The 63,941-nt window shown below is 58.2% G+C and overlaps 1 protein-coding gene across 5 annotated transcripts; it reads left to right on the forward strand.

Moving 5' to 3' along the window:
* Nucleotides 1-31,228: 31,228 nt before the first annotated feature.
* On the forward strand, nt 31,229-59,825 carry CTBP1 (C-terminal binding protein 1). Of its 5 annotated transcripts, none has more exons than XM_088021269.1 (10): nt 31,306-31,414; nt 42,029-42,224; nt 43,832-43,986; nt 52,190-52,334; nt 53,822-54,028; nt 55,888-56,102; nt 57,098-57,228; nt 57,817-57,944; nt 58,459-58,576; nt 58,881-59,825. In XM_088021269.1, the coding sequence occupies exons 2-10, from the start codon at nt 42,218-42,220 to the stop codon at nt 59,065-59,067; spliced, it is 1,293 nt and encodes a 430-aa protein (XP_087877395.1). In that variant the 5' UTR covers nt 31,306-31,414; nt 42,029-42,217; the 3' UTR covers nt 59,068-59,825. The 5 variants fall into 5 exon arrangements, with proteins under 5 accessions (XP_087877393.1, XP_087877394.1, XP_087877395.1 ...); XM_088021270.1 differs by lacking the exon at nt 31,306-31,414 and adding an exon at nt 31,647-31,669; XM_028087517.2 differs by lacking the exon at nt 31,306-31,414 and adding an exon at nt 40,456-41,155.
* The last annotated feature ends 4,116 nt before the right edge of the window (nt 59,826-63,941 follow it).

Raw genomic sequence — 63,941 nt, forward strand, 5'->3', positions numbered from 1 at the left:
CCCAACATCAGAAGCTGCTGCCGGCACGCAGCAAAGGTCCCTGTCTGGGAGGGTGTCCCCCAGGCCTCCGCTCTGCCCACCTGCTCAGCAAGCCCTGAGGGGGAGCAGGGAGGGGTTCAGACCCCACTTGGGGGGCAGGTTCCCTCCGTGCTGATCACCACACCAGCCACATGCTGTCCTGACCGGCCCACTGGAGGCTCTGCCAGGGTCTTCCTGCCCCCGACCATGCATGGCGTTCTCCTCACCCAGCCCTCTGCAGAAGAGAAAGCAGCAGTACCCTCTCCTCTCCCAGGACGGGCATGCTACTCTGGAATTTACCTTATCCTGACATTCCGAGCTTTCTCATGAAGTTCCAAACAAGCACACAGCGAACTCTCAAAGGCAGAGACAGGGTGATGGCCTGGCAACCATGTATACACCTTGTGTGGGGGTAGACGTCCTCTCGGAAGGTCGGGGTCAGTGCCCAGAGAGAGACAGGGAGACGTGGTCAAAACCGTGATCTCATCTGCCGAGTACGGTGATGGCATATCTGGTCCCTGCCCAACACATTAAGAATATTCTGCTGATTCATCCAGCTCATTAGGATTTACTAACTTCTACTACAATAAAAGTAGACTTGTCATCATCGCCAGCCAAGAGCCCCTTTGCTTTCTAAGGGTAATTCTAGATTTTCCACATTTTACATGGTTGCTCTCTGAATTCTTTTTTCTTTTTCTTTTAGAGGAGGAGGAGATGGGAGAGAGAAAATCTTGAGCAGACTCCATGCCTGGTGCAGAACCTGAAGCCGGGCTCGACCCCACGACCCTGAGACCATGACCTGAGCCAAAATCAAGAGTCAGATGCTTAACTGACTGAGCCACCCCGGCACCCCCCGCTCTTTGAATTCTGATTTTATTTTCATGCTAAATTGCTGATGCACCTTGACAGGTTTATTTTATTCACTTAAGCTCATAGGCAGAATTTTGATTAGGCAACCCTTTTAGAGCACTAATAGTAATTTTAAATTCTTTTGTAGAAAATACATTGAAACAAAGAAAGAGTCAGGTTGACAAGATCACTTCCCAGGATCCTCTCCCCTGTGGAGGTGTGAACGCTCATACATTTGTGGTTAACATTTTCATGTATGGAGTGTCCATCTGCAGTGCCAAAAGGAGGTATGCCAGAGGCAGGACCTCCCTGGGTGTCCATCCCAGGTTATGCTTGTCCCCATGGACAGGAGTCTTTAGGGCCAAGGGGACATGCCCATCCATGCACCCTCTCCCTTTCTAGAACCTGCTCCATATGCTTGCAGCCTCAGAGTTCCCACTAACCAGTCTGGAGCCTGCTCCTGGGGCCCCTGAGGGCTGACTCTGACCTGCTTACCTGGGTTGGACAGCACAGTGAGTGTGCATACTCAAGTTTGAGAGGTGGCTAAGGGTCAGGAGTTGGAGAAGTGCTGTGGCCAAGGTAAGCAGAACTGAGGGAAAGGATGCACAGGTCCTGGACATCAGTGTGGACACCGCCACATGGGCAGAGCACATAGAGACCAAGGTGCAGCATCAGACAAGTGACAAGTGAGGACAGAGAGGCCAGGGCAAAACGGCACTCCAGGGATCTAAGCCTCAGTTTGGTAACAGATTCCTAGATGTGACACCAAAATCACTAGTAACAGAAGAAGAATCATATTTCATCAAAATTAAAAACTTTTGTGCATCAAAGGGCATTATCAAGAAAATGAAAAGACAACCTACAGAACGGGAAAGAATATTTGCAAACCATTTATCTGATACGGATATAGAAAGAACTCTTACAACTCAATGACAAAAGGACAGCCCCATTTAGAAGTGGACAAAGCATGTGCACAGACATTTCTCCAAAGAAGACATACAAATGGCTGCTAAGTACATGGAAAGATGCTCAAGATCACTAGTGAAGCAGCTCGGGATGCACCGCTCCAAAATATGTCGTGTTGGCATATCGGTTGTTTGCTTGAAAGAGAGCAGGTGCAAGAAAGGCTCTGACCTCCCAACACCAACTTTTCTCCCTGAAACCAAAAGCTGGAACTCCCACATGGAAGAGAGTCCCCTGTACTGAAGGAAAGAAACATTCTGGTCACCAGAGACAAGGAGTCGGGCCGAGGGGATTCTGTGCAGGCAGACCTTGGTAAAATAGCTTCCCTCTGCCTTCACCCTCCCTGTGCGTTTTAGTTACGGTTCCTGGTTATCTCTCCTTGTTCACCTGCTTTATAAACACCTAGACCTCATCACTCCTTTGGGTCTTTGTTTTCCTGTGAGGACTCCCACATACATACTTATGCCAGTCCTAGCCAGAAACCCTAAGAGGGTCAAGGGTAAGTTTTACCTCCCCGTACCTTAGACAACCGGGGGGGGGGGGGAATGCAAATCAAAACCACAATAAGATACCACTTCACACCCACTAGGACAGCCATAATCCCCAAACAGCAAATAAGAAAATAACTCAAAACCAGAAAACAAGTGTTAGTGAGGGAGTGGAAAGTGGGACTCTCCTACTTTGCTGGTAGGAATGAAAAATGGTGCAGCTATTGTGGAAAAGAGTCTGGACGACCCTCAAAATTTCAAACATGGAATTACCATATGATCCAGCGGTTCCACACTTAAGTATAAACCCAAGAGAATTGAAAAAGAGATGTTCATACCAAAAAATGTACCCACCTGTTCAGAACAGCACTACAGACAATAGCCGAAAAGTGGAAACAACCCAAATGTCATCAACTGATGGGTAAGCAAAATGTGGTCCATCCCTACAACGGGAAATTTTTCAGCCACGAGAAGGAACTAAGGACTGACACGCAGCATGGATGAACCTTGAAAACATGCTGAGTGGAAGAGACCAGACTCAAAAGGTTACATATTATATGGTTCCATTTATATGAAATGTCAGGAATAGGCAAATCCATAGAGACAGAAAATAGATTACTGGAAAGCACAAGTTTAGGTTACTGATGTAGACATTTATAGAACACTCCACCCAACAACAGCAAAGTTCAAGTTGCTTTCACATGCCCACAGAGCAAATGACAAGATGGGCCATATCTTTGGTCACAAGACAAATCTCAACAAATTTAAAATAACTGAAATCATACAGAGTATGTTTCTCCAACCACAATAGAATCATACTAAGAAATAATAGAAAGATTACAAGAAAATCTCCAAGTTGGAAACTGAACAACACACTTCTGATAATCCATGGGTCAAAAAGAAAGTCTCTGGAGAAATTAAATTTAATGAATTAAATTATAATAAAATACAAGATATTAAGATTTGTGGGACACAGTTAAAGCGGTGCCATTTACAACATTAAATGCTTACATTAAAAAAGAGGAAGTCTTAAACCAATCATCCAAACTTGCACCTTAAGAAACTAGGAAAAAAGAAGAGCAAAATAAACCCAAGACAAGCAGAAGGAAGCAATAAAAATACGCAGAAATCAATAAAATTGAAAAAAGAAACAGAGAAAATCAATTAAACAGCAGGCCATAAAATTGACAAACCTCTAGCAAAATTGATAAAGTAAAAGAGAAGACACATATGATCAATATCAGGGAGGAACCACGGGCGTCAGCTCAGACTCTGCAGACAGAAAAGAATGAGGAGGAAATACTCTCCTACACAAATTTGACACCTTAGGTGAAATGGACCAAGTTCTCAAAAGAGCACAAACTAACACAGGTCCTCCATTTGGAATAAATATTTTGAATACCCCTATAACTACCAAAGAAATTCAATATATAACTTTTATGCTCCAAAAAACATATCTCCAGGCCTAGGTTGTTTCACTGGAGAATTCTTCCAAACATTTAATGAAGAATTAACATCAATTTTACATAATATTTTCCAGGAAATAGAAAACAAGGGAGCACTTCCTGATTTATTTGATGAAGCCAGTATCACCCTTATACTCAACTTGAGAAAGATAGTATAGAAAACTGCAGACTAATATCCCTTATTAACAGAGGTGCCAAAATCCACATCAGGACATTATCAAATAGAACTCATCACTGTATAAAAACAATCGTACATCATGACCACACGGGGTTTATTCCAGAGATCTGAGACAGTTTTGATGCTTGAAAATCAATCAATATTAATCCATTCTATCAACAGTCACCCAAGCACACATCAGTTGATGCAGAAAGAGCATTTCTTTTGATTCAAAATTCAATGCCCACTTACGGTAAAAACTCAGAAAACATCAAAATAGAGGGAATTCTCTAACTTGATGAAGAACCTCATAAAAAGCCTCCAGCTACAGAATACAGAATAGTGGAAGACTGATGCTTTCCTCCTAAGATCAGGAACAAGGCAAGGAAGTCTTCCCTCACCACTCTTACTCAACATAGAGCTCCAAGTGCAGTGATGCAAGGCAAGGGGTCGGGGAGGCATACGGTTTGGAAAGGGAAAATTAAACTGTCTCTCTTTGTAGATAGCATGACTGTCTATGCAGAAGATTCCAGTGAATCTAAAAAGTACACAAACAAACAAAAAAATCCCAAACCAAAAACAGCTTTAGAACTAATACATGAGGTTGGGATACAAGATGAACATACAAACATCAACTTTATTTCTTTGCATTAGCAATAAACACATGGAAACCAAAATTTAAAAAATACATAATCACAATTTTTAATCACCTGGGTACAAATCTAAAAAACATGTCCAAGACTTGTTTGCTGAAATTTACACAGCAGTGATGAAAAAAAATCAAACACCCAATTGAATGCCAGACACAGGGGCACGGATTGGAAGATGCAACAGAGTTAATGATGTGCCCAGGCTCCCCAGACTGATATCCTGGCTTCACAAGTTTCCTAAAGAAACTCCATCCGTCTTTATTTTGTAGATATAGGCAAGATTATTCTAAAGTTTATGCAGAAATGCAAGGAACTAGGAGAGCTAAAACACTTTTAAAAAGGAATAAAATGAGGGAATCAGTCTGCTCCATCTCAAGACTATGGTGTCCGTGGAAGGAAAGACATGGGTTTAGCAGAGGAGAGGACCCAGGAGTAGACCTACATCAGCATGACTCACTGAGCTTTTTTTCAGGGAGAGAGTGTGGGAGTGAGCAGGGGGTGGGGGGAGAGAGGGAGAGAGAGAATCTTAAGCAGACTCCAGGCCCCGCTTGGAGCCCAACGTGGGGTTTGATCTCACAGCCTTGAGATCGTGACCTGAGCTGAAATCAAGAGTCAGATGTTCAACCAACTGAGCCACCCAGGCGCCCCTGACTCACTGATTTTTGACAAAAGTGAAGAATCCACTTTATGAGAAGGATAGGCTTTTCAACAAATGGTGCCAGAACCACTGGATGTCCATCAGCAAAGAAACAAAAACAAAACGAATAAAAATACCTCGACCTAAACTTCACTCCTTATACAAATGTGAGCTCAAACTGATCAAAGTAAAGTGTGAAACCATAATGCTTTCAGAAGGAAGCACAGGAGACAATCTTTAGGATCGGTGGGTTCTAAACATGGCACCAGAAGCATGATCCATAAAAGAAAACACTTGATAAACTGGACTTTACCAAAATGTAAAACTTTGCTCTAGTAAAGATCCTGCTAGGAGGGTGGAAAGACAAGCTACAGACTAGGAGAACATTGTTTGCAAACCACTATCTGACAAAGAACTTGTATCTAGAATGTATACAGAACGCTCAAAAGTCAGCAGGAGAAAAAACCCCAAACTAGCCAAATAGAAAATGGGCAAAAGACACAGACATTTCACCAAAGAGAATGTACAGATGGCAACTAAACACACAGGAAACATTCAACATCACCAGCCATTAGGGAAACACACACAAAATCCTGAATGAGGTATCACTGCCCACCTGCTAAAGAGGTGGGTAAAATAAGTGAAAACCTCAAACGTTGGGAAGATGTGGCTCTCTCCTACATTGCTGGTGGGAACGTAAATGCACAGTCACTCTGGGAAGACAGTTTGAGCTAAACAGAAACCCTACACCCAGCAATCACGCTCATGGACCTTTATCCCAGAGCGCTGTGCACAAATGTTCACTGTGGGTTTGTTTGGAATAGCCAAGACGGGAAACTCGAAAGGTGACCGGATGCACAAACTGTGGTCCATCCACACTACAGAGCCCTACTCAGTGATAGAGAAGCCCAAAAGTCGTGGCATGTACAATTTGGACGGATCTCAGGGGCATTGAGTGGAAACAAAAACCACCAGCCAACCTCAAAGGGTCCCAGCTAGAGGGATACCCCCATGTAACACTCTCCAAATGGCAAGCTCCCAAGTTGGGGAACACACTGGTGACTGCCGGGGGTGAGACACCGGGGCAGGTGTGGAGCAGGAAGGGGCACGGCGTGCCCATGGAGCAGTCCCACACCTGGGCTGTGCTGTGGTTTCCTGACTGTACGTGATAAACCTACAGAACCAGATCTGCCCGTCGCGCCATGTTGGTTTCCAGCACCAGCACTGTCTGCAGGGATGGAAGATGCTATGCTGGGGCGAAATGGGTAAAGGGTGCCTTTCTGAATTACCTGCAGCTTCCTGTGGATCTATAAATGTATCAAATTATGTAATGAGTGGCACACCTGTCGACACATCCCAGAACAGTTCCTGAGGCTAGCAGCCCCATCCCTGCTCCTGGAGCCCCAAACATCCCCGTGGGCCCCTGGGGCCCTGACCTGTGGGTGCCCAGCAATGTGGAGGAAGCAGGGGTAGTCTGGGGCGGGACTGTGGCCTGTGACCAAGAGGGCGGAGCAGGCAGGTGTGGGATAGAGGCGGCACCCAGGGTGCTCCCCTCCCAGAGCTGATGCTCTGCCTGAAGGAAGGAAGGGCCAGGACCCTCCCTCCGTCCCTCCTGCCTGGGGTCTCCCTCTGTGCCCTGCCCCTGCCAATCTCCTCCCCAGCCCTGCCCTCTCCTGCCTTCCTGCCCCCCATCCTGAGTTGTCTGCATTTTACAGACGAGGGAACTGGGTACTCCAGGGGTGAACTGCTCTGGATCACACCCCCAAAGTGAGGTGCCAGCCCTCCAGGAGCCTGCTGTGTCCACGACCTGGGCTACGGTGAGTGGGGTCTGAGCAGCTGAGCACAGGAGGTCCCCAGCCTTGGGATCACAGCAAGGACCCACTTTCCTCTCAGGTCCAAGTGACCTGGACTCCACCGGCCTCCCCACTGGCTCCTGAAACCAGCAGCTCCCAAATCAGCTCAGACACCATCCATCCTAGAGACGCAAGCCTCTCTCTTCCCATGTACCCCTGGAGTTCACCTTACCCCAGACAACTGGCTTCCTCATGGCTCCCATCAGTTTATGCCCAGGTACCATGAGCACACACCCCGAGCTCTGTCCAGGGGCCACAGAGCTAGGCTCTCCTCCACCTTGGCTGGGGTCCCAGGCAGGCCCCAGCCCACGGGGATCTGCACCTCACCTGAGCTCCCACCCCACATCCCTGGAGCTAAGAGGGACCATCTCCCAGGAGGGGCCGAGCCTGGACCATTACCTACCCCCTCCCTTCTGTCCAATTCATCACAGGTTCTTAGCTCTGGCTTTTGGAAGCGACCGCCCATCTTCCATGTCCACAGACACCCCACAGTCTCCAAGATGCACCTGCTCCCACCCGTCACCTGCTTTGCCTGACTCTGTCCACGCAGCCCTGCACCTAAAGCAGCCAGCGTGACCCCCACGGTGTCCCCCAAACCCTGCAGTGCTTCTCTGGTCAGAGCAGAGCCCACACTCTGGCACCTCACTCCAGTCTCTGCCCGCTGCCTCGACCCCGCACCACCTCTGGGACTGGTGCCAGGTCTTCGGTCTCTTTCCATGTGGTCTTCCCACATCCCATTTGCTCTTCCAAGGCCTGCATCAGGCAAGATCCTGCAGTTGAGAAGCACCTGCTGTTGTGGCCAGTTTGCAGCCGTTAACGTCTGGGTCCAAACCCAAGCTTTGCCACAGTCCAGCTGGGAGGTGTTGGGCCAGAAATGGTTTACACAGAAATACCTGCTTTGCTTTGCTTTTCTATCAGAATGGTGCCGACCTCAGTGGCTGGCCTTGTGTGAAGCCAACGTGGGAAATGTTGATGGGACAGAAGGGTGGGCTCAGGTCAGCCACCCGCACACTTTCTCAGGGCCGCAGAGGCCCCTGTCCAACATCTGGAGAGGGTCGCACGAGGTGTGGCGGTGACTGCTACTAGGCCATGCCTCACACTCACCCTGGGAATGTTTAACTTATTTTGAAGTGATCACTTATTCAAAACATATAAATCCTGAAACTCTTGCCACCCCCACTCCCACAGGCGGCCCCCACCCTGCCCCAGCTCCCACTCAATCCTTCCTGGATGGGTGTATGCAGGGACAGTGCCCCTCTGCAAAGGTTGCCTGGAAGGCAGATGCTTCCAGCCGAAGCAGCTCTCCAGCTCACGGACCGGGGCCTGCCTCTGAGCCCGCTGCCTGGCCTGGCCGCGAAGACCCCCTCCCGGCCCCAGGAGGGAGCACCTCTGCTCCGCTGAGCAGCTCAGCCAGGGCCTGGGGCTCTCCACAGCTTGCTCCCAGCCCCCTCCTCATCTCGTGCCGTGTCTGTGGAGGCCTGGAGCTCTGGAAAGGTCTTTAAATTGTGTCCTCCTTGTGACACCGAGTGACAAAGCAGATTTCTCAACCTTTGATCTTCACACATGGGAGAGCAAAACCTCTAGCTTAGACACTTTCTTAAAGAGATGTATTCCTTTCCCCGCTCGTGTTAAAAGCTGCTTTCATAAATTCCAACTTTCTGCCGGACTCGGTCCAAGATTTACCCACGAGCTCATTCCCGGTCCATCTCTCAGTTTAAGGCCCGGCGCTCTTTGCCCCCTCTGAAGACAACTCCCTGAAAGATAAAGGTTCCCAAATGGCATGCCACCAGGTTGAAGTTGGTCCCAAGCCAGGGGACTGCAGGCCATGTGCCCACCAGCATGTCCGCACGGGGACCCAGCATGGGGAGGAACCCCTGCCTTCACCTCTGCCCTCACCCCTCCACTGGAAGACACATGTCCGGGGGACTCCTGCGCCCTGCACTAAGCCGTGTCAAAGGGTTACCGGTTGGCCAGGTGTCCAGGGAAATCTCTGCTGAGCTGGGCTGAATTCCTGGTCCGTGGGGCGTCTGGGGGACGCAGGTGCCCCGTGCTGAGCTGGGTCAGAGGGCTCTCAGCCAGCCAGGTGTCCTGCGGATGCATTCGCCCCGCGCTGGGCTGGGCCTGCCCGTGGGCTGAGCTTCCAGGGACTCGGCTGCCCCGTGCTGGCGGGAGGGCCCGGGCCACAGGGCTCCCCGTCAGCCTTGTTGCCGCGGCACTTGCTCGAGCTGAGCCGCGCTGGGTCAGAGCGCGCCTGGCCACAGCCGGAGACTTGCGCGCCTCGGGCGCGGGGGCTCTCCCGCTCCGGGCTGACCTGCGCAGGGGGGCTCCCGGTCAGCGGCGCGTCTGGGGGAGTCCCTTCCCGGCTGAGCCCGGCTGTGGCCCTGCAAGTCCGGGAGGGGCTCTCCCCGGCTGGGCGAGGCTCCCTATCCCGCCTGCGGAGGCCGGCCAGCCCCACGTCGGGCTCGGGTCCGGGAGGCGCCAGGCGCAGGCATGCGGGACGGCAAGGGGGCGCGGAGGCGGGCGCCAACCTCGGGGTGCAGCGCGGGGCGCTGGGGAGAGGCCCAGGCCAGGAGGAGTGGGAGGGGGCCTCGCCGTCTGCGGGCACAGGGACGGAGAACGGGAGGAGCGAGGGAGCTGCGGCGAAGGGGCCACCTCCCCTCTCGGCGCGGCCTCGCCGGCCACTGCCTTCAGAACAGTCGGGGCATCACGCCGCCTCCGCCTGACGTCACCGCCGCACCCCTCCCCCAGTCACCAGGAGTCCCGCTCCCAGGCCCTCCTGACGTCATCCTGACGTCATCCTGGACGCCCTAGCAGCCGGACCAGCGCCAGCTCCGGCCCCTCCGCCCGGGAACCGCCCCCCACCTCCCGGCGCAGAGCCTCCACGCCACAGGGGAGCAACTGGGGGTGGGGCAGGGACTTGCCCCTGCGAAAATTAACAAGAAGCTTCGTTTAGGACAGAGTCTGGAGGCAGGTAGGGGGAGCTCCGGCCACTCCCGGTCAACTGCAGACCCAACTGGAAAAGAGGCACCTCGCTCCCGGATGCTGCCATAGCTACACTCAGCTATCCCAGCAGAAGAAAGAAGATTTCCTCCTCCCCCAGCAACAGCCCAGCCAATGAGAGACTGCCACCGCCCGGCCAATGCGAAGCTACTGCGGTTCCCGCGCTCAGTTTCCCCGAGCGGACTTTGTGCCGCGGGCGCCCGCCCCGCCCCCCTTCCTCCCCTGCTTAGCTCGGCCGGCAGCCCTGCGCGTTGGTTCCGGTTTGTCCGCAGCGGCGCGCAGTTTGGCCGAAGTCGCTGGAGCTGTGCTGTTAGGTTCCCAGCACGCGGGGCAGCGGGGGCCGAGCGGGCCGGGCGATGGGTCCGTACCGCGGGGCCGGTGTGTCCGGGAGAGTCCGGCGTCAGATGGCGGGACGCGGTGGTCGCCCTGGGCCTGTGCCCTGGCAGCGTGACGCCCGGCGCAGAGCCTGCGCTTCCCGGCTGGAGGGACCCCTCGTCGGGGCGACCGCGGGCGCCGGCCCCGAACAGAGATTCTGTTACCCGGAGTTGGAATCACCGCAGCGGATCCTTTCCATGCTTGGAGAAGGGGTCGGGAAGCCCCCTCACCCTCTCCCCTGCTGCACAGGTGGCGTGCGCGCGCGCCGGCCGGAGCCCCGCAGGTGCACCTCCGGGGCGGAAGCCTCCGGAAGGCGATGAGCAGAACGACGGAGACAAAGCCCTAATCTGGGCATATGGGCAACGCAGACCCGTTTACACGGGCGGGAATGTCGTTTTCTCTTGACATTTTGTTCTCTGCAGATTCCCTGATTCCCCGCTGATCCAGGGTCCCTGCCGCACTGCACAGCCCCCAGGGGAAGGGACCTCCCCATCAGCTGTTGCCAACCCAGGACTGCGCTCCTGCCTCCCGGCCGAATACCTACACAGCTCCCTTGTCTTCGGCTGCGCTGACTTTTCCCCGGTTCCCGAACTGCCGTTTCCTGAGGGTGCCCTCCTGGCCCCCGCTGGCCTGGACCCCCTGACTTCTCAGTCGCCTTCCCGTGTCCGCGCTCCCCTGTGTCCGCACGGCCGTGCCAGGCGGAGGCGCTGACCTCAGCCGGAGCGCCCAACCCCTTTCCGCTGCGTAACTTCAGGCAGGTGCCCGCTGCAGCCGGAAAGCAGGGATGATGGGAGACACGGCTCCCGGAGCGGCGGGGAGGACCCCGCTAAGAGCGCATGAAATGCTGTGCGCCCTGCCTGGCACGGGCCACCTCCTCAGCCATCACGGCCCCAGGTGGGTACACAAGGAAGCCCCGACTCTCTCTGGCCTCGTCCTGGCTGGCGTGAGGACGTTCTTCCACGTCATTCTTGGAGGTGGCTGAGGAAAGTTTGCAGGGCCGTCCGCCAGTGTCCAGTGTCCAGCAGGGGCTCGGGGGCGCACACAGGACCGCCCACCTTCCTGTGTGCTGGCTGGAGAAGCTTATCCCCCTCGAGAAGACGCAGGTGGAGATCTGTGGGGCTGGAGCCCGCTGGGTGAGGTTGTCGGGGAGGCTGGGGGGGGCGGTGACGGAAGGGCGGAGGGACAGAGGGCCAGTGGGGAGGGTGGCGAGGTGAGGAGTAAGTTCGGGGGGGGGACAGACTGTGGGCACAGTCTGAGGAGGTGCAGACCCGCACACCAGGAGGGGTCTGAGCTCGGCCCCAGTGGGGGTTGGTCGGTGGTTCCTAGATGCTCCTGGGTAGACCCTGGGGGGGGGCGCCCTGGGGCCTGATGGGTGAGGGTGTGGGCTGGGTTCTCCGTGGTATCCCAGGCTCTCTGTGTCTGGCCCCAAGGACTCTTGCTGACCTTGGACGCTTCCGTGCTGACAGCCCTCCAGGCCCTGCACTCTCCCAGCGCGTCAGCTGGTCCTGTTCAGCCTGTCGGCCTCGCAGGCTCAAGTCACCACGTTTTCTCCACCACTGCCCCACTCCCTGGCCACACGGAAAGAGGCGTGGTCACAAGGCCCGTTTCCCTCGACCCCTCACCCTCCCAGCCCAGGGAGAGAAGTCCAAACCTCCAGCGGGTCGCTGTTACAACCTAGCTTCTCACCCTCCCACGGGCTCTGGGAAGGGCTGTCAGGGAGCTCTCTACCTTCCCTGCCAACTGGCCACGAAGAAGGCGCTGACACGTGTCCGTGTCCTCTGGGTTCTCTTCCGCCTGACAACCCCCGGAGGTAATCTGCGCTTTCCATCCGTGAGCTCCCAGGGGATGGCAAGGTGCACACCCACCTAGTCCAGCCGGCCGGCCCCATGCGGGGTCTTGGGATCGCAAAGTCCCAGGACCCGGCACATCCCTGTCTCCTCCCCGTCAGTCTGCTATGCTCTGCCAATAATTTGGGGGGAAGAGGTTGTCATAATCTCCACTTCCCATCAACTGATTTCAGCCCCCCAATCACCCAAGGGAAACGCATGTCAGTACCATCCCCCCTCGCAGAAGGCATGGGGGACGCGGAGCATAGTCCACGTTTCACATCAGTTCTCTTGGTCTCCAGCGACCGGTGCAGAAGGTGCCGTACCCTCCCACGCTCCATCCCCAGGTGAGGAGGAGCAGGTGCAGAGTCAGGCCCCCGGCCTCCAGCACCGGGCTCTGGGGTCTGTGCTCCGCAGCCTCCTGGGAGCTCTGCATAGGACCCTCAAGGAGGGTACACGTGTGCTGCCGGAAATGCCTAATAATCACCTGGAAAAAAGTGGGAAATTATCTGAGCAAATCCTGGAGCTGGGGGTGGGAGCGGAAATGGGAGGTAACCATTTTAAGGACCTCCTGGTGGCATGAGGACATGCGGAGGACAGAGCGCTCCGAGGATGTCATCCGGACAGGATATGAGGCCATGGGCGCCACGGTGGCCACCAGGGCTGGCTGCAGCCCTCCCCCCCACCGTTGTCATGGTGAAGAAAGGACCCCCTGACTATGCAGGACGAATGGAACTAGAGCAAAGGGAACAGGGACAGATCCCACCGACAACGGGGTGCCGGGAGCCCCCCCCTGGGCTCCAACCACTTGTGCACGGCCCTGTGCTCATGCCATTCAGGGCTCCCCTTGGAGGATCCCTCCTGTATTGCTAGGTGTCCTGGCACCTCCCCTGCATCTTTCTCCATGGTGCTGTCACTGCACGCAGCTGGTTTGGCTCCCCTGTGCCGACGCAGGTCACGTCCGTGAGCAGGGCTTTGCCTGTCCTGTTCATGGCCACATGTGCAGCACCTGGACACATCCATACGGCAGGTGCCAAAAATACATACGTTTTAAGTAGGCGCTGGGGCCCAACGCAGGGCTTGAACGCACGACCCTGAGGTCATGACCTGAACTGGGTTCAAGAGTCAGACGCTTAACCGACTCAGCCACCCAGGCACCCAAAAATATTTTTTAATGAGTAAATTGTTGATACATATTCAACCTAAAAACGGGACATCAAATTTCCGTGGCCCACAGTGAGCAGTAATGGCACTGATGGCAGACTTCTCCCCAGCAGCGCTGCGCACGGGGGAGCAGGGTTCCTGCGCAGAGGGAAGAGCGTTGCTGGGGCTCTGTGCCCACCAAAGGACCTTTCAAAACCGGAGACAAACAGTTCCCCACGTGCACAGATTCTAGGAGCTTAAACTCACGCTCTGAAAAGATCGTGAAATCGTGCACATGGGAAGGAGAAAATGGAATCCACACAAAGCAGTGGGGAGCAATCACTCATTGGAAGGTTTTAAAAATAAGCTTTTTAAAACAACCATCTGAAACTTTAATGGTAATGATTTTGATTTTCATAATAATGATTTTAAATGATAACAATATAGAACAGGCCTGTGAGCAAAGGTCTTTGGGGGCACCCTCTCTTCAGCACACAAGGAGCCTCACAGCGGCAGAGGCATATCCCCTTTCGTGACCCTTGCTGTGGCAGGGTGACCCGAAGGGCCCAGTCAGTGCCCACCTGCTAGGGGCCTCCTGCCCTCCCCACCAGCTCTGCCAGAGAGCTCTGGAGGGAGATTGGTGAGCTTTGGGGACTGGATTGTGTCCCACAGAAAGTAAGACATGTCGACATTATGACTCCCAGGATCTCAATGACCTTAATTGGAGATAGGGTCGTGGCAGGTGTAATTAGTTAAGATGAGGCCACGCTGGTACAGGGCGGGCCCTTAGTCCATCATGACTCGTGTCCTTATAAGATGAGCCACAGGAGGAGAGGAGGCCGCATGGGGACGGACGCAGAGGCTGGAGGCCGACGCACCCGGGAGCACCTGGTCCCCAGAGGGAGCGCCGCCCTGTGGACAGCTGGTCTCAGGCTCCAGTCCTCGTAACTGTGAGACAATCCATTTCTGCTGTCTGAAGACCCCTGGCTTGTCACGGAAAACCTAGGAAACCAATACACCGGGTAAAGGTGGTTTTCTGTCAAGATTCTTGACTCAAAGAAATGTGACAAAATAACACCTACCCGCGAATGCTCGACCACCCTCTGCCGGTCCCTGCTCCACGCGGCAGCCCCCCAGGGTCCCACTCAAGTTCTTTAAATCTGCTAAAACGGCACTGTTTTTATAAAAATGTGCAATATTACGATAACCCAAGAAATATAGAGAAGTACAAACAACTGTAAAAGCAGGAAAGCATTCACTGTCCCACATCTGTCGCAGGCCAAGCTGGTGACCGTCTGTGGGACACACTCAAGGCACACACTCAGGGACCGGTGATGAGGGAAGCAGAGGAGCGGTGGGCACGTTACGTTAACAGAAGAAGCAGAAACGGGTGAACTGCGAAGGACGGAGGGCAGGCATTCGGGGGTTTGTACTGCAGGAGATGCTTGCTCCCGAGAAGTCCCTCCACATGAAGGAAGGAGGTTATGACCGCCAGTAAGAGGTCCCGGTCCACGTTTGCCTCCCGTGGCCACCAGAGCCACGTACCAGCCCTGGGCTGGCTTCAAACCACAGAAACTTACCTCTCCGTCCTGGAGGCCAGAAGTCTGAGGTCCAGGGGTCCCGCGCGCTGCCCCACCAAGTCTCTCGGGGATGGTCCCCCCGGCCCCTTCCAGCTGCTGGAGTTGCAGAAGGTGCCTGGCTGGCCTGGGCTTGACCTGTCACTCCTCTCTCTGCCTCCCCAATCGCGTGGCCGACCCCCTGTGTCTGTGCCCAAATGTCCCTCCTCCCTGTTGGGTTCGGGCTCATCCTAACAACCCGAACAAGGTTGCATTCTGGGAGCTAGGACCTGAACAAGTCCTCCCCGGGGACATGGTTGAACCTACTGCAGAGTCATTCTGGGCTTTTCTGAGACAAGTTTCTGTTATGGACGGCTGTGAGGGAGCACCTTCCCACACCCTTGTGGGGTGTGCTCCTTCTAATCTGTCAACTTCCGTGGCAGCCGGGACTTCACGGCTCTGTGGCTCGGGTTCCAATCTGCGGACTTGGTTGTACCGCTCTGTTCTCCGTGACTCCTGGGCCGCGGAGACCCTGAGCCGGCTGGGGCCTCGGATCCAGGCCTGGGGGGCACGCTGCTTTTTGCGGGTCTGAGGGATTCCTGGGTGCGTGCGGTCGGGAGAGGACTTTTGGGGGGTGTGCCACGAGAGGCTGAGCGCCCAAGCACCCGGACTCTGCTGGCTCTGAGAAGGGGAACCTTCCGTCCTCTGAGGTGGCCACAGCCCGATTTCCTTTCATAGATTGCCCAAAATATCTCTGCTGAGCTGTTTTGTCCTCCGGTGGAGGCAGTAAATTGTTGCCGTGGTGATGGTTCTCTTTCCCCGTTCCTGGTTCGTCTGCCCCCCAGGGGTTTGCTGCTCTTTGACCTCCACCCTGCAGGCAGAGCCCATTGGGGAGTTGGTTAGATTGTTTCCAGAGACAGATGCCGGGGAGCTCTTACACCCCAAACACCCGCCACAGGGGGAGTGGGGAGGAGGCAGGAGCGGGGGAGCAAGTGACCGTTAGGGTTTTCAGCCCTTGGGACTTGGCTCAGCTTCCATCTGTTTTCCTTCTGGTACCAGGCTATTTGTCCTGGACTTGAGTGACCCTTTGGGGGTCAAGACCTGACATCAAATGATTGAGGAGGGGCACCAGATGCCCCCCTCTCTGTCCTCCCTGACCTGCCCGTGGCCCCGGAGCACCTCTGGCTGAGCTGGACCCATAGGACCCTCTCAGGCATGAGGTGAGGTAGTCCTGCTGTGTTCTCTTGGGCCGGCAGGTCCTCATACTCCGACGAGGACCCGAGCCTCCGCTCTGTCCCGGCAGCTCCCCTCCAGTTGTGGGAACGGCTCCCTGCTTCCCCCACTCCCTCACAGGCCCCATATGTTGCTCATGTGGTGAAGGTCATTTTCCAGTGATAAATGGTAATCGTTAGGCCAGGTTCTGCTGTGGTCACCAAAGCCCCAAACAGGAATGGCCCCAAACCAAAGCACAGTCCTGCTCCTGCTCTTGCAGACCCACAGTACACGCTGTGGGGCACCGTGGCCAATACCCCCATCTGTCACCACAGCACGTGGCCACAGACTCAGTGGCTTAACACAACACATTTTGGCACGTGATTCCGACCATTTCCATGGGTCGGGAATCGACCTGGCTGGGTTGTCCTCTGAGGCCAGCCCAGAAAGGATCCATTTCCAAGCTTAGTGGCCATGGCAGTGTTCCGCTCTTTGCAGGTGGCAGGACTGAGGGTCTCAGTTTCTTGCTGGCTATCGGCTGGAAGCCATCCTCAGCAACTTGCCACACGGATCCTCCCCAAGCCAGCAAGGGGGAGAGTCGTTTGGCTCGGTGGGCATTAAAATCTCATCAAAATGATGATCGTGGAAGTGACATCCCATTATGGTTGCATGTTCTACTGGTTAAAACATATTGCAAGGTCCCACTTGTGCTCAGAGGGGACCCCACGGGGCATGAGCACGGAGACAGGAGGGGGTACCTGGAGTCTGGTGGCCACAAGAGAGTGGCCCCATGACTAACTCAGTGGAAGAGAGCACTGGAGGGCTTTGCCCCAGCAGTTCTGTGTTTCGCTTCAGGACTGACAAGTGCCTCCTGCCCAATTCTCTGTTCTGGACTGATCTCTTGGGCTGACCCCAGTGCAAGAGGCCTGTAGAACTGTACTCCTCCATGTGATGGAAAGAGGAGCAGAACCAGACATAGGTCATTACAGAGGTCCTGCCTGCTGTATCTCTAGTCAAAAGATTACTTTTCTGGGGCGCCTGGGTGGCTCAGATGGTTAAGCATCTGCCTTCGGCTCAGGTCATGGTCCCAGGGTCCCGGGATCGAGTCGTGCATCGGACTCCCTGCTCAGTGGGAAGGCTGCTTCTCCCTCTGCCTCTCTCTCTCTCTCTCTCTCTGACTCTCATGAATAAATAAATAAAACATTAAAAAAAGATTACTCGGGGTGCCTGGGTGGCTCAGTCGGTTAAGCGACTGCCTTCGGCTCAGGTCATGATCCCAGGGTCCTGGGATGGAGCCCCGCATCGGGCTCCCCACTCTGCGGGGAGCCTGCTTCTCCCTCTCCTACTCCCCCTGCTTGGGTTCCCTCTCTTGCTGTCTCTCTCTCTGTCAAATAAAATCTTTAAAATAAAATAAAATAAAGATTGCTCTTCCTATATGTTTCTATCGTCTTATATTTTTATTTTTTTATTTTTTAAAGATTTATTTATTTGACAGAGAGGGAGATAGCAAGAGAGGGGACACAAGCAGGGGGAGTGGCAGAGGGAGAAGCAGACTCCCTGCCGAGCAGGGAGCCCGATGCGGGGCTCGATCCCAGGACCCTGGGACCATGACCTGAGCCGAAGGCAGATGCTTAATGACTGAGCCACCCAGGTACCCCTATATTTTGACTTTTCAAGATATTTTATTGGTGCTAATATTTAGTCTGCAGACCCCTAATTTTCTGTGTAGGTTTCCATACGACCTATGGTCAGTCATAAGGGTACCTTGGGCTGCTTTGGCACAAAAACCCAGCACAAGGTTGCAGCAAAGGCAGGAGCATCGTTGCAGTTCCTGACAGTATGTGCTTATGATGCTTTCCTTTTTTTTAATGGCTACTGGATTCAGATTGTTATATGTGTAGTAAAATGCATACAACATAAGATTACCATTTAGCCATTGTAAGTGTACAGTGTTGTGTGACCATCACCACACCGATATTTATGATGCTTACTGCCCACTTTTGACTGATATTCTTTATCAAGTTAAGGAATTTTCCTCCTACTTACAGTTTTCTGACAGGGTTTCATCAAAAATGTTTTTTTTAAAGATTTTACTTATTTATTCATGAGAGACACACAGAGAGAGAGAGAGAGAGAGGCAGAGGGAGAAGCAGGCTCCCAAGGAGCAGGGAGCCTGATGCGGGACTCGATCCCACAACCCCGGGATCATGACCTGAGCCGAAGGCAGATGCTTAACCATCTGAGCCACCCAGGCGCCCTCATCAAAAATGTTTTTTAGGCAGTGATGTCAGTGAAAATGGAATAAGGATCTTCAAAAACCAGCGAGTAAACTGGCGAAAAAAAAATATATCAGAATCAACTTTATTGAAACTCTGGAAAATGATCAAAGACTTATAGCAACAGGTTAATGCTTGACTGAGGAAAAGCAGCTCAGTTGTGGTCTGAGGGCTCTGGGCATTTGTGCTTTGCCCTTGGCCTGCCCCTCGTGCCTTGCTTGGTTGGCAGTCACAAAAACCAGGTGTGGGTGCTTGGGGCCAGAGGGGGCAGAGTGGACGCTGTGTCCAAAGCACTGTCCTTCTTTGCTCCGATCTTCTGGGCACTCCCTGAAGGACTGTTGCAAAAAAGGCTTGCCTCTGTTTCACCCAACTAGGAACTCTCCAGGATGGAGAAGTAGCTATGGGGGGGAGGGGGCGATTCCTGTTAAAACTTTTAAAGCAAATGTATTAGCCACTGCTGCCTGGGGCGCAAACGACAGACATACTGAAAAGCTTGGGAGGAAAGGCTGGGGTGGGAGCTCCTGTGGGTCTAGAGCTGCACACGCATTCCCTGGGCGTATCCTCAGAACAGCCCGAGCGGCCTCATCTCTCAGCCCTGGGCGACCTTCAGGCTCCATGCAAATGGCAGTGAGGGCAAAGGCAGGGTATTAAACTGCTTGGATGAGTGTTGAAAGTGTGCCCCAATCCACACACATTGCCCATCTGCAAAGATTGGGAGCTTTTATGGTTCGGGAGGGTATTGCTGTTCTAGACTTTTAAAGAAGTCTTTGTCAAATCACTAACTGACCACTACGCCAGCTCAACAGAGACATCAGTGGCCATGTGACCAACAGTGCAGACTTTGCAAAATTAGTTCGGAAAAGTCACTAAACAAACAACAGGGGCACCTGGGTGGCTCAGTCGGTTAAGTGTCTGCCTTCGGCTCAGGTCATGATCCCAGGGTCCTGGGATCGAGTCCTGCATCGGGCTCCCTGCTTGGCAAGGAACCTGCTTCTCCCTCTGCCTGCCGCTCCCCCTGCTTGTGCTCTCTCTCTCTCTCTCTAATAAGTAAAATCTTAAAAAAAAAAAAAGACTGGGTGAACTGGAATATAGGTCAATAGGCATTAGACAATCTGAGAAGAAAAAAAGAAGAAAGAAAAATGAACAGAGCCCAAGAGACTTATGGAATACCACCAATACCAACAGAGGCATATTGGGAGGAGGGAACAGGGTTGAAAGGATATTTGAAGAAGCAATGACCAAAAACTTTCCAGATTCGATGACAATTATGAATGTACCCATCCAAGAAGCTTAACAAACTCCAAGTATGAAAACTCCTTAAAGGGAATCACACCAAGACGTGTAATCAAACTGCTGAAAACCAAATACAACGTGAGAATCTATAAGGGGGCTTCTCTAAGAATGACAGCTGATTTCTCATCAGAGATCATGGGCACCGGAAAGCGTTGGGGTGATGCACGAAAAATGCTGAACAAAGAACTGCCAATCAATAATTCAACGTCCAGCAAAACTATCCTTCCAAATTTAAGTAGAAATTAAGACATCCTGGGATGCCTGGGTGGCTCAGTTGATTAAGTGTCTGCCTTCGGCTCAGGTCATGATCCCAGGGTCCTAGGATTGAGCCCCGCATCGGGCTCCCTGCTCAGTGGGGAGCCTCTCCCTCTCCCTCTGCCTGCCTCTCTCCCTGCCTGTGCTCTGTCTCTCTGTATGTCAAATAAATAAATAAAATCTTAAAAAAAAAGAAATTAAGACATCCTTGGATAAACAAAAATTGAGAGAATCTCACTAGGGGACCTGCCTTGCAAGAATGCTAAAGAGAATCCTTCAGGTTGAAATGAAAGGACACTAGACGGTAACTCAAAGACAGTAATTAAAAGAAAGAACAACAATACACATAAAAGCTAGTATTATCGTGCTTTTGGTTTCTAAATCCTCTTTCATTTCCTGTTGCTTTAAAAAACAGCTACATGAAACAATAATTATTAACCCTGTTGATGGGCATGCAATGTATAAAAATGTGATTTGTAACAAAAGTAACATGGGGAAATGAAGCTATGTGTTTGTATACTCTTGAAACTAAGTTTGTGTTTATTCCGACTAGATTATCATAAACTAAGATGTTACTTGTAAGCCACATGGCAGGCACTAATAACAAATATATACATAGTTAAAGAAATGGGAAGGAAATAAAAATGTTACACGGGAAGATACCTACCTAAGCAGAGGAGGCAGAAATGGGGGGATCCAGGGGGAAAAGATGTAAGACAAATAGAAAACAAGTAGCAAAATGGCAGAAATAAGTCCTTCTCAATAATTACACTAAATATAAGTAGATTGGACTCTCCAATCAACGGGCAACCAGAAGAGTGTCTGCATGATGATCAACTGATGAATGGACTAACAAAAATGTATATCTATATAATGGCATTTTATTCAGCCATAAAAAGAAGTGCTATAAGGTGGATGAACCCCGAAAACATTGTATCAAGTGAAAGAAAGCAGACACAAAAGCCACAAATTATGTGATTCAATTTATATGAAATGTCCAGTATAGGCAAGTTCATGGAGACAGAAAACAAATTAATGGTCGTCAGGGTCTGAGGGGAGGGGAAATGGGGAGTGGCAGCTAAATGGGTATGGGGGTTCTTTTTGGGGTGATGAAATCGTCTAGAATTATCTAGTGGTGATGGTTGCACAACACTGTGAATATATACTGGAAGCCACTGAATTGTACACTTTAAAATGGTTAAATTTTACGTTATGTCAATTTTATCTCAATGAAAGAATAGTGTGCACTAGATTTTATCAAATAGTTTTTCTTGTATGTGTTGTGATGATTCAGTGGGAAGGTTCCGTTGATTTGCTAGTGGGTTAAATGTTCATACATTTTCTAATGGTAAGTCATTCTTACATTCCTGGAATAAACCTGATTTAGCATAATTATTATTTTTGTGCATGTTTATAGATTTGATTTGCTCATATTTTATTTTATAATCTTGTATTTCTGTTTCTAAATACAATTACACATTTTTAAAATTCATTTTAACACTATCTGGATTCGATCTGTCAAGATTACTTGGGTAGCTTTCCTACTTCTTAATCATCTAAAACACTTTTTATAAGATTTGGATGACCTATTCTTTAAACACTTGATAGGATTTTTCTTTGAACCATCTGCATCTGTTTCTTTAGGTGGGGTACTTCTATAAACTACCGAATCATTTTCTTTGTGGTTGTCCAGCTGTTTGGGTATTGTATTTTTTCCCTGAGTGATTTTGTTAAGTTTAGTTTTTTAATAGAATATTGTTTATCTTATTTAAGCTTTGAATTTATTGACAAAAATTGGGTATAATCTTTTCTTTTGACTTTCAGGTCTCTGTTCTCCCCGGGGCTGTGTGTGTCCTTGTTCATTCCTAATACTGTTCAGGGATGTGTTCTTTCCTCATTTCTTCTTCTGTCTTTTGCCACATTATGACCCTTCTAACTTATGTTGACTACCTGTCCCCACACAACACGTGACGTCAGAATTTAGTGGCTGAAAACAGCAAACGTGTATTCTCTCACGGTTTCTGTGTGGTATGAGCCAGGTGTAAGCTAATTTGGTGGCTCTTTCTCAGGGTCTTGCAGGCTGCAAAGCGTTGGCTGGGGCTGCAGCCGCGGTCGGGCTCAGCCTGGAGGACCCCCTTCCGAGCTCACTCACGTGGCCGTTGACTGGAGACATCAGATCTTCCCACGGCAGCTGCTTTCCCCGAAGCGGGGGACCTGGGGGGCACAGAAGTCACAACCTTCTTGTAGCCTGGTCTCGGCGGGGACGTCCCGTCACTTCTGCTGTACCCTCCTCACGGGAAAGGTCGGCCAGCCTCGCCCTGGCTCGGGAAGGGGCTTCACTGCGAGTGAACCAGGAGCTGGGGCCACTGGAGCCCGTCTTAAAGGCTTCCTACCGCACAGTCTTCAAAGAGCCAGTTTGGAGTTTTGTTCATCCTGCCTAATGTTTGCTTTTCTTTCTAGTTTTCGATCCCACAAATCACCTCTTTAGTCTTAATTGTTTTTCTTTGCATCTCCAGTGAGACAGCTGCTTTTCCACCTTTCCTGCTCTCTTGTGCACGAACTTTCAGGATAGAAACTCCCTTCCCAAGGTCCAGTGTGGCTGCATCCTAAAAAGTTTTGCACGTGGTGTTTGTTTGTTGTTGGGTTCTACCTGTTTTCCGGTCTCATTTTGATTCATTCCTTGAACCATTAGTCAAATACTATGTTACAGTTTTACATTTCCAAATGTTTGGTGATTGTTTCTTCATCCTATTGTCATTGCATGTGGTCAGAGAACATGATCAGTGTGATACGGATTCTCGGATATTTTGTTGAGATTTAGTTTGGTGGCTTTGCAGTGTGTCCCTTGCTGGTAAACATCCCACGTGTGCTTGGAAATGAGGAATTCTTCAATTTGGGTGTGCAGGGTTTTTTGTCTACTGGATCTCGCTTGTAATTGTGTTCTTTGAGTTTTTGTGACCTTATTAATCCTAGGCCTGCCTTGTCTGTCATGAGAGATGTACATCTCGGCTTCCTTCCGGCTGCAGAGCTGATCATTTGTTCTTGGACTTTGGCCAATGTCCGCGTTATAGATTTTCAAGCTGCGTGTTTGGTACATTCAAGTTCAGCGTTATCAAGTTCCCCTGGCAAACTGTCTCCCCGATCTGCGGCGGCCTCTCCCCTCCGGCCCATGCTGTTCACCCTACAGCACCTTCCATCTGCCTCAAGAACACCATCACAGGTCTCTGCTGGTGGCCAGTTACCTCACACATCTCTTCCTTTATTCCCTCAACTGCATCCTTGAAATGAGGACACAGCTACATTTCGTGTTCTCCATCCCATTCAATAAGTGATTTTTAAAAAACACTGGCTAGTTTAATCCATTGAACTTTATGGTGATTGGGGTCCTGTTTGAGTTTTTCCCCATGTTATGTTTTCCCTTGACCAGACTTCATCTTTGCCTTTTTATCCCCTTTCCTGACTCCTGCAAGATCCACTGCAGACTCGGAGGCTCTCTGTGTCAGGTTACTGGCTGACTTCCCTTTTAAAACCCAGGACTTGACTTAAGAGCAGGATGGACCCCAAACGCCAGCCTCCTCCTGGCTATCATGAGGGGCTGGCACTGCTTGGCTTTCCTGGCATCTTAACCTTCACCACCTCAGCTGCACCGTTTGTTCCTCACTCGGTTGGGGCACTGTCCATAGTCTCAGTTGCGTCTTCCCACACACCTTCTCCCTCTGTCCCACTCACCTCCCCCTGAAGCTCTAGGAGAGACTTCCGTGCAGACGTGGAGCCATAAACTCTGAGTCGTGTGTGTTTGAAGGTGGCTTTGTTTCAGCCCTCACTGGATGGTAGTCTGACTGTGTGCTTGGGCCCACTGCCCGCCCTGCCCTCCTTGTGTGGGCCCCCCACCCCGCCCGCATGGGACCAACACCTGCCCCATGGCCAGTAGGACATGCAAAGGGGTTTCACGTCCATGATCAGGTTACATATGATTGCGCCTTCCATCTTGCTAGCAGACTGCCTGCTGCCTTCCTGGCCATCTGCCGTCCAGGAGAGGCGCACGAGGCCAGGAAGGGAGGTGCCTCCTCCTGACAGCCAGGGGGACTGAGAACCACTGGGCGACCCTGGAAATGGGAGTCCCCAGCCATGCCTTCAGATGAGGCCACAGCCCCCGGCCAGCGCTGGGACTGCAGCCGTGTGAGAACCTGTCAGGCGGAGGACCCGGCTAAGCCATGCCTGAGTTCTGAACCGCAGAAGCTATGAGGTACCGGACGTGTTTTGTTCTGAACTGCACAGTTTTGCTGTAAATTTTTGCACTGCAATAGATGATAATGCTATGTGTAAAATCCTAAGTTAATAGTTCTTTCATCTTGAGACTTTGAAAAAACAGATATACAATTATTGTTAGATTTGTATCATCATCATTGATATGTCTGCTGTCATCATAACTACTTTTGAGGCAATCTGAGGGTTATTTCCTCTTAAAGTTTATGTGTCTTGTATTCTGTGGTTTCATTTTCACATGTGGAAAGTAGAGTTGGGTTTTTTTCTGGCTTAAGACTCATAGTATTCCTGGATGTAAGGATTCGAATCTTGCAAGTGTGGGAAGCCCTCAGTCATCATCTCTCGTGATCTTTCCGAAGGGAGTCCCTACAGATGCTCTGCACCTTCTATTCTGTCCCCTCGCGCGCCCTCTGCACTGCGCCCTGGGCATCGCGGGCACCTCTGGCAAGCGCGCTGATGGGCTGTGTCCAAGCCATGTTTGAACCTGCGTATTGAGTCATCTTAGTGACTACCACTCCTCTCTCCAAATGCTCCAAATCTGCCCCTTCTTCCCTCCCTTGGATTCCTGTCCCTGTCCATTCACCTCCCCTCTCATCACTCCAGTGCTTTCACCGTGTTAACCGTGGGAATTCACGCTCTCTTGTCCCGTGTTCTTTGCTGGGGGTCCTGCTGTTTGTGCTGCCCCCCGTGGTGGCTCTTTCTTGGTGAGTTTTGTACTTTCTGATTGTGAGCTCATCTTTTACTGGCAGGAATCATACGGGGCTGGACCAACAGCTTCTCCCCCACAGCGATCATACATTTCTTTCTCCTGGGCCCAGGTTTGTATGCTAGTTTATCTGCAGCAGGGGTGATGGGGCCTGGACTGTGGCAGCTCTAGAATTCAGGACCTACACTCTGTGAGGCTGAAGGCCCTGGTTACAGGTTCTCCACAGAGATGTGTCCGAGCAGGCCAGGCACACAGCCTCCTATCGCCTTGCAGGCAAGTCTCCTGTTCGTGCTCCTCCGGAGGTGTTGCCTGTCCAGCCCTTGCCTTGTGTGGGCCCCACAGGCCTCTCCCCTCCCTCACGAGGGTGCTGGGAGTCTCCAGGGCCTCCGCCCTCCATGGTCCCCACAATAGTCCCCACTTCCTTGGGAGCTCAGCTGCAGCGTGAAAGGTTGCTGTTTCCACCCTGTACTTGCAAGTTCTGCAGGGACGGGGTCTGGAGTTACCCGTCACAGGGGACACCACATGTGGGAGGCTGCATCTGCTTTCCTTCCGGGGTCGTGTTCTGGTCTTGTTTCCAGAGTGTGTGCCATTCCCCTCCGTGTCAGTCTTCTGTGGCTACCATAACCCGCATACCACAAACCGGGGGGCATATTAGAGCAGAAACTTACTGTCTTTCAGTTCTTGAGGCCAGAAGTCCAAGATCAAGCTGTTGGCAAGGTGTTTCTGTCTGGGGCACCGTGAAGAGTGTTCCCTGCCTCTCCCCTCACATCTGGGGCTCTGCTGGCTATCTCTGGTGCCTTTAGCTTGTCGATATGTCTACATACACATGACATTTTCTGTGTCTCTGTCCCAGTCATGGAAGTAGGGCCCACCCAAATGACCTCATTTTAACCTGATCCTGTGCAAAGACCCTATTTCTAAATAAGGTCACATTCTAAGATACTGGGGCTCCAACATGTGAATTTGAGGGGGATGCAATTCAACCCATAACACTCTCTCTTACCTAAAGCTCAGTGAATGGCTCATAAGCTCCATGTCTTTGCTAAACTCAGCAGTGTGACCCGTCTTGGGAGCAGCTCCAAAGTGACTGGGACACTTTTTCCCTGAATCTCCAAGGTCATTATTGTGCAAACCAGGGGAGGAGCTGGGTGCAGGGGGCTTGTTGTGGGCAGGACCTCCATGCCTTCCTCAGCCCAACATGCTGGGGAAGGAGACTGCCTTCAGCTGCTGGGACTTGTCTCATCGAGCCTAGCCAGCCTGCCAGGCAGGTGACCTTGGTTCTCGCTTGATGATGGAGGAAGCCCGGACTTGGAGTGGTGAAGCAGCAAGGCAGGTCTGCCTCTGGCACCTGCAGCCCTCCCCAACCCTGTGCAGGTGCGGGCTCATATCCTCCCCATCTCGTGGCGGAAAACCCAAGGTTTACAGGACTTATGTGTGTGTGGAACAGTTTCAGTCTCTGTGGGACAAATGCTGCAGGGATTTGTCCACTTTTTTTTTTAAGATTTTATTTATTTATTTGTGAGAGAGTGCAGAGTGCACGCACAAGCAGGGGAGGGGCAGAGGCAGAGGCAGAAGCAGGCTCTGATCCCAGGACCCTGGGATTATGACCTGAGCAGAAGGCAGATGCTTCCCTGATGGAGCCCCCAGACCACGCAGGATTTGCCCACTTCTGTTTCCGGTGGGGACTCTGTTATTCCAGTGTTTCTTCCTGTGTGCTGCTTTGTCGCATCAGAATTTCCAGGTACACAGGATCTAATGCTTCAGCTTTATGGGCCAAGGAACACAAAGCCTTGGGTTGCACTCCAGGCCCTGGGTGAGACGTGGCTGCCCCCCAGTCTCCGTGCCAGAATGAGAAGTGCCAGTGAGAGTAGATGTCCCCATCTTCCCGGTTACAACCAGTGTGAATGCCTTGAATGGGGTTCTGCTTCCACACGGGGCCATAAGAGACTCAAATACTTATGTGGAATTCAAGGCCACAAACATGGAGCTCCATGAAGAATCATCCACATGTTAGTGGCTCTTGGTGGACGTGGTTTCCCCCAATGCCACGTTGTCCCACCGGGGCTGAGGCTGGTGCTACCAGACCAGAGCCCTGGGCCCCAGCTTCCCACCGAGGGGACTCCTCAGCAGCTCCGGGGACAGTCACGTCCTTTGAAGGGCAACAGGCACTGGGTACCTGCCATGTGCAGGCCCAGGACAGATTTGGGCCCAGGAGCAGGCCAGCAGGCCCAAACGCTCGTGCCCAGAAGGGGCGGGTGCGGAGGTGGAGGGAAGAGAGGCAGAGCCTGCACAAAGCTGGGCTGCCTCTCTTCTGGGTGGGAATCATTGCAGATCTAGTAACAGAAGGCAGCACTTGGGGACAGTGGGTTGGGGGCTGGGGCCACATAGGAGCCATGACAAGACAGTGGCAAGGCCTGTGCAGGGATGCTGTGGAGAGTGGCGCTAGGGGAGGTAACAGAACTCTAAGCCACTTTCCTCTCTCTCACTTTCAGATGCACCTGTGAACTCCCCGGCATTCTGCTCCAGCTACAGAATGAAATTGTGGGTGACCTGGACCGGAAAAACCTTTAATTCTCACCCGGGATTGCCTGCTTCTAGGTAGCCCCACCTGCGGGAGTCCAAAGTCCCACTCAGTTTGTTGGACAGCCCCATCGCACTCAGCCAGTCCAGGCGGGAGCTGCAGATGTCTCCCCGGCTGACCCATCTGCGCTCACGGTCCCCGTCGAGACTGCAGCCCGACTCCAGCTGCGGAGGCTGTGTGGTGATCAGGACCGCCTGTGCCCCACACCCACATCGCCCCTTCCACGGTCAGGAATAGAACCCAAGCCTCCGACCCTCTACCCACAGCAGGACTTTGAGTGTGCTTCTCCCTTGCTGGAATGTTCTCCCAGATCTCTGCAGGGCTGCCCTTCCCCCCACAGGGCTCCACCCCTCCCCCGTCCACCACCCCACTCACATGATGCCTTCAGGGTCTCCTCTCTTGCAGCCCCAAGACACAGAGTGGCCAGAGAGCACGTCTTCATGTCTCAAGAACCATCAGAGTCACCAGAAGCTGGGTCCTAAGGCCTCCTCTCAATGCCTGCAGGAGAAGCAGGGCTCCGGGGGGCCCACGACATGCCCTCATGAACCACTAGTGAACCCCGAGTGGGTGTCCCCCACCAGCTGATGGGATTTGGAGGCTTTGCTTCATGTCCATGCTGACTATTGTGGTATAAATTATGCAGGTATCTGCACAATGTTTCAGAGTACTCAGAATAACTAAAAGACAAAGGACCTTATATTGTTTGTGGAGAGAAAAGTAAAATATTAAGTTCTGGCATTAGAAATATTCTGAACTCCTTAAGGAAGGGAGCCCAACTACAAGGCAACATCCCCAGTGGCCTGGAGGGGTGGGCCTGGCCTCTTTCCCAAAGGAGAAACATATACTGGTCTTCTTGGGCTCAGGGCTGTCTTCTGCAGTTAGCAAAGTTTGGGTTTGCTTCAACAGAAGGCAGAACTGAGTTACCAGGCTGTACTTTGGGTGCAAAACCAGGTCTTGCTGAGGAGCAAAGGGGTGGGGCTCCTCCCATCCTGTCATTCCGGGTGGCGAGTTCTCCCAGGAGGGGGCAGCTTCACCTGGAGGGGACAGTTTCCTGGGCCAGGCAGGTGGGCAGCATACTGCCTTAAGTGTCAGGGTCCACCCTGTGGGCTGTGGTGGAGACACCTGGGGCAGAAATGAGCTTCCCTTGGGCCTTCTCATGTGCCCAACTCAGGCCCTTGTGTGCAGGCCAGTTCTCTGAAGGTAATTCAGGGTCTTCGGGGTCATGTGCAAAGGTGGGGACAGAGTGGTGACAGGGAGTGGAGGGCATCCGGGTGGCGGGCTTCCGGAGGCAGAAGCCTGTGGCCTTGGTGCCTTTGGCCGGTCCTGAGGACTGGGGAGGCATGCATGGCATGGGCATGTTCAGAAGAGTACACCAATTCTTCTCACATCTCCATTGAGCAGGTTCCCACCTCAAATACATGGGGGTAGGGGGGCAGAAACCCCTGCCTCCAGGGAGTTGGCAGTATAGCAGAGAGAAAGTCCAGACAGAAAGGTAATTTCCATACCAGGCATGAGGGTAAGGGGGGAGGAGCAGGGGAAGGCAGCAGAAATAGCATGTGCAAAGGTCCAGTGGCTGGTGGGAAGAAGGGCCATGTGGCTGGAACAAGGTAGGCAGGGAGGGACTCCTGGCTGGAGGATGGAAGGGAGGTTAGAGGAAGGTTAGGTGTCCCAGACCTGGGGCTCTCTGTGATAAGAAGCTTGGATTTCCTCTCTGATTCATGAGAAGCCACAAAGGGATGACAGCATCTGATTTACATTCTAGGGCCCCTGGTGACCCTGGTCTGGGTGAGAGTGAGGTGGAGGGGGTAGGCATCAAGGGCACCATGGGTCTTAGTACAGGACAGGAGGAGCCAAAGGAGTGCATTGGGGGCTCTGGTCCTAGACACTGCTAAATGAGTAACTGCTGCCTGAGAAAGTGAAGGGTGTGGGGGTGAGACATGCACCCAGGTCTGGAGTTTTGATCTTTTCCTTGTGACTCATTTTGTGCCTGCGTTTAGGAAAGTTCTTGGAGACATTTGCTAAATGTGCACTTATACCCTGTTTTCTCATTTCCCCCCTATGTTCTAATTAATCCAATTTGGGAGGTATTTTCATAGGTGAGTACTAAGTAAGGATTTAAAATCATTTGTTTTGCAAATAGATACCCAGTTTCCTGTTACCCTTGATTGAATCCACCCACGCTTTCTCATCAATTTTCGAATTCTAAAAACAATAGCAGGATAACAGGATTTCAGATTTGTCCTCCGTGTCCCAGTGGGCTGTACCGATAGTTCAGTGCTAGGTATACAGCCGTTGTGTGTTACTGTTGTTTTTTCACCCAAGAGGACAGTTATGTTGCCTATCTTCACTGCCACCTTAGCACATTCCAGCTCCCAGGATTAGGGTCTCCCAGGGCTGGCTTCAGTCCCTTTTCCATCACCCCATCATCTCACCCTTGGGGCCTGGCTAGCTCCCACCCTAGGGAAATCTCCCACAGGTGCCTCTCTGGAACTAAGCATAGGTTGCTTATGGGGGCGGGGGGTACTGGGGACCCTGCTTCAGCCACATCTGGTCACCTCCGAGGGACCACGGGGCTCAGGGAAATCCCTGCGGAGGCTTCTTGATGCTGACTTCTGGCCGCTGTGCTCTCTGCAGGATCAGGAGGCTATCCCTGGGGCCTCCCATTCAGGCGTGCACCTCCTCCTGGGTCCCAGGAACCCAAGCATAAGGCCAGGTTTGCCCAGAGAAACTCTGGGATCCCAGCTGCGGCCTCCTGCGACCCAAGGCCGACTGTTGTGCACCCGCAGTGTCTCCTTGCACTGGCCCATTGAACATTTAAATGATCCCCGCCTGGGAGCGCTGGGAGGTGTGGGGCAGGTGCCGCCTGGCAGTTAAGGCCTAGTGGGTGTGGAGCAGATGGGGCCTGGTGAATGTGTGTGCATGTTGTGTAGATGGGTGCTTGTGTGGGTGTGCCGGTGTGAGGCAGGTACGTGTGTAGGACAGGTGAGTGCGCGCGCACGGGGCAGGTGGGGCCTGGTGGTTGCAGGGCAGGTGCATGGCAGGTGCATGTGCGGGTGCCGGACAAGTGCGTTTATGTGTATGTGTGTGCGGGACAGGTGGGGCCTGGTGGTTGCACGCAGGTGCGTGTGCGTGGCAGGTGCATATGCGGGTGCAGGGCAGGTGTGTGTGTGTGTATCTATGTGGGGGGGGCAGGTGGGGCCTGGTGGTTGCAGGGCAGGTGCATGGCAGGTGCATGTGCGGGTGCAGGACAAGTGCGTTTATGTGTATGTGTGTGCGGGACAGGTGGGGCCTGGTGGTTGCACGCAGGTGCGTGTGCGTGGCAGGTGCATATGCGGGTGCAGGGCAGGTGTGTGTGTGTATCTATGTGGGGGGGGGCAGGTGGGGCCTGGTGGTTGCAGGGCAGGTGCTTGTGAATGTGTGTGTGCGCGCGGGTGCGGGGCAGGGGGCGCCTGGCGGGGCAGGATCGTGTGCGGATGCAGGCAGGTGTGGGCAGGCGCGGCCGGCGGCAGAGCCTCGCTGCCCAGGCGGGGCGGGCGGGCGCGGCCTGCAGCCGCCCGCGTCGTGCTGCGCGGCGCTCGCGCCTGGAAACAGGAGACTGCTGGGCCGGAAGCCCCGCCCGCGCGCGCGCCGCCTGTCCCCGCCCGGTGGAGCGGCTGCTGGCGCGGCGCGGCGCGGCTCGGCACGGCGGCGCCCGGGCGCAGGCGAGCGGGCGGAGCAGCGGACGGCGCCCAGGCCGCCCCACGCGCCGGGCTCGCGGCGGAGCGCGCCGGACTCGTCGGGGCCCGCGGCCGCCCGCGCCTTTCAATGGGCAGCTCGCACTTGCTCAACAAGGGCCTGCCGCTCGGTAAGGCCGCGCGCGCGCATTTCCGGCCGCGGGGGCGGGGCGGCGGGCGGGGCGGGCGGGCGCGCGCGGGCCCCGGCTTTGTGTGCGAGTGCGCGTGCGCGCCGGCTTCCGCGCGCCGCCCGGGGCGGGGCTGGGGGCGGGGCCTCGGAGCGCCGTGCGCGTGCGCGAGCCGCAGCGTGCGAGTGCGCGTGCGCCGGCGCCGCCGTCACGCCCGCTCGCCCGCCGCCGCCGCCGCCGCCGCCGCCGCCCGCGCAGGTGACACAAAGGGGCGCCGCACTCGGCCCCCTGACCCCCAGTCCAGGCCGCGCCACACCCGCGGCGCGCCCCGGCGTCCGGACCCGGCGGACCCACGGCCCCCTCCCGGGCCCGGCCCCCTGCCTCCCGCCTCGCGTGCACCCTGCGGGGCCCGGGCCGGCCTCCTGGCGGTCGCGTGGGCTCGCCTCGCCGGGGCCTCGGGGACCTTTGCTGGCGTCCCCGCACCCCGGGCCTCGGCGCTGGCGTGCGGAGCCGCCTTGGGGTCCGGCGTGGGCCGGGAGGACGCGGGCTGCGTGCGGGCTCCGAGCCCCGCGTGCACGCCGGGCGCCTCCCGCACCTCTGCGCGTTCGGGCGGCCTCGCGCCGCGGTCTGCATTTCCCATGTTTGCAGCATGTTTACAGTTAGCACAGCCCCGCCGGTGGGGAGGGCAGCCCCGGCCAGCAGCCTGGGACACACGCATCCCCAGCTTGGCCACCTGCACGCTGCGCTCTCGCTGAGCTCGTCTGTCGCCCCCTCCATAAGCCAGGCGCCCTGGCCCCCGTCCTGCTGCGCCCAAGGCAGCTGCGCCCCCCTCGTGTTCGGAAGGGTGTCGGAAACCAGGCCCTTGGCGGCTGCTGTAGACCACACAGGGCAGCGTGCGGCCGTGGGCGGCAGGCCAGCGGGGCACACTCCGGGGGGCTGCTGGCCTGCTCGCCGGCCAGTGCCTGGTGCCCCAGTCGAGCCCAGGTGTCGGGGGCCATGTTGCAGTTCCTGGTCCACTTGCAGTGGCCTCGGCTGGGGCCTCTTCCACGGGGGCCCTCCAAGGGTGCGGCAGGGGAGGGGCCAGCCTGGGGTGGGCCCGGGCCGCTGCCCCTCCTCCTTCCCTCTGCTGTACCATGGAGCCTGGGGCCAGGGGCTCCCTGAGGCCCGCGCCGGGAGAAGCTGCAACCACACCTGAGCCTACGAGTTGGAGGCTAGATCTTTCTCTGGCTGGGTGCCCTGCCCAGCCCTCTGCCTGCCTGCTGAGAAATGAGGGCACCACCTCTGGGCATGCCCGGGAGGACAGCCTTTCAGCTGGCAGCATCTTGGAGAAGCCCGGAACCTGGCCAGGAGCCAGACTCCTTTGTAGTGATCATTTTCCCCATGATTGTTTAGGACAGATTAACCTTCTGGAGGGGAGAGAGGGGGACCATGTACCATCCAGAAGTGGAACAGGATTGGCTTTCCTCCGGTTACTCTGAATCGAGTACCCACAGACGTGAAACCCTCACCCAGCTCCCACTTCTCGGGGTGACTGGAGAATCGGTTTGCAAATGGGGAGATGTCCATATCCCCTTTCCCCACCTTTATTCCCCTTTTCCAGGATCACCCCCCACTTCAAGAGCAGCGACTTCGTTTGTATAAAAACAGACACAGCAGAGTGCTCAGCAGGGCTGGCCTCCACCACTGTGGGCATTTGAGGCACCTGGAGCCATGCACACCCTCCCTGGGGTCATTGCAGGCTGTCCACTCTTGTATGGGATGGCATCCCCAAGGTTCTTGGAGGAGCGATCAAAGAGGGCCAAAGCACAGACCCAAGCCCATCCCTGGGGTGTCCCAGCCAAGCCCCTGACCAGTACCTGTAAAGGTGGAGATGGCAGTGTGAGACCATTTGGGATAATGAGTGAGCCTCTGCCAAGTGTTGGGGACTGGGGCCAGGGCCAGGGCCAGGCTGGGGACAGGGCTGGGGGACAGGGCCAGGGTGGGGGCCATTGCTTTCCATAGCTGCTGTGTGTGCTCACCATCATTGTCCTGCTGCCCCTGGATGTCAGCCTGGCCATGCGTGCCCTCTGGAGTTCACCTTCTCTCTGTCTTTCAGGGCTTGGCCAAAGCTGGCCATGGGGGTCCTCTCTGGACCCGTGCTTTGGTCTGTCCCCCCTCTTTGTGGCCCCCAGCGATGCCTGCCATGTGCTCTGCTCCATTGGCTTTCCAGGTTTCTTCTAACTTGGGTTTTATTACCATCTTTGAGCACGTGGTTCGGTTTGGGCATCTCTACAAGGGCATGTGAAGGATGCACACTTGGGGCTTCATCTGTGTCTGCCATGTGCAGGTGTGTCCCGTCCAGCCTCCCTGGGGTGTTTGTGCAGTTCTGGCCTGTTCTCCTGGACAGGTTGCTGTCTCCTCTGTCAGAGATGGGCTCATGGCTGGAGTCACCTGTCTCAGCCCTGGATCCTCCTGGCTGCATTTGGGGTTTCCCTTCTAGCCTCTTCAGCTTGAGGACACAGTGGGTGGGGGACGGGGCACAGAACTGCTGAGGTCCTGCTAACTGTTCTGAAAGTCCTATGTCCTGGGAGGCTGGAGCCACCCCTTGTCTGTACATCTGTACATGAGGTTTGGCCGTGGGGTGAGCTGTCAGATGTTCCCTGGGGGAACCCCAGGGCAGAGATGAGCACCGTTCTGCGGGTGAAGGGCCCTTGGGGTTCAGAGGTGGGTCTGGCCTCGGTGCCCCCCCCCCCCCAGCCCGGTGGAAGCTGAGATTGGCAGGGGCTTCCTTTGGGCCAGCAGGCCATGAGCAGAGGGCTGGGCCCATGACATGGCCTTTGTCTGCCACCAGTCTCTCACCTGCCCCCAGAGCGTCCTGTGCCAGTGCCCTTGGGGCGTTGCCCAGCCCAAGTAGCTGGAGCGCCCGTGGCTACTGGGTGTGGAGGACCCAGTCAAAGGCTTGCACATCATGAGGCTTTTTATCCTGTGGCAGCTGTCATTCTGGAAGACTCTTGGTTTCCCTGCCCTTGTGGCGTGAAGGAGGATCTGGGGGAAGGGGAGCTGTGTATGGCCCTGGCACCGCCATCTGCAGGGGTGGGGGGCCTTCCACGACGCACTTGCCTCCAGTTCCCAAACTGGACCGCACTACCATCTGCAGAAGCTCAGCTGTGCGGCAGCCTATGGGCCGCACTGGCGTGGGGCCCTCGCTTGTCTGCCCAGACAAGCCCCAAGATGTCCCAAGGGGTGCACCCATGTTCTACCAAGCCAGCCAGAGATCTCATGGACTTCCCGTCACGTGCCAGTGCCAAGGGGCTGCTCTTCGTGCTGAGTTGTTTCTGCCTGTGTCACCCTCGGGGGTGGGGGTCCCTATGTCCCTGCCAGCCCTGTAGCCTGGCCCTAGACCGTGGCTGGGAGGATGGTGACCCCCTGGTAGGACTGGAACTTGGGACTGTTGAGAAGACATCCTACTGTGGGTGGGGGCAGGGGCCGCTTTCTGGACCCTCCCAGGTGTGGACTCTGGCCTGTTGGGAGGCCCGCTCGGTGCCTGGCACCCTCATCAGGCCGCCTGTCTTCGGCTGTGGTTAACTCTGGTCGTCCTGAGTCCGTGACATCCATGTGGTGCAGTGAGGCCTGACCTTGGAGGACATGTCCCCACCTGGGGTCTCCCCACAGCAGCTGTTGAATGTCACACGCAGAAGGGCAGGAAGGTGACGTTCTTCAGCCCCAGGTTTTTGTGCGTGGGATTCTGAAGCATCACAAAGCAGGACACGTGTGCACACATGTAATAGCACGAGAGAGGAGCATGTGGGAGTCTTGGTGACGGGAACATGCCTTTGCAGCAGTCTTATCCACGTGTGGATGAAAGAGCGCCTTTCTGGTTTACGATGAGTTAAGGGGACAGCGCAGTGCGAGCCGCTGACAGGGGACGTGCCCCCTGTGCCCGGCAGCTCTGTATCGCCCAACAGAGCGCCTGTCCTGCTCTGTGCAGGCTCAGCTCCCACCAGGCCGAAGCCCTCACCCAGCAGACCCTGCCCCGGGCAGCCAGTCCTGGCACCTCCAGACCATAGCAGAGTGATGCCTCCCTGCCCCCAGCTGGCCGTGCTGGGGGCTGAGCCAGAGGAGGATGTGGTGGGCAGGTGCGGGCGGTGAGGAGCCCCTTCTTGGGAGGTGGTGTTTGGGAGGGTGTGACCAGTGGTAAGCCTGAAGCACCAGAAGGGGCCGGGTGTGCCGAGCCTGTGGGGAGCCTGCTGTGGCTGAGGGTCTGGCTTCACGGAGGTGGAGGGGAAGCCTGGTAGGGGCCGTGCTAAGGACTTTGCATTTGTGCTGAGGGTCTTAGGGCTGTGACAGTCTCTGGGTCTTGTTTCTGAAGCCTCTGACAGTGGTGGGGAGGGGCGTGCTGTCCTGGTGGGAGCACGTAGGACAGGGGGGCTGCTCTGGTTGGGAGACCCGGGCCATGGCTTCGGAGTTTGGGGCCAAGCAGCGGGGAGCACTTTGGGGCGAATTCTCAGCGTTGAGTGTGGGATGCTTGTCAGAGTTGCAGGGGGAGGCGTGGACTGGCCAGGGACACGGGATCCCGAGGTTAGGCTTGGCTGGGTTCTCGGGCACCGGCCCCCGGGGTTCCTGCTGGTGCAGGTGCCAGGGAGCTGCTGTGGTTGGTCTGGGGAGGGCTGAGCGCCCCGGGTGTCCCCAGGGTGTCCTGGAGTGTGCCACCTGCACCCTGATCCCTCCTGGGGCTGGGGGTGTGGTAGAGCAGGAGGGACGGCCTTGTGGTCAGCTGGGTGGGGCTGGGCGGAGGAGAGCTCCACCCAGGCACCCGTGGGTGGAGCCCTGGGGGCCGCGTCCCTTCCCTTTCCCCATTGCCTTTAAAGTGAACTTTCTGGCCAGCTTTAGGCTCACAGGAAGATGATGAAGGCAGCCTAGTGTGTGTCTGTGTCCCCTGCCGGCAGCTCCCCGTGCGGGCCCCCTCCTGCTGCTGCCTGACCAGCACCCACCTGTCCGACCTGGAATTCTGTGCGCACGTTTGGGACAGTGGCCTGTGCTGGTGTGCGGGGGGGTGGCGGCTGGCAGAGGCGTCTCCTGCAGCCCAGTGGCTCCTGCCGCCTCCCGCACCCCCAGCTCCTGGTGGGGGCCTCCTGCGTCACTAGCTGTGCTGACCGCCGCCCCCCCCCCCCCGCTGAGTTGCGGGGATGCAGGTGTGTGCACTTGGTCACCTCCCGCTGTGGGCCCCCAGCCCCCCAGGGCCACAGCCGCTGCATGCCTGGCGCCTGCCAGGTGCAGGGAGGTGCCCACAAGCCCCTCTTCTGGTGAGGCTGTAAACAGCCCACGTGTCTGTCTGGAGCGGGACATCAGAGTAGGGCGGGAGGTGGCCAGGGAGGAAACCAAGGGAGCCTGGGAGTGTTGAGTCGTGGGAAGGACAGGGGCAGGGGCAGCCTGCAGCCCGCGTGTGGCACCCAGCCCGTGTCCCACCCTCCCAGACCCCCGGCCAGCTTCTGAGCCCCACCCCTAACACTCAGGCCCCGTCCCTGGCCTAGGGGCTCTCGTACCTGCTGTTTTGGAGCAGGTGGCTCCCAGGAGCCTTGTGCCGGTCACTGTGGGACGGGCATTGGGGGGACCTGGGGCGGGCGGAGGGACACGGGCTCACGGGGTGTGTAGGAGAGGGTCCTGCACCTCCCCGGGGTCCGCCCTTCAGCTGTCCCTTTGTAAATGTGGGGCCACTCCCCTGAGGGTGGAAGGTGAGCAGAAGCCCCGGCCTCCCGTAGGCGCCTGGCCCACATGTTTGGGGAGCTTGAGGCAGTCTGGGGTGATTTCGCCAGAAGCATCTGTACCATATCACAAAGTGTCTGCGAGGCGTTTGCTCTAAAAGAGCAGAAAATGACTGGAGACAGCACATCGGTTTCCTTGGCTGGGTGACAGTTCGGGTTGGTTTCTCTGAGGAGGCAGAGTGCCCCTTGGACATTACGTAACGCATAGCCCTGACGGTCTCCCCGCGTGCAGTCTGAGCCGCCGCGGCCGTGCTCCCGGCAGGACCTGGGACAGCAGTGTGGGGGCTCAGCTCGCGGCCCAGCGCCTGGGGGGGTGGGCAGAAGGCAGCCTGCCGTGTGCTGGGACCACCCGAACCTGCCTCCGCCGTTTAAATGCGTTCAAATAGTGTATGTTTTGCAGTAACGTCTTTTCGATTTTGCTGTCCATTTTTTGTGTTTTGTCACGTTCTTTTTAACAAATGCCATTAGTTTTTGTGATTTTTTTTATGGCAAAGCTGCTTTACAGATAATTAGGCACACAGTGCAAATGCTTGAGAAAAGATGCTTTCAGTGAAAATATCAGACACAGTTGGGCAGCAGTGACCAGAGGATGCGCGGTGGTACACGTGGCCTGGTGGCCCTACGGCCCCCAACCCCCAGCCCTGTCCTCACCACCTCGGTTTCCACGTCTGTGTAGCGGCCGCCCTGTGTGTTCTCATCGTCCTTTGCCTGTGTCCGTGGGGCTCTCCGTGGTCGTTCTGGGCAGTGAGATCACCTGGCGGGACTTCCGTGGGGCCCTTTCCAGGAACGAGGCCGAGTTTGGTGGGTTTTCGCACCGGGACGTCCCCCAGCACTAGCCTAGAAGCTCCTTGCAGTCACTTGGTCTCATTCTCCCAGGCACAGTCTGGCAGTGGAGTCCCGTGGCACTCACTGCTGCTGGGCTTGGCTCAGCCTCCCCGGCCCCGGTAGGTGCCGTTGTGCTGTCTGTGGGGCCCTGGGGCCAGGACGGGCAAGGGCCAGGCTCACCTTTGCTTGTGTGCAGCTTGGGCCTGAAGTCACCAGGAATCTGCCTGCCAGTCCCAGGGACCCTCAGCCTGACCCAGTCTGGCCTTTGAGCCCCACGCCTGCCGGCGCTTCCCTGGGTGGGACACGCCTCACTGTCACTAGTAAGGGAGCTGCGATGCACCCTGGCCCCTTTAGGCTGCTCACGGGCTTCTGAACCTAGGTCAGCTGTTGGCAAAGCAAAGCTTCCTTTCGAAATCATTCTCACAAAAAAGGGTGAGCCAGGGGCACGGTAGAGCACAGGGTGAGATGCTCCGTGTGCTCGAGGGGGGTCTGGTTCTTACTGGGGCTGCACACAGCCCCGGGCCCTTGGCGTGGAGTGAGTGTGCAGATAAAAAGAAGGCCGCCACCCGCACACACACCACCAGCCTGTGCCGTCTGCCGAGGGCCACACTGAGCACGGAGGACCCAGCTAGGGACTCTGGTTGCTTTCAGGCACACCTGGTGCTTCCTTCTCTGGGATTTAGGAAGAACACTGAAGAAAGCCTTGTGACCGCTGGTTGGTGTGACCCCTTACTAACTCCCTGTGCCCTGCACACGCTGAGTGTGATCCCGTGGGGCCCTCCAGGCGGGAGGGCAGACGGGCTGACCACCCTTGGCTCCGTGGAGGTGACCGCTGTGGTCTTGCCCGGTGTGATGCCGCTGCTCTTCTATGGCTGTGGTTGGAGTAAGTGTGGGCCACCGGTGGAAAGTAGAGGGGCAGGGAGACATGGAGGAATTAATTAGATTTGGGTTGCAGGTCTTGGGGTTCTATGGCGCTCCATCCCGCCTCTGCCTCGCCACAGCCAGGGGGTGCATGTCCACCTGCAGCTGGGGCCCACCCTCCCTCCCTCGCCGTCTGCGGGTGCCCAGCCGCACAGGGTTCCCATAAGGCCCGCCCTCCAGTGCTGCCACTGGGCAGGTGCAGGAAGCCCCGAGGATGCCGGGCCAGCCAGCCCCGAGGGCTTTATTCAGCTGCTGCTGGTTGACACCTGACCTGAGGCCTGCGTCCTTGGGAAGGCCTGTGTCCTTGGGGAGGCCTGCGTCCTTGGGGAGGCCTGCGTCCTTGGGATGGCCTGCGTCCTTGGGGAGGCCTGCGTCCTTGGGATGGCTTGCGTCCTTGGGGAGGCCTGCGTCCTTGGGGAGGCCTGCGTCCTTTGGGAGGTCTGCGTCCATAGGGTGGCCTGCGTCCTTGGGGTGGCCTGCGTCCTTTGGGAGGTCTGCGTCCATAGGGTGGCCTGCGTCCGTGGGGTGGCCTGCGTCCTTGGGGTGGCCTGCATCCTTGGGGAGGCCTGCGTCTGTGGGGTGGCCTGTGTCCTTGGGGAGGCCTGTGTCCTTGGGGAGGCCTGCGTCCTTGGGGTGGCCTGCGTCCTTGGGGTGGCCTGCGTCCTTTGGGAGGTCTGTGTCCGTAGGGTGGCCTGTGTCCGTGGGGTGGCCTGCGTCCGTGGGGTGGCCTGCGTCCTTGGGGAGGCCTGCGTCCTTGGGGTGGCCTGCGTCTGTGGGGTGGCCTGCGTCCTTGGGGAGGCCTGCGTCCTTGGGGTGGCCTGCGTCCTTGGGGAGGCCTGCGTCCTTGGGGTGGCCTGCGTCCTTGGGGAGGCCTGCGTCCGTGGGGAGGCCTGCGTCCTTGGGGAGGCCTGCGTCCTTTGGGAGGTCTGCGTCCGTAGGGTGGCCTGCGTCCGTGGGGTGGCCTGCGTCCGTGGGGAGGCCTGCATCCTTGGCGGCCAGCTTGCTGCCCCGGCCCAGACACCTTACGCCCGTTGCTGGCTCCATGCTCACTTTGGGAAGGTCGAGGTAGAGGGTGAGGCTTGCCTCCAGGCGGGGAGAGCGTAGGCCGGCACAGCTGGGCCTCTGACTGTCTGGGGCCTCGCGCACCACTGCCTGCTGCTCCTGTAGAGGCCGGACAGCCACTGAGGGTCCCTGCAGGTTCTCTAGGGCCTCACCCTGTCACAGAGCAGCCCCCTCCCGCTTTATGAGGTGTGAGCGACATCTCTTATTTTATGACTCATCGAGTGTGTTCTTGATGGAACAAAATTAAATCAGAGGTGGGTCCATCATTTGCAATTTCCCACATTTTGTATTTTCTTGAGCGGTGTGTCAGGAGAGTTCAGGCCCGCTGGGCCTCGAGCCCCTTCCTGCCGCTGTGCTTGACCTCAGAGCAGCACACAGGTGGGCCTGGGGGGGGGGCGGGTGGGCCTGGCCTGGGCGGAGCGTGTCATGGTCCCCTGCCTGGGGCCAGCAGCCACCGCCCACCTGCCCCGTGAAGGACTTGACTGGAGCAACAGGGAGAGGGGGCTCTGGTGCCCTCCGCTGAGAGAGGGTCCCACTGCCCACGGAAGGGGCAGCTCAGCCCTCAGCAGCACAGGATGGTGCCAGTTTGGCCCAAGGTGGCTACAGCGAGCTACGGCAGGGGTGAGAGCAGGGTCCTAGCGTGGGCAGTCTGGCCCGGCCGGGGGAAGGGCCTCAGGGCACGCAGCTTCACAGAACTGAGGAGGAGCCACAGCTCTCTGCGGACCCTGGGCCACCTGCTGGGCCTCTGGTCTTTGGGACCCCTTCCTCCCATGGTGTGGCTTCAGTGCCCTCTGACCAGGGGGCCTGGTGTGGAGCCCATCATGGGGACAAAGGCCTGGGAGCCATCCTCTTCCTGGCAGAGAGCTGGTGTTCTCAGCTGGAAGCTGGTCCTGAGGGGTCAGTGCGGGTGCTTGAAACCCACAGAGGGAATCGAGGGGAGAAGCAGACTGTCCCCAGCATGGGCCTGAGACTCGCAGCATGCACAGCTGCCCTCGTGCCACTGCACGTCCTAGGGTTGCTGCAGGCTGCACGTGGCTGGCCTGGCCGTGGCTTCTCCATGGGCCAGTCTGGTTCCTTCGTGGTTGAGCCCAATCAGCAAAGGACTGCGCAGCCCGAAGTTTGGGTTATAAAGCACACCCACACTCGGGCGGGAACAGAGGAGATCAGTCAGAAATCACGCCTGCAGAAGCCAAAGGTGAGCGTGGCTATCCGACCCGGCCCAGGCTCGCAGGTCAGGACAGTGGATCGCCCGCCCTTGGTGTGGACGGGGTGGTTGCCACAGGGGTCTGCACGGGTTCCATGGGCTGCAGGGGGTGGGGGGCGGGGACATCCAGCCCCCACATCCGTGCAGCCTCCCACCCTCGTGGCACTCCTGCTCCGTGTGGGGCCTCCGGAGGTGCACGCCAACGGCAATGTGGGTCTCAGTCGGTGTGATGCCTGGCTACGCCTCGGGGGCCAGCCCGGGTGCCGTGTCCTCATGCTGAGAGCAGGGGTCAGGTGCTCGGGTGGGTCTGGAGTCCTGAAACCTCCTCAGCCTGTCCCTGACAGGTGTGTGACCCACCGTGTGCTGTCCTCCGTGTCTCGTCAGGGGAGCTGTGCCTGAGTCGAGTGCCTGTCCCTGGGGGGGCCTGTGTCCCAGGCTGCATCCCCCGGTCCCCCTCCTGGTGGCCTCATCCGAAGTCACCTCTCCCAGCGCACTCACAGGCCCGGAAGGCTGTCGGCAGTGTGAGCTAGAGCTTGCAGAGCAAGCTGGCCACAGACCAGAGCCCCGTACCCGCCGTGCATGGACACTGGTGGCACCTGGGGTGGGGTTCCCGAGAACCTGGAGGAGACACTGGGGCCGGACCTTCAGAGGAAGCCTCTCGCTGCACCTGCATCCCGGCCAGTGCCCCGCGGTCTGCTCCTACGCCGGGCGCGGCCCCTCCTTGCGGGCAGGTCCCAGCCTGGCAGCTGCAGGCTTGGGTCAGAGATGCACTGAGAAGCTTCACCTTTGTGGACCTTCTGGCATCTTTGAGTTCTAGTTGGCCCCGGATGGTATTTTAACGTGTCTCTTGTGTTTAATTTTTAGTCAGACTTTGACCCCGGCGCAGGCTTCAGTGGTCGCCGAGGATCAGGAGCCTAAGAGCTTTGGTTCGAGACAATTAAAGACGTGGGATGAGGATCCAGTGACAGGACGCGGTTCTGCCTGGAGATTCTGAAGATAAAACGCTTTGAAAAGTCGAATTCATGGTCGTGGAAGCCGAGCCCATATTAAGAAATGTCAGGTTGGTAGGGGCTCCTGGAGTTCTCAGCGGCTCGAAGCCAGTCCCCGCGTGACCGAGCACAGGCATGGTGGTCCTGTCCGTTCAGTGCAGGGTGGCCCGAGCGCCGGGAAGGGGCCGGCAGACTCCCTGGTCTTCCCATGGCGTGTGCGGCGGGTCAGAGTGGCGACACTCCCCACGGTGCGCCGGCCTCGGTGAGGCCCCCTGGGCAGCAGAGCATGGGGCTTCCTCGGGGGTCCCATCGGAGGCCTGAAGCCCCAGGTGGGCCAGGCCACAGGTCGATGCTGGGTCTGTTCTGGTCGTCCTCCCGTGAACTCAGTGCGGGGCTGGGGTGTTACCATGGAAACCCAAGGCCTGTTCCGGCGCCAGCCGCGTGGTCAGGAGGCCAGTGCCTCCCTGGGGCACCGGGGTGGGGGGGGGTGTCCTGGCGCTGCATCTTCTCGTGCGCTGCTCACCGGGTCACGCGTGCTCTCGCAGAACGTGCCCTTGCGCCCCGCGGCAGCTCCAGCCCACACTCTGCAGCTTGCCTCAGCCTTGGAAGCTGCCGAGGGCTGAGGGCTCCCCTCACATGCGTTACATCGGTCCGTGTTTTTTAGAAACTAAAGCCGAGGGATGCTGAAAGTAGGCATTTTCCAGTTCATGTGAAAGTAGCGACGATAAGCCCATTCCGTGCAAGTAACAGTTCTACATGAGACATCACCATTCCCCAAGTAAAGCTGGAGAGATGGGTGGTGCTGTCCGCAAGCGGGCGCAGCTCCATGCTCTCTGGAGACAGGTGTGTGTCTGCCCGGCCGAGGGTCACCCACCGCCCCGCCAGGTGGGAAACATGCCACGGAGTGAGGGAAGCGACCGAGAAGGGGTTCTGGCCTCGCAGACCCCGCGCTGAGCCGCCGGCTGGGGCTGCCGGGTCTGTGCCACTCACGTGGCAGTGGGTGAGCCGTGCGCCCATGGGGGTGGCTGCCTCCTGGGCTCTGGGCCACGGGCAGCCAGTTGTCCCTGTCCCCGGTTCTCATCCTGCGCCGTAGTGCTGCCCACGCACTGGTCAGGGCGGGTCTCTGTGGGCCGTGGGTGTGGGCGGCGTGGACGGGGCCACGGGCGGCTCGGCCCCGGATGAGGTGTAGTCACCTCCTGTGTGGAAGGAGCTTTTAACAGATCTTAATCTTCTTGTCCCGGCTGTGTTCAGTGTTTTAACCCTTCCCCACCTCTGCTCCGTTTCTTCTCTTAAACCTACAAATGAGATGATACTGGGCCGGGGGGGATGGTCCTGTCAGGGTTTCTGGGCAGCCACGCTGCAGCCGTAGGCAGAAAAGGAACAGTGGGTGTGTTGTGAAGCCGGTGACGTTACCGTCTGCATGTTCCACGGTCAGAATGGTGAAGACCCTGGCGGGGGCTGCCACAACACCTCCACATGTGTCTGGGGCCCTGAGTCCTGTGGGGGGTGGTGCCGGTTGGCGGGGGTCGGTGGGCTGTGGCAGACACTGGCTCACTCTTCGCAGAGATGTTTTTACTCAGGTTTGACAAAATCCAGACGTGTGGACACTTGGGATATGTAGGGCCGCGGGTGTCGCGAGCTCTCTGCTGGGGCTGAGCATCTGCTCCTCTCTCTGCAGGCGTCCGACCCCCGATCATGAACGGGCCCATGCATCCCCGGCCCCTGGTGGCACTGCTCGATGGCCGGGACTGCACGGTGGAGATGCCCATCCTGAAGGACGTGGCCACGGTGGCCTTCTGTGACGCGCAGTCCACGCAGGAGATCCACGAGAAGGTGACCGTGCGGGGTGCTTGAGGGAGCGGGGAGGGCATGTGGGTCTCAGGTGTGTGTGTCTGCCATTCCCGTGCCACCCAGGCCTGTGGCCACTGTCACCCCCCGCTGGACACACACCTAGGGCTACTTCACGGCTGCTTGAGCCACTGCGTTGTAACCAAGTGTTCCTGGAACGTGGAGCCTGGGGCCATGGATGTGGCCGACCACAGCGGGACCAGTGAGCTGCGCTGTCCTGATCCCACGTTGGTCACCCAGGCCGTCCGGGCTGGCGGTCAAGCACCGCAGGCCTGGGTGTCTGCTGCTCTGGAAGCGGAACTCACTGGCCCTGGGTCTGGGTCCTGGCGACAGGATGGCGGATGCAGCCGCGTCCTCACACTGCCCGCCTTCCAGCCTGTTAATGACCGCATCAGGCCTTGAACGGGGATGCCACTGTGCGGCGGGCTCCCTGCGGGAGCGACAGACAGTCCTCTGTAGGGGAAGGTTCTGTCGGCAGAGCCTCAGGTCATCCCAGCACTCATTTCCTGCTGTGCGCCCATCACGGGATCCGAGGAAACGGGCAGAGAGAGAAGACTGAGCTCACAGCCTCGCGAGGAGCTGATGACCATGGGAGCAGCTTTGGGGAAAGTCTGGAAGACCCAGAGGGTCTCCATGCGATGGGACGGGACGGGTCAGGAGGACGGGGGTGAGGGGCTGCAGCCGAGAGTCTGGTGCCACTGACTGAAACCTCAGGACCAGTGGGGTCGGGGGGGAGGGGTGCAGGAGTAAGGACGAGGTGTTGCAAGCTGGCGGACGGCGGTCCCTCTGGAGGAGGAATGCACCGCGACATGCCCACCGCGACATGGCTGGTGTTCATCCCAGAGGGGCGAAGCCTAGTGTACGCCGAGTCCTGCCCTTGAGTGTGGCCGCAGCCGTGCCCCTGCTCCCTGGGAGCAGGAATAACCTGGCGGCCTTTGGCGGTGCAGGGTGCCCAGAGTCTCTTGGGCCATGGAAAGGAGCGTGTGCAGCAGGTGGCCGGCACCTGGGGGCACGGCGCTGTGCGCTTCTGCTCTACTCGGCAGCAAGGTCACAGGATGGAGGCGGGGAAGTAGGTGGTGAGGGGCTTCTCCAACCAACTTGGGCTAGAGCCACCCCCCTGCGCATGCGTGCACGTGCAGGGACGGGAGGGGGCAGACTGCAGAGCTGGGGGGCGGCTCTTGGCAACTTACTGTGCATTTTAAACAGTTTCAAACTAAAAAGATATTTAAAAAAATAAACCATAGAGAATGAAAGAGACCTACAGATAGAAATGTCTAAAAATCGTGAGTGATACTAAAACAAGTTCTGTTAATAAATCTGAAAACTAAGACAAAACGGATGTTTTCCTTTAAGATGGTAACTTATCAAAGTGATCTGAAGTTCGCGTACAACCCAGAGCAGTGAGTCAGACCGCCGGTGAGGGCAGGGACAGCCTCAGCGTGCTGGCGACTCACCCGCGCCAGCGCACAGATGGCGCCCCCCGGGCCTCCACGGGAAGCCGCGGCCTGCATGTCGGGAGAACAGGTGAATGCGTAGAAAACTGCGCTGTGGGCGACACTCTGGAGAGGAGAGAGCGTCAGGGCTGGCCAGTTGGAGCCCTCGCGGGACCCGAAGGAGCCCTTCGTGCAGCCAGCAGCGTGGGAAGGCGCTCTTGGAAATTAAACACGCAAGTGAACATTTAAATCTTAATAGGAAGCTTGGAAGACACAGTCAAGGGGAGCCTGGGAGAAGGATGGGAGTGAGGAGGCTGAAGGAGAGCCGCACAGACCCAGGAGCCCCACGTCTGGTGTGCCTGTGCAGCCGCAGGCCTCAGGGGTAGCCCGTGTCCCAGGGGAGACGCACTTCCTTTCCCAAGCCTTGCTGCTGGTGTGGACAAGTGACGGTCCAACCAGGAAGAGCCAACAAGGTTTGTGTGCAGAGAGCCACCTTCTCTCTGCTGCCTGGAAACCAAACGTGATGGCTGGAGCGTGCGCAGCCACCTGGAGCATAAGGGGAACAGTGCTGGGGAATGGCTGAGCAACAGGATGGGAGCCCTGGCCCCTGCTGGCTGTGGTGCTGACCCAGGGCCCCAGACCACCTGTCTGCCCGCTTTGGCTTAGAGGGAAACGACGCATCCCTGTGGGTCAGGGATTTCTGCCTCCTCGTAACTAGCTGTACGGCAGATGCTGAGTGTTACAGAGGAGAGACTGTGCCGTTCTCAGCACAATGTGATGAAACCTTCAGAGCTCAGTGGAGACTCTAGCTCTCCTAGCATGAACCCAGGACAAGTGTCAGAGCCACAGGATGCTCTGCTGCTCAAGGAGCAGATTCTCCCATTGTCACCTACAAAGAGACAAGAATCAGACCAGCCCCAGGCCGGGTGCTTTAAAGCGTCTGCGGAAAACAGTTTTCAGCCCAGCACTGCATATCCGACTGAACCGCAGGAACAGGGGCGTTTTCTGTTACTCTCCTGGAAAGCTCTTTGAAGACCAACAGCTGCAAAGGAAGGGGCACTCATGAGAAAGGGCCCCGTGGGGTGGGAGGGTGCTGTCAGCTGGCCTGGAGCAGGGGGTCCCCCAGGCATACGTCTGGGAGAGCGGGACACCTGTAGGGGTGGCACAGTAAGGCAGCGCTTTGGGGGACATGCCAGGGAAGACCGCAGGGGCCCAGTCCCAGGAGGGAGGTGCTCAGGCTGTATGAGAAGTGAGGGGAGCGTCCAGGCAAGTGCAGAAACAGGCTTGGAAGCAAGCATTGGGTGGCAGAGGGCGGCAGGAGGGCCACAGGGACTCTGGGCAGAGAGCTGGGCCATGTCGGTGCCTGTGAGTGGGTGGGACAGGCGCCCTGGGGCAGGGGAGAGGGTGGGGAAGTGAGCCCTGGCATGGCCACGCATGTGCCTGCGTCACAGCAGATGACCTAGGGGAGCTTCTGGAGGGGATGTGCTTCCCACCTGAGGCAAGTGGTGCAGAAAACGGGGCATGTATAGGAAAAGTGGTCTGATTAAGAGGCAATCAGAAACAATCGTGGTGAAAGAAGGAACACGTGAGAAGTGGGTGAACGTTGGCGGCACCTACAACCACCAGGGATTTGGCAATGGATGCTCAGATTCCCGGCAGAAGGTGGGTGACGGAGGGGGCATTTGCGCGAAGACAGAACAGCCACCGGAAAGCAGGGGCTCCTGCCACACTGCGGCTGCACCAGGAGGCGTGAGGCGCCACCCCTGCTCCGTGGGGGGCATGGCCGGGCTGGCTTTGTGGGTGCTTCGGCATGTCTGCGCAGACCTGAAGGATGCAGCGTTCTCTGGGCCTGCGCGGGCTGTCTGTCACAGGGAAGCGTCTGGAACCACAGGCAGTGTGTTGGAGGCACTGTGCCAACACTTGTCTGAGCTGAAGCCGCACAGAATGACCCAGAGAGTAAGTAAAATCCACAGAAGTCACAGAACACTTGTGAATCATGTATCTGTGCATGTGCAGGATGCGAGCGCAGCCCCCACCTCTGGGACAGTGTGGTGGGTCCTGGCTAGGGCCCACCAGCAGGCATCCTTCTGGCCAGCCAGACCCAGCCGCCCTGTACGTGCTGCCCGGTGAGCTGCCACTGAGAGCACCCGGGGCCTGCGCTCTTGAGTTCATTCTGCAAGGTGGGCCCCATGGGACCCCGTTCCGGGGTTAAGGACACGGGTCACAAGCCTGGTCACACAGCTGGTGGAGGGGTATGTGAATGGACATCTGCTGGTTTCCAACTTACGGAGACAGACTGGGCCCTGGGGATTCCTGCCAACTTCGTCCCTGGGAGGTCTGTGTGACACCTGGGGGTATCCCAGCCACTTTGCCGTCAGGACAGGGAACGTGAGGAAGCTGCAAGGAGAGAGGACCTAGGGGCTGGGCAGAGCAGTGTGGTGGCCCCGGCCTGTGTCCCTCTGGACAGAGCTGCCAGTGCAGTGGGCTTCCGGCCTGCAGCTGAGCAGGGCCTCCCTGGCGCAGGGTCAGGGGTGGACAGCCACAGAGCAGGTTGCAATCCCTATTCTGAGAATGCTTCACTGGGTACCATGTAATTAAAAATATGCTCAGCAGAGAAAGGCTAGGACATGAAAAAATAATTTATCAAGACACGTATGTGGGCAAGTCACCCTCAGAAACGCAAGTTAAGGTGAAAACAGTGGATGCCAATCTGCGTCCATCACACATCGCGTTTTAAACCCTGGACTGCCCGGCGCTGAGCAGTTGGTGCTGGTGGGTGGTCCCACTGCCGGGGTGCAGCAGGTGGCACTTTCTGGAGCCCCACAGCGGGTTCTCCAGTGGGCCTGCTAGTCTCCACCCTAAGGACTCATTTCAAGGGAGCCGTGGGATTTTACCACGGCTCAGCCAGCTGTGGAGGCTGCCTGAGCGCCCCAGCAGTAGGGAGCGTCCCGACAAGTTACGGTTGTCCGGGTTGGGATGTAGCGCGGGGCGGTTAAAGTCATGATTTGGAGATTGTTTACTGCCGTGGGTCAGCGCTAAAGATGAAAAGAAGGTTGCCACCTGCACACAGCACCGGCCTTGGCTTTGAGCACCCTCCTCTGCGCCTGTCCACAGCTGAGCCTCCTCTGCACGGGCGTCTCGGGAGGAGGCCTGCATGTGTCCAGCTGCTGAGTCCGGAGACTCAGGCTCAGCTCTGGAGCTTCCCTGAGTCCAGGGCTGCTCCTCCTAATGCTGGCTTAGATGCGTCTTTCTCTCTGTTCCCACTGCATGGCTGTGTCTGCCCACAGTGGGCACCGACGAGTCTGTCCACTCGCCCCCACTGCTATGGCCACCCTCCTCCAGTCCATGCAGCTCGGCATAGGGTAGCCAGAGGGCTGCTCCTGCAGTATGGTCAGCCAAGGTCTGCTTTCTCCCCTCCATCCCAGGCCCTCACCACATCCACCTCCTGGCCGCCCTCCCCATGCACTCTGCCCTGTGAGCACTCACTGCTACCCAGCTGTCACACGTGGGTCCTCACCCCACCCACACCAGGTGCAGTCAAGGTACCAGGAGTCCATGCCTGTCTGTGCAGCCTTGATGTCCTCCCGCGAGTCCAGGACTGAGATTCCTGGGGTCTTCAGCGCGGGAACAGGAGGCGAGGTTCCTGGGGTCCTCAGCGCGGGAACAGGAGCCGAGGTTCCTGGGGTCCTCAGCGCGGGAACAGGAGCCGAGGTTCCTGGGGTCCTCAGCGCGGGAACAGGAGCCGAGGTTCCTGGGGTCCTCAGCGCGGGAACAGGAGCCGAGGTTCCTGGGGTCCTCAGCGCGGGAACAGGAGCCGAGGTTCCTGGGGTCCTCAGCGCGGGAACAGGAGCCGAGGTTCCTGGGGTCCTCAGCGCGGGAACAGGAGCCGAGGTTCCTGGGGTCCTCAGCGCGGGAACAGGAGCCGAGGTTCCTGGGGTCCTCAGCGCGGGAACAGGAGCCGAGGTTCCTGGGGTCCTCAGCGCGGGAACAGGAGCCGAGGTTCCTGGGGTCCTCAGCGCGGGAACAGGAGCCGAGGTTCCTGGGGTCCTCAGCGCGGGAACAGGAGCCGAGGTTCCTGGGGTCCTCAGCGCGGGAACAGGAGCCGAGGTTCCTGGGGTCCTCAGCGCGGGAACAGGAGCCGAGGTTCCTGGGGTCCTCAGCGCGGGAACAGGAGCCGAGGTTCCTGGGGTCTTCAGCGCGGGAACAGGAGCCGAGGTTCCTGGGGTCTTCAGCGTGGGAACCAGAGCAGGGGCCAGTAGCACCTGACATTCCCTTAACGTCCAGGCCCACCACTGCTTCCAGGACCAGGGACCCAGGCCCCCTCTGCCCTGCTAGTCAGCCGTCTCTCCCTTGGGCTATTTTGTGTGGTCTCTGAAGGGCATGTGCTCCTGGCCATGTTGGCCATCAGAAGGGGAAGGGAAGTCACGCCAGCCTCAGAGCCAGCTGTCGGTATTTTGGGTTGCCATCTGTTAGAGGCTCAGCTCTTGTAGAGAACGGGATGAGAGGGCAGTGAGCAGCCTCACTGTAGGCCCTGCACCCCACACGAGACACCTGCTCTAGGCCACTTACCACATCAGCCCAACGTCCAGGCTGGTGGCGGCACAGTCCGTGTGTCAGGTCACCCATGGTGCCTGTGAGCCAGCAACCTGCGCCCATCAGCAGCCTCCCTGGCCATCCATGAGACCCAGAGTCGAAACAGGAGGCTCAGTGGGGGAGGGGGGCAGACGTGGTGGCCAGAGCATTTCACTGAATGTGACGTGCCCTTGATTGTAAGGCCCACTGTTGTATCCTGCTAGGGAAGAATAAAGCCCGTCCCTGAACTATGACAGGTCATGGATTACATCCTGGGCCCCCTGCCCTTGGGCGGGAAATTGGACACCGCAGGCCCTCGGCCAGTGTCTGGCGTTGTCAGAGCGTGTCTTGTGCGGATCACGACAGCCCTTTAATGAGCGCTTGCGGCCCTGGGGCACGGGCCCGCCGCCCTCCTGGACCTGAGACAAGCCCCCCCCAGGAGCCAGGCGCACCCTCTTGCAGAGCCAGGTGTTTCTCCCCCCCAACCCCAGCCTAGCCGTGGGGCATACCTGGGGGCCTCGGCTGTTTAGGAGACGCTAAGGTGGGGGCGCTGTGCACGCTGGGAACAATGCAGCAGCAGCGTGGGGCGTGGTCTGTACCCACCTGGCCCAGCGTGGGGCGTGGTCTGTACCCACCTGGCCCACCGTGGGGCGTGGTCTGCACGCGCCTGGCCCTACGTGGGGCGTGGGGTGTGGTCTGCACCCGCCTGGCCCGGCGTGGGGCGTGGGGCGTGGGGCATGGCCTGCACGCGCCTGGCCCTGCGTGGGGCGTGCTCTGCGCCTACCTGGCCCGGCGTGGGGCGTGGTCTGCACGCGCCTGGCCCTACGTGGGGCGTGGGGTGTGGTCTGCACCCGCCTGGCCCGGCTTGGGGCGTGGGGCGTGGGGCATGCGCTGCGCCCGCCTGGCCCGGCACGGGGTGTGGGGCATGGCCTGCACGCGCCTGGCCCTGCGTGGGGCATGCTCTGCGCCTACCTGGCTCGGCGTGGGGCGTGGGGCGTGGCCTGCATGCGCCTGGCCTAGCGTGGGGCGTGGTCTGCACCCACCTGGCCCTACCTAGGGCATGGGGTGTGCTCTGCACCGGCCTGGCCCGGCGTGGGGCGTGGTCTGCACGTGCCTGGCCCAGCGTGGGGCGTGGTCTGCACGCGCCCGACCCTACGTAGGGCATGGGGTGCACCCGCCTGGCCCTGCGTGGGGCATGGGCGTGATCTGCACCTCCCTGGCTAGGTGGGGGGGGCGTCACCTGCATACTCCTGGCCCGGCGTGGGGCGTGAGCGTGGTCTGCGTGGGTTCCGCCTGTGCCTTCCTCTTCAGGGCTTGTCCCCACCCGTGGAGAGCGCCAGCTGAGGGGTCTTGTGGGGCGGGGCCCTGTGGGGCAGGGCCGTGGGTGGAGCCCCAACTTTGGGGAGGGTCCTCCCCATTGGGCAGTTTTGCAAACAAGAGTAGCGTGTCAGCACGTCTCATCCAAACTCTGGGGAGACAGGACAGTGACCTGCTCATGGGGCTTCACGCAAGGCAACCCAGGCCACACAGAGACCTGTGAACACCGTCAGGGCAGGTGTCCAGGGCTGTCGTGCAGACCACGTCTGCATGTGGGAGCCAGGCAGTGGGCAGTGCACAGGGGCCAGTGACCCGGAGGCCGGCCCTTTCCCAGTGGCGGGTCGCCGTCACGGGACCCCGTGTGCGTTTGTGCCGGGACTATTTGTCGCTCTCCCCCGGTAACAGTGTGTCAGTGTGGCCCTTGAGGGGTCTGGGGGTTTCGGATGCTCTGCGTTCTCCTCAGCATCCTGTTTTACTGTCTGGTGCCCACAGGGGAGGTGAGTCCAGGCCCCCGCATACACACACACAGTGCGTTTTTTCGGGGGGTGGGGCCCCTCGGCTGCTGGGAAGTCGGAGCCCAGAGCCAGCAGGGTCACCCTGCAGTCACCCCCGATGTCACAGCAGGGGCTCCTGCCCAGGGGAGGCCGAAGTGCGGTGCACACGGAGACAGAGACCCGAGGGAACTGCGGGCCTCTGGGGACCGTCCCGGCCTGCAGCCGGGCTGGAGGGGAGAGCATTAGCAGCCCCCCCCCGCCCCTGGGTTGGGGTGTCTGGGCTGGTTTGGGGTGGTAGGCGGCCAGTAGCAGCCAGACTCAGGGCCCCCGCCGGCCGGCCTCTGACTGGGTGGCCACCCTCCCTCCCGGCAGGTGCTGAACGAGGCGGTGGGGGCGCTGATGTACCACACCATCACGCTGACCAGGGAGGACCTGGAGAAGTTCAAAGCTCTGCGCATCATTGTCAGAATTGGCAGCGGTTTTGACAACATCGACATCAAGTCTGCTGGGGACTTAGGTAGGGTGTTCGCAGTTCTTCCCTTTGCAACTCTTCATCTTCTTTCCTTGGCCTCGTAGGCTGGTTTTGCTTTACACCGAGAATTCCCTTGCAGCTCCTTGTTTGGTTGGAGGTGGCTTGTGAGCCGGCTTTCGGGGTGCGGGGCCCCACGCCAGTTCCCTGGTCAACGCGGCTCCCTCAGAAAGCCTTGCAGGGGGCAGGTGCACTCTGATCTCCGTGTGCCCGACCAGCTCGCAGCTTCAGTTTGCACCCCCGCTGCCTGGTTTGGCCCATCCTTTTGCCCAGGTTGCAGCTGAAGGAACTGGACTTGGGATGGCCCGGCATTTGTGTCTTCTGCAGACTCAGTTTACTCTGCTTCTGTGCGGACTTTCCTGCCCACCACCAGGTCACGTGGCAGAGCCCTCTGGTCCTACTGTCACTTGTCCCTAGGTGGCATCCCCAGTAAGGCGCCTGCAGCAGCGGGGGACCATGGCCTGTGTGCTTTCTGCCCCGGGGGTCCCTGGGGGCCTTTGTCCCGGTGCACAAGTCTGCCCTGTTTTGTGATGTCACAGGCTGGGGCTCTGTTCCTCCACCAGGGACAGTCAGGGACATGTCCTTTGGGAACAAGCGGGGACTCAGGTGGGGGCTCAGGTAGGGACTCAGAAGTCCCAGGACCTGGTCTGCCCTCTCCGCCAGCAGTTTTGTCCCCAGATCTAGGGGATGGTGTAGTCTGGTGCTCCTGCTTCCCGCCTGCTCTCGCATTTCCTGGTGGGCTGAGTTTTTTCTGGAAAGGAGTACGGGAGCCACCCTGGACCCTCTCATAGAGCCCTGTGGCTGTGTTGGGCACTGTCCTGCCATTTGGAGTAGCTTCAGGAGCCTCAGAGCCCCGTCTGGTCAGCAGGTGCCTCCCCTCAGTGGGGAGGTGACCACTCTGCAGGCAGAGCGAGGAGATAGCAGGGCAGGGCAGAATGAGGATGGAAGGGGTCAGGCTCGGGAGAGGCGTGTAGAAATGCGGAGGGGCTGGGTCCACTTCTGGGCCATGAGGCCCAGTGGTACCTGGCCTGTGCATGCACAGGACTGGCCACCGAAGTTCAGCATAGAGGAAGAGCCTGAACCAGCTCACTCTCCACGGCTGCTAAGGGGCTGTTGGGGCTGTGTGGGAATTGGGAGGACAGGGGCCTCTCTGCCCAAAGCCAGGTCTCAGTTGGCCTGGGAGCCAAGGAAGGCAGAAGGGGTGGGGCTGTGTGGGTGTGAGCGGCTCCGGGTGCTGACCTGCCTGTGACCCCTTCCTGGAAGGTCAGGTGGCCCGCGGTCCAGGCAGGGCAGACCCAGGTGTTGGCATTTGCCCAGGCAGTCTCTGCTCTGTCCTGTCTACTCGCTGGATCTACAGGCGGTTTCTCCACACGGCTGGGGTGTGTCATCTGCACTTGTGTCAGGGTCTGGCCTTTCTTTGGGGAAGTGCCAGGACTGGCTTTGGTGACCACCTCCGTGTGTCTTGTGTTTCCCAGGCATCGCTGTCTGCAACGTGCCGGCGGCGTCTGTCGAGGAGACCGCTGACTCCACCATGTGCCACATCCTCAACCTGTACCGCAGGACCACGTGGCTGCACCAGGCGCTACGGGAAGGCACTCGGGTCCAGAGCGTCGAGCAGATCCGGGAAGTAGCTTCCGGAGCCGCCAGGATCCGCGGGGAGACCTTGGGCATCATAGGACTGGGTGAGTTAAGCTCCGTCCTCTCCCTCTGCAGGGGCTCAGCAGACCTCGAGCCAGGGCTTGGCTGTGCTGCCGGACGGTTCCCCCCACCCAGGGCCCGCCTGGGTCTGACTCCTTCTGCCTCAGGAACATTGGGTGTGGGTCACACACAGGCAGACGTGAGACACTTGCCGCGGGTGCCATGCCTCTGTGTACAGCCATGCACGCTCATGCACGCCACCCACACACTGACACATGCTCACCACACTCAGACATGCTCACCCTGCCCCCCCGCCCCCACCCCATGGCCTTCTGGTGAGGACCTGGTGGCTCTTAGCCCTGCTCTGGGTGGAGGGAGCTGGTTCACCCGCTATGTGGGCCACTGTCCTGGGTCGGTGACATCCGTCTTCTCTGCCTTGTTTGTGGCCCATCTCTGTGTGTGAACTCGGCTCCATCCACCTGGGAGGCCCGGGATGGACGGGGCCATCGCTCACTGCCAGCCCCCTCGTCCTGCTGCCTCCCAAACTTGCTCTGGGTAGGCCCCCGTGCCCACCCCTGCCCCACTGGCTCCACAGCAGAGGCACCGCTCTGTGCAGCGTGAGAGAGACCTGACGGACCCGCCTGCCTTAGTGTAAGACGTCAGGGCGTCCACGAGACGCAGGCCTCTCGTCCAGTATGGTCTTGCTGCAGATGGGCACACGGACGCCGGCACTGGCCCCCATGGGCACCCTGCACCTCAGGGCCTGGGTGGGCAGTGGGCAGCTGGGTTTGCCTGGCTGGGTGGATTTGGGGGCCACCTGACCTCCTGAAGCAGTGTTGTCAAGAGATTTAACAGGCCTGATTTAAACGCGGCTCAGACCTGGTGGGGCTGAGTCTGCGTCTTAACCAGAGCCAGGTGATGTGGCAGAGGCGACCAGAGCAGCCCCTCACCCTGGCTCCTCTAGGGACTGTTTGTTCGCTTGTTTTTTTGTTTTAAAGATTTTATTTGTTTAGAGAGTGCGCGAGCAGGGGAGGGGCAGAGGGAGAGAGAGAATCTTAGACAGATTCTGAGCGTGCAGCCCGATGTGGGGCTCGATCTCACCACCCTGAGATCATGACCTGAGCCACAATCAAGAGTCGGACACTCAGTCGGGTGCACCATCTGGGCACCCTTTTGTGACTGTTTACACGGTGCTCCTGGTCTGGGTACGTGTCAGGTACCATCTACCAGGTCGCGGACACTCTGTGATGGAGTGTTGGGAGACAACCAGTTACTTGATCTCATGATGCTGTGGATTCGTATTTTGGGTAGAATTGGCAGGATGGCTCTGCCCCAGCCTCACCTGGGGTCACTCATGGCACAGTGATCGCCTGGGGCCCTGGTGACTCTGCTCCCCTGGCGGATGCCCTCCGGCAGGCAGGTGCACACGGCCCCCATGGCGGCCTCAGGGTGCGTGGGATGTTTCCATCCCCTGCTTGCTTTCTTTGTTAGCGTTCTCTTGCTCAGAGCAAGCCCTGGGGGCTCCAGGAGGGGTGGGGCCCCCTGAAATGTGGGGACCTTGGCCACCCCTGCCCAGCACCCAGCTGCCCAGTGGCCCCACTGTGTCCAGGTCAGCACTTACCTCCTGGGGTACGGGGCTGTGAGCCCCTCGGCCCTGCACCCTCTCTCCAAGATGCAGGGCCACTCCTCAGATGCTGCAGCCCCCACCCCGTGCACTCCCTGGGGCGCACCTCCATCCTCCCGCCCTCCCCCCTGAATCCCCTGTCTGTGCATGGCCGGGCAGGGGTCCTGGGGTGGATGGGGCTTCGCTCCCCTCAGCGTCAGCCCCAGGCACACGGGGACGCGGGCCGTGTGGGGGCCCCTCGGTCCATGGCTGTGGTGACGCCGTGTCCCGCCCTGCCAGGTCGTGTGGGGCAGGCGGTGGCGCTCCGGGCCAAGGCCTTCGGTTTCAATGTGCTCTTCTATGACCCGTACCTGTCGGACGGCACCGAGCGGGCCCTGGGCCTGCAGCGGGTGAGCACTCTGCAGGACCTGCTCTTCCACAGTGACTGCGTCACCCTGCACTGCGGCCTCAACGAGCACAACCACCACCTCATCAACGACTTCACCGTTAAGCAGGTGGGCGCAGGGTCATGGCCTGGGGGTCCAGGGCTGGGGCCTCTTCCCGCCCCATGGGCTCAAGTGCTGGGGAGCCAACTGCAGACGGGCCTGTGTCCCGAGTTGTGCGGAGGGCCCCGGCGTCCCCACGGCTACAGCACACATTGCGCCCGGGGACTCAGGCTTTGTTGCATGTCTGCCTGCACCAGGGTGAGCGCTGACTATGGCCAGGAGTGTCCCACGGCCACTATGGGGCGCTGCCCTGGGTGCACACACATGGGTGTGGGGACGTGCGTGTGCGCACAGGTCTACGGGTTGGCGTGTGCTTGATGCTCTCCGCCTCCCATGCAGGACGAGGCCAGGCACCCGGGGCTCCTCTCTGTCTACTATGGGTGGGTGTGGGCTGGGGAGCGGGGTGGGCACGGGCATGGCCCTGGGGTGCCATCCCCCAAAACTGGGTGTGAATGGGAGAGCCAACCGAGGAGCTGAGCTGAGAGCGGGCTTCGTGAGCCCCGCGGCGGGGCAGGCTTAGTTGGTCTCAAGGGACCTGTCACCTCAGAGCACGGGGAGCCCCCCTTATCATGAAGCCTGGAGGGGAGTGCCTTCTGGGCAGCTCTGAGGGCTTTTAGCAAAAGGAAATGAAGCTGTCGCCCAGTTTCGGGCACGGGGCTCTCTGGCAGGGCCACTGCACTGAAGACCTCATCTCAGGGGCCTGTGCCCATCACTCCTGGGCCAGGCCGTGTCCCAGACATGCCAGGTCCTTTCCAGGCACCCCAAGCATCCTGGGGGCTGGGCCAGGAGACCCCACGACACAGCCCGCACCTCACTGCCAGGAATGGGAGGAGACCGGCTGTGTGTTGGTGCATTTGCTCCAGCCAGAGGTCCTCAGGTTGGAGGAGGGTCCGCACAGACTCCTGAGCTCTCGTCCCACTGCCGGCCCGTCCCCTGGGGGTGGGGGGCAAGCGAAGAGTCCCCTGTGTTGATTCACTCTCGGTGCTGTTTTTGTGTCTTCCCAGATGCGACAAGGCGCCTTCCTGGTGAACACGGCGCGGGGCGGCCTGGTGGACGAGAAGGCCCTGGCCCAGGCTCTGAAGGAAGGGCGGATCCGGGGCGCTGCCCTGGACGTGCACGAGTCCGAGCCCTTCAGGTGCCTCCTGGCAGCGCCCTGGGTGATTCCTGGATGCCAGCTCTCCCACACCAGGCCCTTGCCCCAGCTCGTGGCCCGCATTGACCCCTGTCAGGCATGGGGCCTGGGGCTGATGCCCACTGGCAGTCTCCAGGCTCCGTCCTTGGGCTACATGTCCAGCCTGAGGTCCTGCTGCAGGCGGGCTTGCCCCCAGGGCCCAGCCAGGTCTCCGTGGGCAGGGATGGAGGGGCTCAGACCTGTGCTTCATGCGGAGTGCCTGGGGGCACCCAGGTGAAGGAGGCCACTGACCCCCGTGTGGCCTGTCTGTAGAGACCCCACGCCTGAGAAGCCCGTCTGGAGCAGCAGCTGGCACCTGACGGTGCGTCAGCCCTGTTGTCTGGCAGCCTGTCACTGCAGGGCCTCGTGCCCTCACCTGCAGGGCGGGCTGGGGCGTGTACCCTGAGCTGGGACTCCTCCCTGCTGCTGTCGGGAGTCTGTGGCAGGTTTGACCACCCTAGGGTCCCCTGGTCTGACACCGGCTGCAGTGTGGTTCCAGGCAGGGCCAGGCAACCTCCACCCTACCCCTGACTTGCTTTGTGCCTTCTGCAGTTTCAGCCAGGGCCCCCTAAAGGATGCACCCAACCTGATCTGCACCCCCCACGCGGCCTGGTACAGCGAGCAGGCGTCCATCGAGATGCGGGAGGAGGCAGCCCGGGAAATCCGGAGAGCCATCACAGGTGAGGGTGGCCGGCAGGACCGGAGCATCCTTCCGAGGCCTGCACCACTGGGCGGCCGTGCTAGCGGGGACCACACTGTGCCAACCCCCCGAGTGCAGAGGTCAGCACCTGGCTTCCACAGTGGTGCTCCCCATGCAGCCCTCTGTCCCTCTTGTGCATCACACTTAGGACACTTGCCCACGGTCACCCTGTGGGAATTCAGCACGTGTGCCCTTCCTCAGCGCACATTTAAAAAATCTGGCTACGCTTGTACACCTGGGCTGAGCTTGTCTGCCGCTCCCCAAAATCCCTAGGCCTGGCAGCCGCGGGGCCGCTGCGGGACTGAGGGCACCGCTCGGGCCCAGGGGCATCTCTGAGCTGTGAGGTGACCGTGTCCGGACATGGGGAGGAGAGTGAGAGGGAGGGAGGTCCAGCTGTGGGGGGCCCTGCAGCCCGTGCCCGCCGCCGCTGAGCCGCCACGCTCCTGGACACAGTCGCGTAACACGGCTCTTCCTCTCCCCGCTGCATCTGCCAGGCCGCATCCCCGACAGCCTGAAAAACTGCGTCAACAAGGACCATCTGACCGCCGCCACCCACTGGGCTAGCATGGACCCAGCCGTCGTGCACCCTGAGCTCAACGGGGCCGCCTACAGGTGAGCGGGTTAGCGGTGGGCTCGGGAGCACAGAGCACGTCCGTGATGACTGCCGGCAGGGCCCCGGGGTCGGGGGGCTCCTAGGCCTGGATGTGCGTGCTCCTGTGGGCCCCAGTGGACCAGAAGGTCTGGGGGTGAGAGCCCAACACATCAGACCTGAGGGTGAAGGGGGGTGAGGGAGACGTCAGGGCCAGGGTGGGGTCCCGCCAGGCAGGGCCTTTGGGAGTAGCCCCCAGCCATCCTGGGCCCGCGCTGTGGCCCCGGGAGGGACCCCGCCAGCCTCACACACCGTCCCTCCTCCCAGCAGGTACCCGCCGGGCGTGGTGGGCGTGGCCCCCAGCGGCATCCCGACTGCCGTCGAAGGCATTGTCCCCAGCGCCATGTCCCTGTCCCACGGCCTGCCCCCCGTGTCCCACCCGCCCCACGCCCCTTCTCCCGGCCAAACCGTCAAGCCCGAGGCAGATAGAGACCACGCGAGTGACCAGTTGTAGCCCGGGCGGAGCTCGACAGCCTCGGCGCGGGCAGGGCGGCGCCCCCGGACGGGCGTGTGCAGAGGCGGCCTGCGGGTGGCCACAGCGCTCCAGAGACTGTCCAGGCGCCGGCGGGGGCCAGGTGGCGCCAGCTTCCCCCGCCCAGCTGTAGGTGCCCTGTCCCGGGGCCAGCCGCTGTCCTGTGTCCTTTGCGTCCTCGTTAAGCAGAAGAAGTTAGTAGTTAATTCTATCATGAATGTTCTTGTCTGTGTACAGTCTTTAGAACATTTCAGAGGATTTGTTTGCTTAGCTGTCAACAGAGAACCCTGAGGGAGCATTCGGCAGGTCGGTCTCAGACTGCGTCCCGTGTGTGTTGGAACACGCCCCAAAACGAGGCAGTTGGCAAACTTCTCAGGACAACGAATCCTTCCCGTTTTTCTTTCTACGCCACACAGTGCATTGTTTTTTCTACCTGCTTGTCTTATTTTTAGAATAATTTAGAAAAACAAAACAAAGGCTGTTTTTCCTAATTTTGGCATGAATCCCCTTGTTCCAAACGAAGACGGCACCGCAGAGTGGCTGCAAGAGAACAGTGCACCTAGCCCTCTGTGCACGGCGGCCGTCGGCATCTGTCCTGGGGATGTGAGGGCGCAGCGTCCCGGCCTGCGCGGGTGCCGTCCTGCTGATGTGGTAGGCTAGCAATATTTTGGTTAAAATCATGTTTGTGACTGTAACCATTTGTATGAATTATTTTAAAGAAATAAAAATCCCAGAAAGAACCAGCAGGCCCAGCGTCTGTTTGAGTGGCTTTGCCTCGTGGGGACTCTGGCTGAAGGGGGCGGCCCTGGGGAGTCCCGGGGGGCCGTGGTCCTTTGGGGGGGGTCCAGGCTTGGAAGCTGCTGCCATGGCGCAGCGGGCAGTGTGGGTGCAGGCGTAAGCGATGGCGTTTGCTGGGACACGGCCCCCCTCTCTCCCAAGTGCGCCTCCCTCGGGCCGGCCTGGGGCCTGGGACAAGAGCAGATGTTACGGCCTCGGCAGATGAGAGTTCCAGAAGATCCGGAAGGCTGCAGGGATCTCTGGTTCCACAGCTCGCAGAAACACGCCAAGCAGAGTGCTCCTTTCCTCACAGTAGCTCGGGGTAAACAGGGTCATCCTCGTCACAGCCAGCGGTTTTCACAGGTTCCCCTGGAAGGCTCGTCAGCACCCTCAGGCCCTGCACCCCCACCCTGCGCTGGCCCACGGTCCAGGGTGCCCCTGCGAGGCCTGGGCTCGCTCCTCAGTCTCTGGCTAGACGGGACCCGGGGGGGCAGGGACGGGGCCTCCCCGAGCTGGGTGTCCCCCCGCCCCTGTTCCCCCACCCCACCCCCGGCCAGAGCCACCGCTGTGCCTCCTGGAGCTCACCCTTCAGTGGTGTTTCCTGCACAGTTGTTTGGGGGGAAACACGGTGGACAAGCACCCGTTTGAGGGGGGCTTTTGGGGAAATGCCATGGTTTTGCCCACACTTGACTAGGTGTTTGGCTGGGACAGGATTCTGGGCTGGGCGCTGCCGTCCATGTGCACGCATGCCCTTCCGTCGTCCTCGGCCTCCCTCGTCCCGAGTGGGTGTCCTGGCTGGGTCTCCGGACCCTCTGCTCCTCTGTGGCAGCACGTGCACCCTCCACGGCTGTCCTCCCAGAACTCATCATCCTTCCTGAGCTGGGGGCTTTGTGTCTCCACTCGGTTCTGGGACGTTCTCAGCCTTTCTGTCTTCAGTTGTTCGCCTTTGTTCCGTTTCTCCCTGAGGGATCCCGCAGGAATGTGGTGGAGCGGCAGCCGAGAAGAAAGCGCAGCCTGAGCACGAGCGTGTCCTAAGCGGCTGGACGAAGAATATGACGAGATAAACTCAGGTCGTCAATGGGCAGAAGTAACAAACAAGACGGGAATTAACCAAGTGGGAAAGGACCAACAAATTCAACAGTTGGTTCTTTGAAAAAGTTAATAGAATCGATCAAAGTCTACCAAACAAAGACAGGAGGCCGCCCCCAAGGTCACTGATGCCGGAAGTCTTGGAGAAATGAAAAACCACTTGCCAAAACCGACAGGAAACATGCAGGGTCTGAGTAGCTCTATAACCTTAAAGAAATTGAACTTAGAAACATTTCCTCAAAGAAATTACAAATAGATGGCTTCCACCATTAATCTCAACAAATACTTAAGGAAGAAACAACTCATTTCACACACACTTCAGAGCATAGGAAGGAAGACGCTCTCCCAACACAGTTTATGAAATTGACTCAGACTCTGAATTCCTGGAAGAAGAGCACCATCTAGAATCGCCTTGAAGAGTGTTCCCAAGTGGGGTGAACTTGCCCTGCAAAGTGAATCCAGTTGGTGCAAGGGGCAGGCTGCCCGGGCACCTCGGTGCCACATCTGCTCTGGGACCCAGGCGTCATTCCCCAGCTGCTAGGAGTGTTGTCTGCTCATGGCTCACAGCTGGGTCCACTCTGGGCGCTGTCCTCTGCGGGAGAGAGCCGCCTCTCCCCTGGAGAGCCCACCTGCTGACATTGTGGTACAAAGATCTGCCGTTTGGGCTCAGTTGAGGACAGTTCTGAAGGTCTGCCATCTCTGCTCACTGTGGACCCAGCTTCTCCCTCTGCAGCCATGCTCCCAGCTTCTCCCTCTGCAGTGATGCTCCCTCTGCAGCCATGCTCCTGGTGCCCCCTGGGGGCTGCTTGAGACAGTCCGTGGACCCACTGTGTGCAGATGCCTGTCTGATGTGCCTTTCCTGGGCAGGCAGACTCAGACACAGCCACAGTCCCCCCCCCAGGGACCCCCCAGCACAGATGTAGACCCACAGTGAAGGACAGAGCAGGCTTGTCGGCAGCAGCTTTCCTGACGATGATCAGAGACTAGAAACGGTTTTGTGAATGCTCAGGGAGATGAGCCAGTGTGTTTTTCACAACGAAATACCCTGCAGCAACGGAAACGAACAGAGGGCAAACCCACCAACAGCAGAGAGGAAAGGGGTCTAGTCACCGGTCTCCAAAGTGAACCTCCCACCCCGTCCCCTTGCCTCCAGCCCTGCCCTTGCTGACCTGGGGCCCTGGTCACAGGAGGGTGCAGCTCCCAGCCCAGGTGCCAGCCCCTGGGGTCCCCAACCGGGCTTGCAGGTCACTGGAGGCATGGCCTATGGTCTCAGGGCCCGGAGCCTCACTGTGCTTGAGACTGCTGCCCTTGGCCTTGCCCAGCAGATGGGTTCCCTGCTGGATGCTGCCCAGCCCATCTCTGGCCCGAGGGCTATCCGTGAGGCCAGCTGCCTCCTGGAGCCCCCTTGGAAGCCTACAGGGCCCAAACCAGGAGCCCGAGGCCCCCACTCCCCTCACCAAGTCCTGTGGAATCCTTCCATGAGCCCACCCGGCATCTGCTCAGGGCCCCCACCCCGGCAGCCAGAGGAGCCCCGGCCCACCTGGGCCCCGTGGGCACGCGGGCTGCTGAGACCGCAGCAGGAAGGGGGTGGGATGCATCGGGAGGAGAGAGTTGCGAGCTTTGCTGATGCTGGGGTGTGGGTGTGGCCCAAGGAGCCGGAAAGGTGGCTCCCAGGGTCTGGGGGCTGTGGGGCAGAGCCATGGGAGATGCTGCACTCTGCTCTGGCCTTGGGCCCACCCAGCAGCCCTCAGAGCAGGGCCCCAGCATGGGGGCGGGAGGCAGAGCGCGCAGGTCCGCACCCTTCATGGCCCTGTGCCTGTTTCCCCGGCTGTGCAGTGGAGGCCACGGCAACAGCGTGGGCCAAGAGCATGAGGGGAGGTTGGAAGGGAAGGAGGCAAGCTGCCAACACTCGCCAGCAGACGTTGGTGTGGAAAACGCAACATCAAACAACCGCTGGACCACGTGGGCTGATTGGCGCCAGCCACTCTCACGGAGCCGCGAGAGAAGCAGAGCAAACCGATGTAGCAGGTGCGCCGAGGCGTTCTGCCCTTTGTCCCACTCCCCTGAGTGCAGGCTGTGGCCGCCGGCCCCCAGCTCCACCAGCAGCCCAGGACCTCGGCACAGGCGCTCTGGCCTCCACGGCGGACTCCGAGCCAACGGGGCGACCACAAGGCTGTGCCGTGGGTGGGGAAGCTTAACAAGATAAAATACGCCTTCTCTCCACCAGCACAGAAGCTCCTTACAGTCCAGCCAAAATGCTGCCACCTGTGTGTTTCTAACAAATTCCACCATCTCATCCCCTATCGGGAATCACAGGGGTCTGGGCACACGTATTCCGGCTTTCTGGAAGTTGGAGTCCACCCTTTTCTTTTACGAAAGACCCATGTTAGTCTGGCAAACCCTTTCATAAACGTGAAAAATCCTCCGGGTCTGTTTCGGTTAGCAGAAACCGGCGCTGATGTAGACGTCCCGTCCGCGGAGTGGCGGAACTCTTGCCCTCGCGCCGAGCTTGGAGCGAGCCGCAGAGCAGCGGAGACAGATGCGAGGTCCGCAGGGAAGACAGAGCCCGGAGCTGGCGTGGTGCCCGTGTGCGCGTGCACGCACACACATGTGTGAGTAAACTTGAGATGTCATCCGGGACGGGGACGGACCCCTTCATGGGTGAAACTGTGCAGCTCCTTGTGGCCGGGCGGGGAGGTCAGCCGCTTCCCCACGAGGACTGCCGAGGACAGGCTGTGCAGCAGAGAACCAGCTGATTTCCGGACCCTGGGACAGGGCTACCCCTCTGCCCCTCTACCCCTCGAGCCCTGGCTGACTGAGGGTGGACAGGGCTCGGGGTCGGCAGGGCAGGGGTCCCAGCAGGGATGCCAGCAGGGAGGGGGTCAGCTGCCCTCAGCCCCCTGCCCTCTCTGATGGGGCTGGAAGGGGAGATCTGAGTGCTGCTGCTCTGGGGGCTCAGGACGGTGGGTGGGCACCCAGCAAAGGGTCTG

The sequence above is a fragment of the Eumetopias jubatus genome, unplaced genomic scaffold (genome assembly GCF_037043125.1).
Source record: "Eumetopias jubatus isolate StellerSeaLion01/CBP00866 unplaced genomic scaffold, mEumJub1_p1.0 scaffold_2, whole genome shotgun sequence".
NCBI lineage: Eukaryota > Metazoa > Chordata > Mammalia > Carnivora > Otariidae > Eumetopias > Eumetopias jubatus.

Excerpts from the sequence above, each read along its gene's own strand:
- CTBP1 (XM_088021267.1), top strand. The coding sequence starts at position 31,375 with ATGGGCAGCTCGCACTTGCTCAACAAGGGCCTGCCGCTCG. Across the intron at positions 57,229-57,816 it reads CACGAGTCCGAGCCCTTCAG|TTTCAGCCAGGGCCCCCTAA; the intron begins GTGCCTCCTGGC and ends TGCCTTCTGCAG. Across the intron at positions 58,577-58,880 it reads CTCAACGGGGCCGCCTACAG|CAGGTACCCGCCGGGCGTGG; the intron begins GTGAGCGGGTTA and ends CCCTCCTCCCAG.